General features: G+C 37.8%; 2 protein-coding genes and 1 long non-coding RNA gene across 4 annotated transcripts; all 3 read right to left on the bottom strand.

Annotated features, from left to right (window-relative positions):
- Window positions 1-31,529: 31,529 nt before the first annotated feature.
- On the bottom strand, window positions 31,530-31,958 carry LOC110906411 (tetrahydrocannabinolic acid synthase). The gene has a single exon (XM_022151545.1). The coding sequence runs from the start codon at window positions 31,956-31,958 to the stop codon at window positions 31,530-31,532; it is 429 nt and encodes a 142-aa protein (XP_022007237.1).
- A 2,381-nt stretch (window positions 31,959-34,339) lies between these two features.
- LOC110908081 (berberine bridge enzyme-like 4) lies at window positions 34,340-36,056 on the bottom strand. The gene has a single exon (XM_022152984.2). It carries the CDS (start codon window positions 36,054-36,056, stop codon window positions 34,446-34,448), a length of 1,611 nt encoding a protein of 536 aa, XP_022008676.1. The 3' UTR covers window positions 34,340-34,445.
- An 18,323-nt stretch (window positions 36,057-54,379) lies between these two features.
- LOC110908080 lies at window positions 54,380-56,553 on the bottom strand. Of its 2 annotated transcripts, XR_002574145.2 has the most exons (3): window positions 56,076-56,553; window positions 55,219-55,856; window positions 54,380-54,646 (listed from the first exon to the last, which is right to left on the bottom strand). It is a non-coding gene; the product is annotated as an uncharacterized LOC110908080 (long non-coding RNA). The 2 variants fall into 2 exon arrangements; XR_002574144.2 differs by having other exon boundaries at window positions 54,380-55,856; window positions 56,076-56,548.
- Window positions 56,554-72,089: the final 15,536 nt, after the last annotated feature.

The following is a 72,089-nucleotide window of genomic DNA, read 5'->3' as shown; positions in this document are numbered from 1 at the left end:
GAATAGGTTTTACCATCTTGGCCATGTCCGAAATGACATATAGGCTAGGTTTTACCTTTAAGATTCTTTTTAATATTTAACGCAGAACAATCCTAAATTGAGATGTTTTAGGACATATTATATATATGTTTATGCTTAGTGCCAAATAAAATTAAAAGGAACTTCTCATGAAAGTCTAAAAATTACAATAATGCCCTAGACGGGTCTTTAAAGAAACAGCATTGTCCACGCAGGGACTACAAGATAAATATGTCCTTATAAGGACTATTAGGGAAAAGAAATACAACAAAAGAAGTTTCTTCTTCATCTTAGTCCTGAAAGTCTCCTCCTTGGTTCACTGGGTGCGGTATGGTACTGAAGGTTTTGGCGGGTAGTCGATATCTTCCACGCTAAGAACCTTAACAGAAGTGGTATCTAAGGATTCTATGGTTAGCAAATAATATGGATCACGGATAGGGTCAGGACAAGTATAATCCAAATTTGGGATTCTAAGACTTGGAGGTAAGAAATATGGATCACTCGGGTCTGTCACACCCCCAAATTCCACTAGCGGAGTATCACCGCAGGAGGCGTGACATGACCAGGATCAAGCCACCAATCATATTGAACAATGTATAATAATAAAGATAAAACCCACCACAATATAATTGGTGTCCAAAACAATTTAACCAAATTCAAGTTATCAGTGGAAGCATAAAGTGTAAAACCAAATCATAAGTTTAAAAGTTCAAATGTTTAACATGGAACTCAACAGCCCATGTCCCACAACGACCTATCCTTCTCGTGCAAGCTCCAGCTAAGCACCTAACGACCTGCAAGGCATGTAGCAACGAATCAACAACAAAGTTGAGTGAGTTCACAGTTGGTTATCCATTTTAAAGTTGTTCCAAAACCATAAGTTCATTTGTAATCCATGAGTTAACAAATTTCCTTGTTTTCCCAAACCTTAACCAGTGGGGGCTTCCCCATGTTTACCACTAAACCCGTTACTATATCGACAACTGACTGAGAAAGTTGTGCCTTACGTCAATGTCTGTCATCATTGACTAAGTGCCCAGATCCATTAGTACATGCCCGTCCTACCGGCACAGTGTGAGGCTTGTCAACCCTAATAGCGCTATTAACTAATGACCCGCTCGCCATTGGCCCGGAGATTAAGTCGATATAAAAATGAGAGACTTCATGATAGAGTTTTGGTCTAGAATGTTAAATGTTGTCGTCCTTCCTATGGAGGACGGAGGTACGTAATCTACCCAAGGAGAATACGCAGGTTTAATGTTGTCATCCTTCCCATGGAGGATGGAGGTACATATTCTACCCAAAGAGAATATGCAGGTTCCGTTTAGTTTCTTAACCTATTCCCAAACCACCGGGAATCCTATGCTTTATAGAAAGTGTGAACTCACCTTAGGTTAGCTCGGCAGATACACGAAAAGGTCACTTGAGCTATATGTGGTCAACCACGTCCTAACATGGTTACCATACGAGTCAGGTCTAAGTTCAAGTAGTGCACATAAGTTTTACACATAAACTAACAGGTTATAACACGTAATGATCATGGCAAACATACTCTACACATCAATAGTCAAGTACATAACGTATCCTAACTTGTGCGACTCAAATGATTGGGCTCGCACAAGTCTATGGCCCAACAGCCTTGTGCGGTTCACTAATTGAAGCCCAATAGTGTCCGGCCCAACCTGTTGTGCGTCCAGCACAACTTGTGCGACTCACAACGGGTTGTGCGACTGAAACAACCCGACCCAATAACATAACAACCCAACATGTACCTGGCCCAAATGAATAACAGAAATCATCTTGTGCGGTCCATATAATCTTGTGCGACTGGGTTTGGGCTTTAAGGCCCAACAACATAGTGAAGTCCAAACAGTGTGTGTGGCCCAAGACTTGTGCGATCGGCACTGCCTTGTGCAATCCACACGTCTTGTGCGATCATGCAGTTCTGAGTTGTACCGTGGGCTTTAAACAGTTGCACCAAGCTTGTGCGACTGCCTTGTGCGACCAGTCCCTTGTGCGATCCGATTGGGTCTTGTGCGATCAAGGGTGGCCTTGTGCCATTAGTTGTCTAATCCCCTAATTTCATGCAATCGGTTTCAATCATCCAACAGTTTCATATTTCTTATCCATTCGATCAATCAATCAACACTAACAGTTTCCAAACATGCAATAATCGATCAAACAAGGGTTTTAACATCAAATTCCTATGCACCCTAATCATAATCAAAACATAAACAACATCCATATCATTTAGACGTATTAATACGGCTCGTTCTCTTGCTTCCTAACATGCATCCTAACATAACAACACATCAAATCATCCGAACATAAACATATCACAGCCAATTAACATGCATTCGGTTCCTGATTAATATCAACATCATACCATCATCAACTCCTAAAATACTACATATACGAGCCAATTATATGAACATCAAACCATAACAATTTTATTATAATCAACCATATCTCATTAGTAAATCATTATGTAGAAACATATAAGTCACAATATCATCTAACAAAACAATTATCATGAAACACTAACCGGTTAGAAGATAGAAAAGGATGATCCGAGTACAAGAAAGTCTTCGAGAAAGAGGGGTGTGGTCGTTGGCTTCGAGAGAAGAGGAAGAGAGAGTAGGGTTTGTGTGTGTTATGTGATTTGCCAATAAGGAGGAGTATACACCCTCCTCATGGGTTATGCGAGTAAAGGGAGTGGGCTGAACCCATCATAGGCTTTTGGTTTCAAGTACAAGAAGTGTAGGCCGAGAAGGGTGCGAGGCAAAAGCCTAAAGGCTTGTGCGATCGAATTCGTGTTGTGCGACTACATTATATACATGCATTACATTCCACATATAATCATATAGCAAACATTCCATTAAAATCACGTATCACGTAAGCACATATTGTTCAAACAAGTTACATCAATGTACAACGAAAGGTTTGAAATACGAGTTGTCACATCATCCCCAAGTTAAAAGAAATTTCGTCCCGAAATTTAGCACGTAGTTACTAAGAAATCTAGATAGGTTCCTGGTTTTCCTGGGGTGTCACATCCTTCCCCCGTTGGTTTGGAATTTCGTCCCGAAATTCCATAGTAGCTTCAGCCTTAGTAGTGGTTTCACTTTTCTCGAACAACTGGAGATACTTGTGTTTCATCTGGTCTTCTCGTTCCCAGGTAAACTCTGGGCCATGACGGGAGTTCCAACAAACTCGAACAAGGGGTATTCTAGTACGCTTGAGAACCTTAACGTCTCGGTCAGTAATCTCTATTTGTTCCTCGACGAATCACAGCTGATCGTCGATGGTGAGCTCCTTGAGAGGAACTATGAGGGTCTCATCTAATAGACACTTCTTCAGATTTGACACATGGAATACGTTGTGAACTCCACTGAGTTCTTCATGTAGGTTCAGTTTGCAGGCTACCTTGCCTATTTTCTGAATGATTTCGAAAGGTCCAACATAGCGTGGATTCAGCTTGCCTCGCTTGCCAAAGCGAACTACACCCTTCCAAGGTGAGACTTTAAGTAGCACTCGATCCCCAACCTAGAACTCGAGTGGTTTCCTGCGCTTATCAGCATAGCTTTTCTGACGGTCACGAGCTACCGCCATTCGTTGTCGTATCTGAGCAATGTTCTCTGTCGTGTCTACTACGAGTTCTGGGCTAGTGATTTGGCTGTCGCCAACCTCTGCCCAACAAAGAGGTGATCGGCACTTCCGTCCGTACAATGCCTCGAAAGGAGCAGCCTGGATGCTAGTGTGGTAACTGTTGTTGTACGAAAACTCCACTAATGGAAGGTGTTTTTCCCAGCTGTTACCAAAGTCAATAACACATGCTCGAAGCATGTCTTCAAGGGTTTGAATGGTGCGTTTAGACTGCCCATCCGTCTGTGGATGATACGTCGTGCTCATGTCTAAATGCGACCCAAAAGACTTGTGCATCGCTTGCCACAACTCAGAGGTAAAACGCGCGTCACGATCAGATATGATAGAGGTTGGCACCCCTGCCTCGAGACTACCTCCTTAAGATAGACGTCTGCCATAGTAGAGAACTTATCCGTTTATTTGATTGCCAAGAAGTGTGCAGACTTTGTCAGTCGATCTACTATCACCCAAATGGTATCGTTTCCTCGTTGACATCTAGGTAAGCTAGTAACGAAGTCCATGGAAATTTGCTCCCATTTCCATGTCGGGATCTCTGGTTGTTGAAGTAGACCTGATGGCTTCTGGTATTCAACCTTGACCCTTGCACAGGTCAAACATTTACTAACATAGGTTGCTATGTTAGCTTTCATGTGGGGCCACCAGTACGTAGCTTTGAGATCGTGGTACATCTTATCCGAACCAGGATGTACTAAGTAACGAGACTTGTGTGCTTCATCCATCACAAGCTCACGTAGGTTACCATAGAATGGAACCCAGATACGCCCTGTTACGTAATAAGCACCATCTTCCTTTTGTTCTAATCGTTTCTCCGATCCTCGCAGAGACTCATCCCTGATGTTCTCTGCTTTCAATGCTTCGACCTGAGCATCACAAATTTGAGCGGGAAGACTAGAGTGGATAGTAAGCTGTAATGCACGCATACGCTTAGGTTTAGTCTCCTTTCGACTGAGGGCGTCGGCCACAACATTGGCTTTGCCTGGATGGTACTTGATCGCGCATTCTTAATCATTCAGAAGTTCGATCCGTCGACGTTGTCGCATGTCCAACTCCTTTTGCTCGAAGATATGCTGGAGACTCCTGTGATCGGTGTAGATAGTGCACTTGGTACCGTACAGGTAATGCCTCCATATCTTGAGTGCGAAAACAACAGCTCCCAGCTCCAGGTCGTGGGTAGTGTAGTTCCTTTCAGGAACCTTAAGTTGGCGTGACGCATAAGCAATGACTTTCTCACGTTGCATCAACACATAACCAAGTCCTTAATTGATGCGTCGCAATAGACCACAAAATCGTCTGTGCCCTCAGGTAACGAGAGAATAGGTGCGCTACAAAGTTTCTCCTTTAAGTGCTGAAACGCAGATTCCTGTTCACCACCCCAACGATAGGTGACACCCTTCTGTGTTAGTGAGGTGAGAGGTTGCACAATCTTTGAGAAATCCTTGATAAACCTTATTTACCACGTGGCCTAGGAAATGGACTTCACGAAGCCAAAAGTCGCATTTCGAAAACTTAGCATAAAGCTGCTCTGCTCAAAGGAGTTCCAAAATAAGTCGCAGATGATGCTCGTGTTCCTCCCGACTCTTAGAATAGATCAGGATGTCGTCAATGAAAACAATAACGAACTTATCCAGATAAGGTTTGCACACTCGGTTCATGAGATCCATGAAGACCGTAGGTGCGTTGGTCAACCCAAAAGGCATGACCAGGAACTCGTAGTGTCCATAGCGAGTCCTGAATGCCGTCTTAGAGATGTCCTCATCTCGGACTCTCAGCTGATGATAACCCGATCTCAGATCAATCTTAGAATAGTATCTCGACCCTTGCAACTGGTCGAACAGGTCATCGATGCGCAGGAGAGGATAACAGTTGTTCACGGTCACCTTGTTGAGTTCACGATAGTCTATACACATTCGAAAGGTACCGTCTTTCTTATTCACAAACAAGACTGGAGCTCCCCAGGGCGAAGAACTAGGACGAATGAAACCCTTGTCCAAGAGCTCTTGTAGTTGCGTAGATAGTTCCTCCAGTTCCGGTGGGGCTAAACGATAAGGTACACGAGCTATAGGCGCTGCTCCAGGAGTTAGCTCGATTTCAAACTCGACCTGACGATGAGGAGGAAGACCAGGTAATTCCTCGGGAAATACCTTAGGAAAATTGCGTACAATAGGAATGTCTTCTATCTTCTTCCCTTTCGTGGAGGTGTCAGTAACGAGGGCTAGAATAGCTGTGTGGCCCTTTCATAAGCACTTCTGGGCCTTAAGGAAAGGGATGATTCCTACGACAGCACCATTCTTATCACCACGAACAATGAGAGGTTCATCACCTGAACGGGGGATACGGACGATTTTCTCCTTACAAAGAATCTCCGCTTGATGTTGGGACAACCAGTCCATCCCAATGACGATGTCGAAGCTACCAAGAACGGTGGGGGTAAGGTCGATAGAGAAGGTCTGACCAACTAGGACAAGATTACAACCCTTAACTACGTGTGTGGCCTCGAGACTTTTACCGTTCGCTAGTTCTACAACATGCTTGGTGTTTAGGGGAAGGGGGCACGCTTAAGCATCTGACTAACTTTTAGGGACACATAACTAGTATCGGCACCCGAATCAAATAAAACAGTAACAATGAAGTCATCCAGTAGGAACTTACCCGTCACAACGTTGGGATCATTCCTCGCTTCACCCTGACCAATCACGAAAACACGTCCCCTGGCACCGTTGCCGTCATTGTTACCCCCATTGTTGTTCCCATTCCCTTGGTTGTTGTTGTTGTTCTGATTCTGGTTTAGCTGGGGACAGTTCCTCTTGAAGTGGCCTTCAGCACCACACTAAAAACATCCTTTATTACCCTGATGTTGCTGTTGTTGTTGCTGCTGGTTCTGTGGAGCTTGCTGCTGTTGCTGACGATTCTGATTTGCAGGATATGGGCTCCTGCATTCCTGTGCTGCGTGACCAAGCTTGTTACATCGGTGGCAACGACCATTGTTGCACGGCCCACTGTGGTGCATACTACATCGATTGCACTTAGGGTGGTTCCCTTTGTATCCACCCTGTCCTTGATTCCCTGCAGACTGCTGACCGGGGCTCTTGTAGTCGTCAGTCCTTCGCTGCTGAGACTGAGACTGAACAGAAGTAGAACCTTTGCTCAAAGTTCTATCCTATTTGCGCTTGTTGTCGCTAGGAGCATCTGAAGTGGTAGAAGCACTAATACGCTTAGGCAGCTTGTTCTGCTCAACTGCCTGATCAGTGAGGCGATGGGATAATCGAATGACTTGCTGGATGGTACCAAGGTTAGCTGCAGTCACATGGCTCTGAATCTCTGGCACTAAACCCTTGAGGTACAGCTCGATACGTTTGATAGGAGGATCCACCATAGTAGGACACAAGATAGCTAATTCATTCGATCTCTTCGTATACGCCTAGATTTCAGACCCCGTCATCTTTAGATTGTAAAACTCCACTTCTAGCTTGTGAATGTCGTCAGGATGACAGTATTCCTCTTTGATCAGCTCTTTGAAGTCATTCCATGGGGTGGCATTAGCAGCTACCTAGCATTTGAACCTGTGCTTTCCACCAGGTTAACGCAGCACCTTCGAGTGTTTCAGTAGCAAATTTCACCCTACGAGCTTCAGGGCATTCACACATTTCAAAGACAGATTCGAGCTTCTCGAACCAGTGGAGAAGACCTACAGCTCCTTCTGTACCACTGAAGGTACTAGGTCGACAGTCCATGAAGGTCTTGAACGTACACACGGGAGGCTGAGCAGGTTGACCTCCTGCTGGAACTGCTGCGAGTGCCTCAGCAACTCGTTCGTTGATTAATGCCGTCAACTGGGCTTGAGTCAAGTTCAGACGTCCACTCATGATCTTGATATCGAAGGAAACACAAGTAAGTAAGGTGTCACGAGAGTGCGTAAGTGTGTTATGATAGAAGAGAGCAAGCATACAGGGTTTCAAATAATAGTTGTCACGCTAACTAAGCATACCATGGTCAATGCACTACTTAAGCTAACAGGTAGGCAATACAAACACAAACCATATTACCTATAGTGTGGGGTCTTGCACGTGGAGCGAAGTGTCGTTGTGGATCGTTGAGCACTGTACAGGTTATAGTCTGGTTTTGTCAAAAAGCTTTTCCCCTTTTAAAACCATGTTCACTATAACCAATGGCTCTGATACCAATCTGTCACACCCCCAAATTCCACTAGCGGAGTATCACCGCAGGAGGCATGACATGACATGACCAGGATCAAGCCACCAATCATATTTAACAATTTATAATAATAAAGATAAAACCCACCACAATATAATTAGTGTCCAAAACAATTTAACCAAATTCAAGTTATCAACGGAAGCATAAAGTGTAAAACCAAATCATAAGTTTAAAAGTTCAAATGTTTAACATGGATGTAACGCCCGGCTCTTTTGTACTTTCCACTTATGGAAAGCTTTGTTCGTATTTCTATTTTTGGAAACCTTGTATTCTTGTATTTGTTCCTTTCTTTGTAATCATTATCAAACCGAGACTTGGATCATTAATGAAGCTTGTATTTTGTTACATTTATGTTATACACACTCTATGTATGCTCGTATGTTCGATTTGGTGAATCAATCGATGTTTAATCGTTATTCTTGGAAACTATGTGCGAAACTTGTAATTAATCTAAACTTATGCATTGAACGCCTCTTGAACGAGAACGATACTTGGTTATGACATTTATACGCTTAAACATACTTTGGTTATGATCATCATGCTTAACTACACCTTATACTATGCTTTTATATCAAAACAAGTCCCCAAACTCTCAAGTTTGCACCTAAAAGCATCAAACTCAAAACTTCAGGGGCTAAATTGTAATAAAACGAAAGTCTGGAGATCAAGGGCGCCGCGTGACGCGAGGCTCCTTGGCGTCACGCGAGCCCCTGTTTTCGGCAGACTTGTGTTTCTTTCAAGTTTTGCACGAAATCCCAAGTTCTAATCTCACCCAATCACCTTTAATCCACCTCTAATCACCTCCAATCACCTTCTAACTCATTCATTATAAATACCCACCTTCCCCAATCCATTTGACACTTTCACAACTCTCTAATCTTCACAAAATCACTCTCAATCTGCAGTAAATCTGAGTTTTTGGACAGATTCTTGTACCTTCACTAAAGTGAGTGTAACTTGCTTATTTCTTAGCTAAATCACTTGATTCTTCTTCCTATTGCTTTGTTATGTCCTTGGGTTTGAATCCTTGGTTTTTCCTTGGAAGAAACATGCTTGGATTTGCCCTAAAATGGACTAAAACTTTCTGTTTTGTTATTTATTAATCAACAACTTGTTACTTCTTATCCAACTTGTGTCTAACACATCTCACACCAATGTCCTAATGCTTACAACCTCTCCTATGGTTGGGTAAGCTTAAAAACATGGTTGAGACATTCAAATATCAGAGGATTAAACCTCATAACATTGTGTTTTGTCTAGGGTTTCAACCCACAAATCGTGTCAAACATAGTTTTGATATATGAGTGATTATGGAACAACTTGGGTTGTTCCAAACATAAAATCCTCACATGGTTTGATGATTTCTAATAGATAGTTTACTTTACTTACTTGTAATGACCTTAGTTCATGACCCTCCTTGGTTGTTTTTACATCAAGTTTAGTGGTGAACATCTAAGGGGTCCCTAAACGGAAGCATGTTCTTCCTACCCCGTACATGACATTCATGAATGACTCGAGGTGCCTAAACGAAGATCTTAATCTTCTACCTCCTACTTGAATTATTGGACTTAATAATATGTAATACTTAAATATATATACACACCCATTCGAACCTTTAATATTAAACTTGTGTATATTTGTTAAAGTAGTAGGATGACATCTAAGACTTAACACTCCAAGTATGATTCTAATGGGCTTACTACCCATGAAATACAATATAACCCTAGTGGTTACGTAGTGTCATATAAGAGTATAAGTCAAGGATGATTATTTTGATACCCTACTTTATGCTATTTTAAACTCCAATTTATAATCTTCCGTAAACGCCAAACTCACACACCTACGTTTCCTCGTGTAGAAGGACTAGGTGCTCCAAGCTAAATCATCCACCAAACTTACTCTCGGAACTTCCAAGTCAAGACTTGTAAACCGTGAGTATACTCGTATTCCCCTTTTTACTTTTTACCACTTTTGGGGTGTAATATGTTTAACTATCAAAACATACACATGAACACTTTGTTTAAACACATGAACATTCCTATGACATACTTGTATACGTGATGGCTTGATACTTTAAATTTGGGTTATTCTTATGTGTTGAACTTATCATTAACTTCGTACGAGCCAAACCTTGACATATGTAGCGCTATAGGATTAACGACCCGCCCGTAAACTTGAGGTTATGTCTTGAGCATATTGCGTTTTCTTGGTTTGATATGTTAGACACATGCCATATTTAATGTTTATCTTGAATCATATGCTTGCTATGAGGGAATTGTTCACACTTTTATCTTATGCTATGTATGTATCAAACTTGTATACTCGCCTTTGCTTTTGCATTGAATTGTATTTTTAAAAATGTTACAGGTTGATGATGATGATGTAGGTCCCCCTGATGTATGGATCGTCACAGAATCGTCTTTCCAATCAAGAGTGCGGAATCCTCTTGATCAGAATTAGCAGAAAACGTGTAGGAAACAGAATTCACTTTCAACTGGGTTTCTATTGATTATCAAACTTGCGTATTACAATCAACCAAACCCTAATTCGTCTAAGACTATGTCTCTCACGAAATTGCTCTCTCACACACTGTTTTTGGCTGATTAACCTTAACCCTAATGTCTAACCTTGTTTATATAACACAAGGTTTACTAATTGGACTAGGGTTTCCTACATGGGCAAGGCCCAATTCGTCCCCCCTACATCCAATTGGGTTTAGTTTAGCCCAAACACTATTAACTCACTAATACAAAGCTAAACCCGCTAACCGTTTATCGTTTAAACTAATTACAAGATATCCAAAGACCAAATCTAAGCTGTTGTCACAAACATGCACCAACAAACTCCCCCTTGACAATAGCTTCATAAAAACTTTGTCTTGAGTCAAAACTTTGTCTTCGGTCTTCTTGCAATCTTCATGCAGTCTTGCACTGTCTTTGGTCTTTGGATAGCTTCAGCTTCAATAGCTTCTGTCAGCAACAGACTCCCCCTAAGCTGATGCATCCAATCACCAAATCTTCAACACGTTAGCACTTGAGTAAACTCCAGTTTAGCATTTGCACAACAATCTTCAACTCTTCAATCTTGTCTGCAATATAGAAAGGAGGTTCTACCATGCATCCAATCAAACTCTCATCTTCACACTTCACTGCAACTTCTCAGCAACAAACTGCTTCAATCTGTATACTATAAAACAAACATCTCGAGAAACCATAAGAATTTTTCAACAAAGTTAAATAAATTATTATTTTTCAAGAGATAGTTAAACTGTATTACAGATTAAGCATTTTCAATTTCATCACCAACACGCAAAAACGTTTTGTTCAACACACAAGAACAACCTGTCTGATTGAAAATTTTGAACTCACTTTCTAACACCGTCTCCCCCTATCTGTAACAATTCTTCCAAGAATAACAGTTTTCCGTACGTTAAGAATTTCAAACAGAAAAAGACACTATTTTTGGATTTTTATGTTTTTCTGAAAGCAAGTAAATAAACAAAAACAATAAACACTCTATTTTTGTGAGAATCACTGGTAAGAAGATCATATCAGCACAAGCAAACTGTTTCACACAATCATATAATTCTTTATTCAATTTTTCGTGAAAAGCAGTTCAAGACGATTACCAGTATGTTCGTCCACTTAAACAAAATGCATGAACATTTCAAGTACCATTACCATATGATACGTTAAGGTAATTTTATTTTATGAAATACGAGCGTGTCCCACTTCAGGATGTACCCCCGCGATCAAGGTATGCACAACGATTCATCGTAGTAGGTGAGTATACTGATATCATCCTTCAAGATATCATGACTGTGTCTAGATCTGCATAAAATCTGTTTTATCATGTTTTAATTTCTTAACAACGAACACCCAAATAAATATTAATCAAATCCTGGAAATATAAACAGCACACTCTATCATGCAAGTATCTTCCCTACCACATATTTCACAAGTCCAATCCAGAGTTCTGAAATCTTAACTGGGAATGGGTTGAGAAGAGAACAGAATAGATCTTTAGTAGAGATGGTATAATATACAGATCAAATGAGATTTTCTCAGTTTGATATAGGTTTCTTGGGTTTCTTTTGGGCACTAGAGGGCCTCTTTCAGGTGTATTAGATCTATAGCGCGACAACGTACAGCTAGGTCAGCATGTATCTGGATGCAGCAGAAGGTGTCGTTGCCTAGCACCTCCAGGTCAGCATATATCTGGATGCAGCAGAGGAGGTACACGACTTTTTCAGAGAAGATTTCAGAATCAGATCAAAATTGTGTGTATCGGGAAATATATAGACATTCAAATAGAAATGAGCTAATTCCAAGTGACTATCTTTCCTGGGGTCATGTACAATTTTAGTTCTAACAGACAGACAGCCAAGATATCCCTAGTTGAAACAACAGTATAAAGACCCAAAACTTCAGATTTTGGCAATCTATCAACGCAAGAATTAAGGTCATTAAACCATACACCACTAATGTGTTCCCCACTCATATTCAGTTCATTTATGTTTATATCACATTGGTAAGTTGATTATTTCATGCTTTTGCCTACTGGTACATCATATGATGAAGCTGCTATCACACTTAAGCAATTTAGGTTCAAGTTCAGTGTGACAGTCTAACTTGCTGATGTACTATCATTTCTTCTTTTCCACACAGTGAAATCTCATTTTTGATTTTCTATTTTTTATGTTTTTGATTTTTCAATTTTTTTATGTTTTTGATTTTTATGAAAAGCAGTAAACTATTTACAAAAATTCTTATGAAAAACCAGTTATTCAGGATTCCTCATCCCGTTGAGTTCGACTAAGTGTTCAAAGCGAGCCCTGTCAAATGCTTTAGTATAAAGATCTGCCAGATTATCCTCTGTGTCGACTAAGCACTTTGAACTTCAATTTTAGATCATTTAAAATACATATATATCAACAATCTCACATCCCCCGTCATGTGCCTGAAGCAGCCAATATCAACATAAGTTGATATTCCTCCTTAGCAGCTCCTGCACACACTAACTTTAGAAATTAGTTAGATTGGGGGACCCAAGCCTTAATGGTCTTGGGTCGTCCAAATTCACCAACCACCGGAACATCCATCCAATATCCATTACTCCTAACTGGAGTCTTGGATCGTAGACCTGTTGGAATTTGATTTTGATTTCCACTATGCCTTTGGTCCTGAGGGTTCCTATATACATTTGGACAATTTGACCTTTGGAAATTTTGATTTTGAAACCTTAAGTTTTGATTCCAAGAAGCTTGATTGTTATAATTTCTAAAGCCATTGTTATAAAAAGTTCGACCACCATTATTCTGGTATCGATTTTGATATTGACTTTGACCTCTGAAATCATTTGAATTAAAATTGTTCATTCTAGGTGAACTGCTTCTAGGTCTCTGATATCTGCCTGGTGGAGATCTAGGCTGAAATCTAGGTTGATTTCTTTGAAAACGAGGAACTTGAGGAGTTCCTTTTTCAGCCTTATCTACACCAACAGCAACATTCTGTGGTTGCTTGGGAGCAGATTTCTTTGGAGAATTTGAACCTTTCTCCTCACTCACCTGTGCTTCATTCTTTTTGTTAGGACAGCAGCTAGCTACATGTCCCTTTGTGTGACATTTGAAGCACGATCTCTTTTTCGAAAACTTCTTATTGGAAGTTTTTGAACTAGATTCAGATTTCACATTATTGCTTGACCCAACCTGGTTCCCGTCCATAACTTCGTCAACTTTTTGCTTACCTTTCTTTAAAGGACAACAACTCGCCACGTGCCCTTTGTTGTGACATTTAAAACAGGATATTTTCTCTTTGTTTGATCCCTTTTTAAATGTGTTGGTCTTGTTGTCTTCAGTATCCTCATCCAATTTATGAGGTGTACTGTTAGACCCAACAGATTCTTTCAAAGAAGCTGGACTACTTGGCAAGTCCACAGCTATCGGATCCACTACATGTGCAGTGGTTACAAAATCAGTTAGCTCATCTTCAGTTGGTAAAAATGAGTAGTCAGAAGATGAAGCTTTAGTAAACCCCACCCCTGTTTTATCATTACTTCTTTTTAAACCTTTTTGAATTTGAGTTCTGACTAACGAAGAATTCCCAAAATTATGTAACTTCCCCTGAAGTTCTACAATTTTGGCTTGTGCATCAGCCAATTCTGTGCACTTTTCTGAAAGCTCGTTATTCGTTTCTTTCACAGTTTCACGAGCCAAATCAATGATCTGTAACAGTTCATTGACTTTGCTTGTTAAACTGCTAATTTCCTGTTCATTTGATTTGAGTTTTTCCAAACAGTTTGACTCTCGTTTAATCAAAAGAACATTTAACTCTTTTCGGTTTTCCAAATCAGCCAACAAAATTTTGTTTTGTTCCGATAGTCTGTCAACTTCACCCTGTAGTTCAGTGCAATTATGACACGTATGACTTACAGGTTCTGGTGTTACCTTCACCTCTGTTGTAAGTTCATTCACACCATCCATGCACTTTGAAACTTCTGCAGCCTTCTTCTCAACCTTCTGTTCAAGAGCTTTCTTCGTCTCTTCTTTCACAGCAACTGCTTCTTCATCTAACGCACGATCTCCTACACTCTGTCTTGATGAATTCTGATAACGTTTTCGTAAAGCTTCCCACAGATCATAAGAAGTCCCATAGTGCTTGATGGTATGTTTAATTCCCTCAGGCAGGGACATCTTTATCACTGCTAAAGCTTTCTTCTCAGCATCAACCATCAGTTTCTCAGATTCATCCATCTTGTCATAAGAAATCACTTTTGTCCTTCCTTCAACACGACGTGTAGGAGCCATGTATCCATCTATAATACAATACCACATTCTGGTATCTTCGCTCTTCACAACCAATTCAAACTCCTCCTTCCAGACAGCATATTCGTTAACATTTGTAAGCTTTGGCCACTTCTCGACATTGTCCACTTTAATCATCTTTAAACACGTTTTACCGTAACCGTACTGATAAAACCGTACAAAAGTTGTCCGAAAACAGTGGTTACCAAATTATACCGTTAGAATCGTCTCGAAAAGACGAATCCAATGATATATAATGTCAAAAACTGAATTCGGGATTTTCCAGAGTCTTTTTTTTTTTTTGTCCTAAAAATCCAAGGAATCTAACGGCGCAAACGGTTCTGTCAAACGAGTTACGGATCAATTTCTATTTGCAAAACACCGAAAAATTTCCGACGCTTGCCAACTGAAATTCCACCTCTTAATTTTGCTGATAATTTCGCTGATAGGCTGCTAAATTCGCTGGTCCTGATGTTTGTTAATTTCGCAGACTTAGTTCACTAGCCAATTTCGCAGACTTATTTTCGCTGGTTAACTTCACAGATTAAATTCGCTGGTAATTTCGCGAATACGACAACTGGTAGAGTCACCGAAACCGTGTTAATTTCGCTGAGGAAAATTCACACGATTACCAAAGTCGCCTTTGGATTTTAAATTCGCCGATCACCGAGAAATTACGTCCCAAATTCGCTGGTTATTAATTTCGCTGGTCAGTCAGCAAAATTAATCAATTTCGCTGGTTATCTTTGGAAACCTAATCTGTTCGAAAATCTGAAGATTCTCCAACACAACCTGCAAAATCAAACAAGCAAATCAGCAAAGTTTTTACTAAAAATCTTGATGAACTTGATGAAGAACACGAAGAACAGTCTTCGAATCTTCAAGAAATTCAGCCAAAATTCTTCAAAACTATCAACCACAAACAGTCCTGCAAACCCTAAAACCTGCAAAACAGCAATCAAACAAACCAGAATTATCAAAACAACTAACAGATTTCGAAAATCAGAATCAACCACCAAAAAATTTTCGAAAATTATAAAACCCTAATTTTCAGGTTTCACCAAATTCGAAAATCCTTCTTTTTCTGCAGCAAACAATTCTGAACCGAGCAATCAAGAGCCTAACGCTCTGATACCAATTGTAGGTCCCCCTGATGTATGGATCGTCACAGAATCTTCTTTCCAATCAAGAGTGCGGAATCCTCTTGATCAGAATTAGCAGAAAACGTGTAGGAAACAGAATTCACTTTCAACTGGGTTTCTATTGATTATCAAACTTGCGTATTACAATCAACCAAACCCTAATTCGTCTAAGATTATGTCTCTCACGAAATTGCTCTCTCACACACTGTTTTTGGCTGATTAACCTTAACCCTAATGTCTAACCTTGTTTATATAACACAAGGTTTACTAATTGGACTAGGGTTTCCTACATGGGCAAGGCCCAATTCGTCCCCCCTACATCCAATTGGGTTTAGTTTAGCCCAAACACTATTAACTCACTAATACAAAGCTAAACCCGCTAACCGTTTATCGTTTAAACTAATTACAAGATATCCAAAGACCAAATCTAAGCTGTTGTCACAAACATGCACCAACAGATGAAATGAAAACGGATAGCAAAGATGCCTAGATACTCACTTAGACGTTTAGGTTTAAAGTGTTGTATCAATTTTGTTTATGTTATGTTGAACAATGTTGTTATATGCTTTTCTTGTAATGTTTGACAATTTATTTTGGAAATGAAATTTGAATTATTAAATTATTGTCACAAATAGCGTTATGATGTCTCGAGCAATCTTCACACTTCGTCTCATCCCGATGTTTCCGCCATTGGTTGGGGTGTGACAGATTGGTATCAGAGCCATAACTATAGGGAATTAGGAAAATTGCCATGCTTTTGCCCTAGTCTATAGTTTTAGGAACTTTGTCTCTTATTTGTTGTTTAAAACATTTGTGCTCTATCTTACATGCTTCCTAGCTACAATTCTTGTTATTAAACTTATGCGCCTTTCCTAAGGCTAACACGAATACACTTATGCTATTTTATACTCTTGTAACATCAACGAGACAACTTTACCAAAATAGGCGTGAAACCCACAATTTGGTGAACGACTCTCACTCTACCTTTAATCTATTTTTGCACGAAATTTCACCATTAAGCTAGGAGTGACATCCACAACTTAATGGTAATTTCCATTTCAACTCTAGTGGACCCTTGTCAAAGTGTCAAAATTTTATTTTCGCCGACAAGTACCAACCACCTTTAGGGTACGAAATCGTCAAGTTAGGGGTGAAACCCGCATCTTGTCGATTAAGTCCCATTCCTTGATTTTCATTCTCGCCAAAGTCCCGAATGTTCCAATCATTTAGAGATGTGTAGTAACCGGAAGGGTAAGATACCGTTAATCGCTTCTCGACGAGAGTATCTTACTTATAGGCCAAAGCACAATATCTCTAAATCGAAAGGACTTTCGACCCACTTTGGAATTGTCGACGTTCCTCTACCCGGAACACTCCTATGTTTTATTGAGCCTCTCTTTTATGTATCTCAATTTATATGTGATTTTATACTTGAACGTTCATCCATTTCGAAATGTCGTTTTAATCATGTCGCACATTATCGCAATCACAAACAATAATAATTCTCATGAACCAACTAAATTTATATTTTCCTATTCGCGACTTATGTATTATACATGTTGAATGTGTGTTGGAAACTTATGCTTTATGTGAACTTTACTTGGCACTTGAACATCTACTTGCTTGGATACACAAACCTTGTTTTCAATTAATGATCAAAGTCTCATCTTTTCCCTTCTCTTTCAAATCTTTTAGATGTCTTCTAGTTCATCCAAGAGACTCAAGTCTAAGAAGGGTTCGACTTCCTCCGCCATGTCTCAAAAAGATTGCATGAAATTCATGGCCAAACAATTTGCTAAGGTCCTACCCGACATTGTTAGCAAGATCCAAACCGATTCACCACATGGTTCGGTCGACTCAAAGGCCGACAAACCCAAAGCCACCTTCCAATTCAAGCAATTCATGGCTTGCAAACCCTTAGAATTTACCGGCAAGAATGGCGCTACCGCCATGATGAATTGGTTTGACTCCATCGAGCTTACCTTCTTACAAAGTGGTTGCCCTGACGAGCTGAGAACATTGAATGCAACCGGTGTGTTTCGTGAAAGGGCACTTGAGTGGTGGACAACTGAGCATAACAAGAGAGGAAACGAGGTCGCACACGCTATGCCGTGGGACGATCTCAAACAACTTATGAAGGATCACTTTTGCCCCCCTCACGAACTCCAAAAGTTGGAAAATGAATTCTGGAACCTCACGCAGAGAGGAAGTGACATGGATGGTTTGATTACACGCTTCAAACAGCTTAGTGTTCTATGCCCTGGTCAAGTAGAAACCGTCCCCAAAACCGTGGCCAAATTCATTCGTTGTGTTGCACCTTCCCTAACGAACCACCTTGCATCTGCCAACCCACAAACCATTGAAGACGCATACCGCATAGCTACCGAACTTAACAACAATTGTGTTCTTCATGGAACCTTTGACAAGGTTTCAACAAAGAATGCACACCAAGCCACCGTTGACTCTCCTGATGAGCCCAAACCCTCCCAACAATCTAAGAGAAACCAAGGCAAGAAGCGGAAGGCTTCAAGCCAAAACTGTGCGGTCGTCACTCCGCCAAACCCACAACCCCTTCAAACTGTGCCTACTTTCAATGGTGAACGCAAGGTTTATACTGGAACGCACCCAAAGTGCGACAAATGCCGATATCATCACCCCCCAAACGCTCATTGTCGAAAGTGTGACAAGTGTGGCCGGTATGGGCATCTCTCGCCATACTGTCGTATCCCCCCACAGGCCTACCAAAACCAAGCTCTTTTGGCTCCAAATCAAGTCGCTCCTGTGCGAGCATGCTTCACGTGTGGTGATACCAACCATATGGCCAACGTATGCCCTCAACGATACCAGCCACAGCAACCTCGACAGCAACAACCACAGCCTCAGCAACAACAGCAACAGGTCCAAGAACCCGCTAGAGGTCGAGCTTTCCTTCTCACCACAGCTCAGGCTCAAAACGCAAACGACGTCATCACTGGTACTTTTCTCATTAACCATGTCTATGCTTCATGCCTATTTGATACTGGTGCCGATAAAAGTTTTGTGTCGTTAGAATTCGAGTCCTTGCTCAAGTGTAAACGCTCAAAGTTGCCAAAATCTTTCGCTGTCGAAGTCGCTAATGGTAAAACCGTCGTTGTCAATTCTTTTCTCTCCAATTGCTCGTTGATTCTAAACGATCACACGTTCTCAATCAATCTCATACCTATGCAAATGGGTAGCTTTGATGTAATAGTAGGCATGGACTGGCTTAGGCGAGTTCGTGCTGAGGTTGTTTGTTCTGAAAAGTTTATCCGCCTTCCTCTTCCAAACGGTGATTCTCTACACGTCTATGGTGAAAAGCCTTCTCAAGGCCTTAAGCTTATGTCGTGTATCAAAGAAAACAAATGCTTACGCAAGGGTACCTTCGCCTTTCTCGCCCACATTGTGGAAAAGAAGGACAAAGGCCCAAGCATAAGTGACGTTCCTGTTGTACGCACTTTCCGGATGTATTCCCCGACGATCTTCCTGGTCCGCCTCCTGCTCGTTCTGTCGATTTTCGCATCGATTTAGTGCCTGGTGCTACGCCTGTCGCTAAGTCCCCCTATCGTTTAGCACCCTCTGAGATGCAAGAGCTCTCGAGTCAACTTCAAGAACTTCTTAACAAAGGCTTCATACGCCCTAGTACTTCTCCTTGGGGCGCTCCCATTTTGTTCGCCAAGAAGAAAGATGGGTCCTTTCGTATGTGTATTGACTATCGTGAGCTCAACAAGCTTACTATCAAGAATCGATACCCTCTTCCTCGCATTGATGACCTCTTCGATCAATTGCAAGGCGCAACCTGCTTTTCAAAGATCGATCTTCGTTCTGGGTATCATCAACTTCGAGTACTCGAAGAAGATGTGCCTAAAACCGCCTTTCGTACGCGTTATGGTCATTATGAGTTCGTGGTCATGCCCTTTGGTTTGACCAACGCACCTGCTGTCTTTATGGACTTAATGAACCGCGTGTGCAAAGCATACTTGGACCGTTTTGTGATCGTCTTCATCGACGATATCCTCATCTATTCCAAGACGCAAGCAGAGCATGAGCGACACTTGCGCCTTATTCTTGAACTCCTTCGTACTGAACACTTATATGCCAAATTCTCCAAGTGTGAATTTTGGTTACAAGAGGTTCAATTCCTTGGTCATACTGTCAACAAACTTGGTATTCACGTTGATCCCGCAAAAATCGAAGCTGTGAAAAATTGGGTCGCACCTAAATCTCCGTCCGAAATCCGTTCGTTTCTTGGTCTTGCTGGTTACTATCGTCGTTTTATCTCCAACTTTTCGAAAATCGCTGTTCCTTTGACCTCCTTGACTCAAAAAGAGAAACCTTTTGTTTGGGGTCCCGAACAAGAGGAGTCTTTTCAAACGCTCAAGGACATGCTTTGCAATGCTCCTATCCTAACGCTTCCTGATGGTAACGATGATTTTGTTGTGTATTGCGACGCTTCAAACCTTGGTCTTGGTTGCGTCCTTATGCAACGTGACAAGGTTATCGCTTACGCATCGAGACAACTCAAAATTCATGAGAAAAACTATACTACCCACGACCTTGAACTTGGTGCAGTCGTTTTTGCATTAAAGATTTGGCGACACTACCTTTATGGTACTAAATGTGTGGTCTTCACCGACCATAAGAGCCTTCAACACATCTTCAACCAAAAGGAACTAAACATGCGTCAACGTCGTTGGGTGGAATTGTTAAACGACTACGATTGCGAAATCAAATACCACCCAGGTAAAGCGAATGTAGTAGCCGACGCTCTGAGTCGTAAAACTCACGTCAAGAGTATCCGTTGTTTCCAACTCGTCCACGACCTTCAAAATCGCATACGTAACGCTCAGTACACATCCGTTAATGAGGGTAACCTCTACAACGAGATGCAATGTGGTGCTGAAAATAGCCTCGTGTCCAAATCTGATGGTATTTTATACTATCTCGATCGTATCTGGATTCCCGACCGTGATGATCTTCGCAAATTTCTGATGAAGGAGGCCCATAACACGAAGTATTCTATTCACCCTGGTGCCGACAAGATGTACCACGATATGCGTACATCCTATTGGTGGCCTGGAATGAAGAAGGATATAGCCACCTTCGTCTCAAAATGTCTCACATGTTCCAAAGTGAAAGCTGAACATCAACGTCCCTCTGGCTTACTCAAACAACCAAAGATTCCTACCTGGAAATGGGAGAGCATTGCCATGGATTTTATCACTAAACTTCCTCGCACTACAGCTGGGCATGACAGCATTTGGGTAATCGTTGATCGATTGACCAAGTCAGCTCACTTCCTCCCTATTCGTGAAGACTTCAAAGTCGAGAAATTGGCTAAGGTCTACATGAAGGAGATAATCTGCCGTCATGGTATTCCCATCGACATCATTTCTGATCGTGATGCTCGCTTTACGTCTCGTCTCTGGCAAACTTTTCAATCTGCTATGGGTACTAAACTCAACCTTAGCACTGCCTTCCATCCTCAGACTGACGGTCAAACCGAGCGTACTATCCAAACCTTAGAGGATATGCTTCGTTCATGCGTAATAGATTTTGGTGGCAACTGGGATTCACACTTGCCCTTGGTCGAATTCTCGTACAATAACAGTTATCACGCGAGTATTCAAATGGCACCTTTCGAAGCATTGTATGGTCGCAAGTGCCGTTCGCCTATTTGTTGGCACGAGATTGGTCAAGCCCAAATCACCGGTCCCGAGCTTATACAAGAGACGACGGACAAGATTTTACAGGTTCGAGATAACTTATTGAAAGCCAGGAGCCGACAAAAGAGTTACGCTGACAAAGGACGCAAACCTATGGAATTCGAGACGGGTGACTTCGTGCTTCTCAAGGTATCCCCTTGGAAGGGCGTGATTCGATTTGGCAAGAAAGGGAAATTCGCACCTCGCTACGTCGGTCCTTTCAAAATCCTCGAGAGGATTGGCGAGGTTGCGTATAGACTGGACCTGCCCGAAGAACTCAGCAATGTACACCCTGTCTTCCACGTGTCCAACTTAAAGAAATGTCTAGCTGACGAAGGACTTCACGTTCCTCTCGAAGACTTGCAAGTCAACGAAACGCTCCACTTTGTGGAAAAACCGGTCGAAATCATGGACCAAGGAACCAAGCAATTAAGGCGCAGTCGAATTCCTATCGTCAAGGTTCGATGGGAAGGAAAGCGTGGCGCTGAATTTACTTGGGAGCTTGAAAGTGAAATGAAGTCGAAGTATCCTCATCTTTTCCCCGAGTCTTCCTAAATTTCGGGACGAAATTTTCTAAAGGAGGGGAGACTGTAACGCCCGGCTCTTTTGTACTTTCCACTTATGGAAAGCTTTGTTCGTATTTCTATTTTTGGAAACCTTGTATTCTTGTATTTGTTCCTTTCTTTGTAATCATTATCAAACCGAGACTTGGATCATTAATGAAGCTTGTATTTTGTTACATTTATGTTATACACACTCTATGTATGCTCGTATGTTCGATTTGGTGAATCAATCGATGTTTAATCGTTATTCTTGGAAACTATGTGCGAAACTTGTAATTAATCTAAACTTATGCATTGAACGCCTCTTGAACGAGAACGATACTTGGTTATGACATTTATACGCTTAAACATACTTTGGTTATGATCATCATGCTTAACTACACCTTATACTATGCTTTTATATCAAAACAAGTCCCCAAACTCTCAAGTTTGCACCTAAAAGCATCAAACTCAAAACTTCAGGGGCTAAATTGTAATAAAACGAAAGTCTGGAGATCAAGGGCGCCGCGTGACGCGAGGCTCCTTGGCGTCACGCGAGCCCCTGTTTTCGGCAGACTTGTGTTTCTTTCAAATTTTGCACGAAATCCCAAGTTCTAATCTCACCCAATCACCTTTAATCCACCTCTAATCACCTCCAATCACCTTCTAACTCATTCATTATAAATACCCACCTTCCCCAATCCATTTGACACTTTCACAACTCTCTAATCTTCACAAAATCACTCTCAATCTGCAGTAAATCTGAGTTTTTGGACAGATTCTTGTACCTTCACTAAAGTGAGTGTAACTTGCTTATTTCTTAGCTAAATCACTTGATTCTTCTTCCTATTGCTTTGTTATGTCCTTGGGTTTGAATCCTTGGTTTTTCCTTGGAAGAAACATGCTTGGATTTGCCCTAAAATGGACTAAAACTTTCTGTTTTGTTATTTATTAATCAACAACTTGTTACTTCTTATCCAACTTGTGTCTAACACATCTCACACCAATGTCCTAATGCTTACAACCTCTCCTATGGTTGGGTAAGCTTAAAAACATGGTTGAGACATTCAAATATCAGAGGATTAAACCTCATAACATTGTGTTTTGTCTAGGGTTTCAACCCACAAATCGTGTCAAACATAGTTTTGATATATGAGTGATTATGGAACAACTTGGGTTGTTCCAAACATAAAATCCTCACATGGTTTGATGATTTCTAATAGATAGTTTACTTTACTTACTTGTAATGACCTTAGTTCATGACCCTCCTTGGTTGTTTTTACATCAAGTGTAGTGGTGAACATCTAAGGGGTCCCTAAACGGAAGCATGTTCTTCCTACCCCGTACATGACATTCATGAATGACTCGAGGTGCCTAAACGAAGATCTTAATCTTCTACCTCCTACTTGAATTATTGGACTTAATAATATGTAATACTTAAATATATATACACACCCATTCGAACCTTTAATATTAAACTTGTGTTTATATGTTAAAGTAGTAGGATGACATCTAAGACTTAACACTCCAAGTATGATTCTAATGGGCTTACTACCCATGAAATACAATATAACCCTAGTGGTTACGTAGTGTCATATAAGAGTATAAGTCAAGGATGATTATTTTGATACCCTACTTTATGCTATTTTAAACTCCAATTTATAATCTTCCGTAAACGCCAAACTCACACACCTACGTTTCCTCGTGTAGAAGGACTAGGTGCTCCAAGCTAAATCATCCACCAAACTTACTCTCGGAACTTCCAAGTCAAGACTTGTAAACCGTGAGTATACTCGTATTCCCCTTTTTACTTTTTACCACTTTTGGGGTGTAATATGTTTAACTATCAAAACATACACATGAACACTTTGTTTAAACACATGAACATTCCTATGACATACTTGTATACGTGATGGCTTGATACTTTAAATTTGGGTTATTCTTATGTGTTGAACTTATCATTAACTTCGTACGAGCCAAACCTTGACATATGTAGCGCTATAGGATTAACGACCCGCTCGTAAACTTGAGGTTATGTCTTGAGCATATTGCGTTTTCTTGGTTTGATATGTTAGACACATGCCATATTTAATGTTTATCTTGAATCATATGCTTGCTATGAGGGAATTGTTCACACTTTTATCTTATGCTATGTATGTATCAAACTTGTATACTCGCCTTTGCTTTTGCATTGAATTGTATTTTTAAACATGTTACAGGTTGATGATGATGAAATGAAAACGGATAGCAAAGATGCCTAGATACTCACTTAGACGTTTAGGTTTAAAGTGTTGTATCAATTTTGTTTATGTTATGTTGAACAATGTTGTTATATGCTTTTCTTGTAATGTTTGACAATTTATTTTGGAAATGAAATTTGAATTATTAAATTATTGTCACAAATAGCGTTATGATGTCTCGAGCAATCTTCACACTTCGTCTCATCCCGATGTTTCCGCCATTGGTTGGGGTGTGACAATGGAACCAACAGTCCATGTCCCACAACGACCTCTCCTTCTCGTGCAAGCTCCAGCTAAGCACCTAACGACCTGCAAGGCATGTAGCAACGAATCAACAACAAAGTTGAGCGAGTTCACAGTTGGTTATCCATTTTAAAGTTGTTCCAAAACCATAAGTTCATTTGTAATCCATGAGTTAACAAATTTCCTTGTTTTCCCAAACCTTAACCAGTGGGGGCTTCCCCATGTTAACCACTAGACCCGTTCCCAAACCTTAAATGTTGTCATCCTTCCTATGGAGGACGGAGGTACGTAATCTACCCAAGGAGAATACGCTGGTTTAATGTTGTCATCCTTCCCATGGAGGATGGAGGTACATATTCTACCCAAGGAGAATATGCAGGTTCCGTTTAGTTTCTTAACCCATTCCCAAACCACCGGGAATCCCATGCCTTATAGAAAGTGTGAACTCAACTTAGGTTAGCTCGGCAGATACACAAAAAGGTCACTTGAGCTATATGTGGTCAACCACGTCCTAACATGGTTACCATACGAGTCAGGTCTAAGTTCAAGTAGTGCACATAAGTTTTACACATAAACTAACAGGTTATAACATGTAATGATCATGGCAAACATACTCTACACATTAACAGTCAAGTACATAACGTATCCTAACTTGTACGACTCAAATGATTGGGCTCGCACAAGTCTATGGCCCAACAGCCTTGTGCGGTTCACTAATTGAAGCCCAATAGTGTCCGGCCCAACCTGTTGTTCGTCCAGCACAACTTGTGCGACTCACAACGGGTTGTGCGACTGAAACAACCCGGCCCAATAACATAACAACCCAACATGTACCCGGCCCAAACAAATAACATAAATCATCTTGTGCGGTCCATATAATCTTGTGCGACTGGGTTTGGGCTTTAAGGCCCAACAACATAGTGAAGTCCAAACAGTGTGTGTGGCCCAAGACTTGTGCGATCGGCACTGCCTTGTGCGATCCACACGTCTTGTTCGATCATGCAGTTCTGAGTTGTACCATGGGCTTTAAACAATTGCACCAAGCTTGTGCGACTGCCTTGTGCGACCAGTCCCTTGTGCGATCCATTGGGTCTTGTGCGATCAAGGGTGGCCTTGTGCGATTAGTTGTCTAATCCCCTAATTTCATGCAATCGGTTTCAATCATCCAACAGTTTCCTATTTCTTATCCAGTCGATCAATCAACACTAACAGTTTCCAAACATGCAATAATCGATCAAACAAGGGTTTTAACATCAAATTCCTATGAACCCTAATCATAATCAAAACATAAACAACATCCATATCATTTAGACGTATTAATACGGCTCGTGCTCTTGCTTCCTAACATGCATCCTAACATAACAACACATCAAATCATCCGAACATAAACATATCACAACCGATTAACATGCATTCGGTTCCTGATTAATATCAACATCATACCATCATCAACTCCTAAAATACTACATATATGAGCCGATTATATGAACATCAAACCATAACAATTTTATTATAATAAACCATATCTCATTAGTAAATCATTATGTAGAAACATATAATTCACAATATCATCTAACAAAACAATTATCATGAAACACTAACCGGTTAGAAGATAGAACAAGGATGATCCGAGTAGAAGAAAGTCTTTGAGAAAGAGGGGTGTGGCTGTCGGCTTCGAGAGGAGAGGAAGAGAGAGTAGGGTTTGTGTGTGTTGTGTGATTTGCAAATAATGAGGAGTATACACCTTCCTCAAGGGTTATGCGTGTAAAGGGAGTGGGCTGAACCCATCATGGGCTGCCCTTTTGGTTTCAAGTACAAGAAGTGTAGGCCGAGAAGGGTGCGAGGCAAAAGCCCAAAGGCTTGTACGATCGAATCCGTGTTGTGCGACTACATTATATACATGCATTACATTACACATATAATCATATAACAAACATTCCATTAAAATCACGTATCACGTAAGCACATATTGTTCAAACAAGTTACATCAATGTACAACGAAAGGTTTGAAATACGAATTGTCACATGGTCCATAGGTATCATCTTCGGGATGGGAGCCTAAAGGACTGCTGGTATGGGCTCCTCTGACGTTGGCTTCTCAATTGAAGTTTCAAAAGTCTCAGGTAAGGAGTTTGGAACCTGGTTAATGGTTTCAATTGGTTTGGTTTTGGGAATGGGTCCAAAAATATCCTTCCTCCGTACTGGGCGTACGCTTATTCGAGCTGTGGTACGAAGCTTACCACTCTTAAACTTCTGGTTTGGCGAACTTCCACAAATGGCAGCTTTACTTGGCGACAGATTCCTGAAATGCACAAATATTGAAAACAACGCATACTTATTAAGGATGAGATTATTCCTAATTTAAGTCTAGACTCGGAAGTTGAGGAATGTGCAACTGTGTAACTGAGATTAAACACAAAAGGCTAGTGTTTAATTCACTCAGTGTTGGGTCTGATACCAACCTGTCACACCCCGATATTTCCACGTATTACCGGTGGGCCCGGTGGGGAGTATTGTGACGTAGTTGATATCATCATAGTCAAACAACACAATTTAAATGCACAGCGGAAGCAAAAAGATGAATCACATTACAAACCGAATAAAAAGTAATATCAAAGTATCACAGCGGACTGTAATGGATCCACAGGCGGATCGAAAGATAAAAAGGAAAATTGTTCAACAGACTTTAACATCTAAAGCTTGCAAGACTTGATTAATGATGCCAGGAGTAGCCAGCCTATTTCGTCTAGTACCTGCACTTAGCCTTTTTGGAAAATACGTCAGTTTACACTTGTAAATACAATTAACCGACTCATTTTGAAAAGAGTTTAAGAAAATTGATTTGAATGCACATGGCACAAAAGTTCTTTTATAACTTGGGATAATTATTTATATATAAACTTGTAAAAGAATTACATGTTCGTTATGCGTTCAGTAGTCCGGGCTGAATACCGGGTTAAAGATTAATAGACACACCACATGATATAGTCCCGCGGCGAGTTATTCTTGAATCCGGCGGTTATACCTTTTTATATATACATACACTGGCAGGTGTATGCCTACACCCCGTGCTTAAGACGTGGCCATTTTATTATAATGATGCCAAGGATATCCGGGACATGGTCATTAACCCCCCAAAGGCTTTAAGCAAACAAAACGGATTAAACGAGTCATCTCAATGAATTAACCTTCATACGATTAACAATTCAATGCCCGACCAAGCGGTATTTTATATACCGTACCCCAAGCCCGTATATGGGAAAATAAGTTAAAAGTATTTACCTGAGCAAGTATAAATCACAAACAGCAAGTGCAAGTAGCTTTTACCGGGCTCCTAATCTGGAACGAAGGTCTTTAATAACCTATTAGATTCCTAACGGGTCATTAATTAAGTCTAGACTTAGACCGGTTAGTTTTAAAAGAAGATACGGTTCAAAACGCAAGATTAAGCGAAGACCGGATTAGAATGTGGTTTAGACCCGACAAGCTTGTATACTTGTTTAATATGAGTAAACTAAACACATTCTGGATTTTGAGATAAAAATGATAAGGTTTGACCCGTTTCGGCTAATTTATCCAAACTAGTTACATAAACCGTACCGAACGCGAAAAGTGCGTAACGGGTAACAAAATGAATCATGAACAGCTTTCCTAAGTTAATATGCTTTAAATATGTTGTGATATCAGTAGGATACCTTCCATTATGCCCAAAATGAATTTAAACTCAAATTATGCCCCGTAGGGGTATTTTGGTCATTTTAAAGCTTTAAAAGAGTATATATATAAATCTGAGTTTCAAGTCTGATATAATCAGTAAAAATACTTACTTTAATAAGTTATATCAGTATGGTATTGCATATATGTGAAATTTATTAATTATAACCAAACTATGCACCGAAGGGACATTTTGGTAATTTCACACAAGCTTTAAAGGTCAAAATTAGAATTCTGAGTTAAAAACTTTTGCCTACTATTTAATTATGAAAATTTACTTAAAACATCAGTAGGTATCAAAACTTATATGTTAAAAATAGTTTTAACTTATACTATGCGTTAAAAACGCGTAAAAAGGCGATTTTAAGTGATTTACGGGCTTTATAAGAAAAGCTGATATTTTTATCATTTCAGAAAGCTTAAAATGTTTTATTTATCATATAAAATCAGTAGCAAAAGGTTTGGTATCAAAATGTTATGTAAAACTCATTTTATATGCCAAAAGGGCAAAACCGACAATTACCGAATTAAAGCTATAACCCTATGTTATGCTCAGCCTAAAAATAAATAAAAATCTTTAAAAATCCCAAAATATTATTTCACATTAGTAGGTAAAAAGTTTGTTTAATAAAAAGCTTTCTAATTACGCAATTGAGCATAACTCCTAATCCAGACCTCAAACTGGTGTGAAAATTTAGGGACATGTTTATATTTCAGTAATAAAGGTTTCTATTCTTTCACATTTTCAAAAATATCATTTTAAGGTCAAAAGGGCATATTGGTCAACATTTAGGCATATAACGGAAACATGTATATGAATCGGATAACTAAGGAACCAAGTTGTATAATCACAGAGGGTTATACTAACATGTAACCTGGTCCTAATAAAGCTCTAAGGTATTTCTAAACTATGCTCTAATGGGTCAGAACTGAAAGTCAAAGCAAAAGTCTACTTTTGCGACTTTCGGTTCGGAACCGAGCATAAACTGAAAATTGTCGGGTTAAACATGTTTAGACATGTTCTTACATTAATTACCAAGTTATATGAATGATAAAACAGGTTGCATGGCTTCTACATTGTTAATTATGTGTTTATTTGCAAAATTGTTTTCTGTTGACTTTTTATAATCAAGTTTGACCCAACAATTGACTTACTTAGAGTGGGAATCAGAGAGTACCCTTTTAAGGGTTTTTTACCCACATAATTACCAACTTATAGGTACTTTCCATTCGAGAATTGACTAGACCATTAGTGATTAATCACTAAGTCAAACCTTAATTACGACGGTTTGACTTTTTGGTTAATAATCTAATTAAAAGGACTAAACAGGGATTAAAGCTCTTATTTAAGGTCCTTGCTATCTTTTCTACACTTCTCAATCTTCTCCCAAGGCCAGCTACTTCTAGAAATGAGTGCTTGAGTTGTTGCAAGTGAATGAGCACTTGAACAATTTAACTCATGGCCTTTATATAGGATTTCTAGAGCTCTAAGATCATTCCAAATGTACCTAGGAGGTGATTCAGATGATCCCAAGTGTCCCTAGGCCAACATAAACCATCAAACAAGCCCCTAGAATCAAAAACCAGGCTTTAAAGTTGGTGGAACTGGCTGGAACAGGCAGTTGTGCTTATTTTCTGCACCTGCAGATCTCACGCGGCCCGCGTAAGACATAAGGAAGTCTTACGCGGCCAGTATGGCTCTCCCATCAGGTTACCAAGTTTGACAGAATTTCAATTTAGGTCCCTGGTCCTTCCAAACTTGATTTTAACATGATTTTATTACATTTTAACCCCCAAACTTGACTTTTAAGGACCCTAAGTTATAAACCAACTTTGTTAAGTCCCCGGTTATTCATATGATCACCGAAAAGTCTTAAATTTCAACGTTGACGCTTTTAACCCTTCAAATACGAATGTTAGCATAACTTTCTCATACGTTATCAAAACCTTGTGAAATTTTTATCACTTATTCAAGTGAGCATAATTAATCGTTACAAAGCTTCAAGTTCGCTAAAAGGTCACTCAGAGGTATAATTTAAACATGTTGACACATTTAACCCCTATAGTTTGTAATCTCTCACTTTCTTTCACAATTGGCTTCGTATGATTCATAATTCATTCGTTTAAGGGTATAAACATCGTGTAGGGTTATTGAAAGGTACATTTATCCATTGTTGACATTTTGAATCCTTTTACGCACGTAGATTCTTTGTTTGTCAACTTTAGTCCCTCATAAGTAATCTTTTACACGTTTAAAGTCCCTGACACGTGTCGATATAATATTGGACATGAATTTTCGAGGTGTTACATTGTACTTGGGCATTGGGTGTTTACAATTGAGGTTGATGGGTGATAGGTTGTTGAACGTCTTAGCTTTTCACGTTTTGATTTGCTAAATTATTTAAATTTGAGTTCTTCAATGCACTACTTTGATACGGTTTGTGTTTTGCAGGCTTTGATAGGTTAGAGTTGCAATTTGGAAGCTTAACGGGGTTTTGAAATGGAGCTAAGGGGACCTGAATCGAAGAAACGGAGAAATGGACATTTGAGGATGTTGTCTGTGTTGGCGACGTGCCTCGGTGAGGTTACTGACGACTTGTGATCACGTAGCTGGGCCGTAGACATCACACAAGGCCGTCGGCCAGCTTAAGCCATCGCCGATATTCAACGAACAAGTTGAACAAGCTGAACTTGATCTACTAGTGATTTGTGTGGGCTATTGAAGGGTGCGTGTCAGAGCATCACTGGTATATTACTCTATTGAATGGAAGGTTAATATATTACCTAAAAGTTATTGGGATTAACAAGTATTTACTACCGGTTTTTCGGGTTATCCGAATAGACCCATCGGGTTATCCGTTTATTGTGATTCGGGTTTGGGTATGGGTTATTTCGGGTACGAGTCCTTCGTGTTAGCTCTAGTTTGGGTTTGGATATAGGTTATTTCAGGTTGGGTTTCGGTTTTTGGTTGAAAAGCACAACCCTATTTACAAATAGCCAAAACTCAGTTTTTAAAAATAAGTTTGAAAAACACATTATGTGTACAAGCCAATTTCCAGATCTCACATTTTATTTTGTTAAATCAAGGGAGTTATTGTATATATTATATAATAAGGCTCCAAAAGTAAAAGATATTCATAGAAACACCTTTAACTTCTGATTATTACCAGTTTTTAATTGAAAGAAAAATAACAAAAGCTTAAGTGAAACTGAACTTTCTTCTACATATCTCAAGATGTGTAGAGAATGGGTATACTTTGTGGGTGTTTAAAGAAATTATGAGGATCAACTTTAGCCTTGATTCGAATTAACTTCTTAAAATTCTCTCCTTTCCAGTATCTCTCTCCCCAAACACTTGCTTCTTCATACGTAGCACTTCCAACGCCCAAATCAAGATCATTGTAGTTCGAATACGCCTCCCTCGGGTTCTTGGATACGCAGGGTTCCAAAGTCTTGTCAAAGCTTCGGAGCCATGCTACCCGTCTGCGCGATATCGCAGTCTTGTCCGAAGGCTGATCCATAAAGTCCACCCTCTTGAACACCTGGCACAACACCCCAGCTCTATGCGGATACGGAAGTGTTGTATCTGAGTACTCCTCCATCTTCCCACCAAATGTGTACATGAAGAGAGTCTGTGAGTTGTCCATATTTAACTCCATATTTCCCTTTATAATCATGAATATGTAAACGGGTCGTACCCATGTTTCTTGGCGCAGGAAAGAGCAGCTTGGATCTGCGTTTCAATGGTGGGAGTCACAATGACTAACGGTTAACGAATTAGATAAGATCACGTGCTTAGAAATTTTTAGAAAATTAAATTTTATAAATTAGTAGAGTAACAAAATTATATGGTAGATAAAATTAAAAAAAAAAATAATAGTTTGCATAAGTGAACATGACTCCATTTTAATTCCCTTTTCATGTCAGATTGTGTAAAAAGAACATAGTGAGTTCGCTTTACAAATAGCCAACACTCAATTTTTAACATAAGTTTGAAAAATACATTACAAGGGTCAGAATATACTAGAAAGTTTTTTTGGGTATGAAGATTAGGAAGTAATCTTGACCATCCACTAATTAATGGCTTTGATTAAATGGGTTGAATTGGTCAAAATGGGAGGCGCGTGAGTTTTCATTAAGGGTATCCTAGTTCTTCCAAGTCAATAGTTTCTCCCTCCTCCAATTCCCTGTCGTTTTTAAAACATTAGTAACTCTTTCATACGACATTATTTTTTTTATAAAAATTGCACCATAAAAACATGAGCGTTTTTTATCTTTAAAACGAGTATACTATTGCTATACTTTTGATTTTTTATTGAAAACGCAGATGCGTAAAACGTAAGGGATAGAACAACACACTATAACCCAGGTTCTAAAATGCAAGGGGTTTCACATGGTTGATGGTTGTGTTTATGTTTTAACATGGTCATGCCTCTGTTTTAACGTGATCATGTTTCGGTTTTAGCATGATCATGTTCTTTGCACTCAAGTTCTAAAACATACACTTCAGGTCTAAATGGTTTCACATGGTCATGTTTCTATTTTAACATGGCTATGCCTTTGTTTTAACATAGCCATGCCTCTGTTCTGACATGATCATGCTTGAAGAATGGGTTTTAACATGGTCTTGTTTATGTTTTAATATGGTCATGTCTTTGTTCCAACATGATCATGCTTTTATTTTAACATGCTCATGTTCTTTTACACTCCATCTAAAATGCAATGAAACACAGAATCAAGATTTTGCACTGCAAATTCTAAAAAGCAATTGAGGTAATTTTAACATGGTCATGTTTGTGTTTATGCTTTAATATGGTCATGGTCATGCTTTTGTTCCAACATGACCATGCTTCTATTTTAGCATGATCATGTTCTTTGCACTCCAGGTTGTAGTAAAACGAAACCCAAAATCAAATATTTTGCACTCCAGGTTCTAAAAAGCAATGGAGTTTTAACATGGGCATGCCTTGGTTCCAACATGATAATGCCTTTGTCTTAGCATGATCATGTTCATTGCACTGCAGGTTCTAAAATGCAATGGGTTTTAACGTGATCATGCCTTTATTCCAACATGATCATGTTTCTATTTTAGCATGATCATGTTTTTTGCAATCCAGGTTTTAAAACGTAATGAAACCCAAAATAAAAAATTTGCAGGTTTTAAAACGTAATGAAACCCAAAATAAAAAATTTGCACTGAAGGTTCTAAAATGCAAATGATTTTAACATGGTAATGTTTATGTTTTAACATGGTCATGCTTTTATTCCAACATGATCATGCTTCTGTCATAGCATGATCGTGTTCTTTGCACTCGGTTCTAAAATGTAAACTCAATGTCTAAAATGCAACAGGTTTCACATGGTCATGTTTCTATTTTTAACACGGTTATGCCTCTGTTTTAACATCAAGAATAACAAAAATGAAAAGAAGAACTTTAACTAAAACATAATGAGGTAAAAAACACAATTGAGGTTTGATAACCTAAAACACAATGAAAATAAAAAATACAACTTACAAAAGAACTCCGATTAATGACGGTGGATGGAGAAAGAACTCTGACACACTGTGGAGAAACTAGTTGCGGTGGCGGTGGGCGATGTAGCGGTGGCGGTGAATGGTCTATTGGTGGTTTCAGATATGAAAAATGCAACAAGTGGTTAAAGGTGGTGGTGGATTCAGATCTTGTTTCCGGCAAGATGGTGGCGATCATAGTGGTGGTGTTGGTTGTCATGTGGTAGTTTGTGGTTTTGAAAATGGTAGATTTTGGTATACGGAAAAGCGAAATAAATTGCGGATGTTGTGTTTTTTTTGAAGACGATGGGTTTTGACTAAAATGTCACTCCTTATGTTTTTTAACTTTGCCACATATCTTCTTATTATTGTTTCCTACCTTTCCTACCCAAACGATACTTCCTATTTGATCATCTCCCATCTCTACAAACCAATTTCAGGATCTCACATTTTATTTTGTTAAATCAATGGAGATCAGAGCTTCATTTCAATTGTTGGTATATAACAAGGCTCCAAAAATAAAAGAGATTGACAGAATAAACACCTTTAACTTCTGATTATTACCAGTTTATTACATTTAAATGAAAGAAAAATAACAAAAGCTTAAGTGAAACTGAACTTTCTTCTACATGTCTCAGAGATGTATAGAGAAAACTGGTATACTTTGTGGGTGCTTAAAGAAATTACGAGGATCAACTTTAGCCTTGATCCGAATCAACTTCTTAAAATTCTCTTTTTTCCAGTACCGCTCTCCCCAAACACTTGCTTTTTCATAAGTAGCACTTCCAACGCCCAAATCAAGATCATTGTAGTTCGAATACGCCTCCCTCGGGTTCTTGGATACGTACGGTTCCAAAGTCTTGTCAAAGCTTCGGAGCCATGCTACCCGTCTGCGCGATATCGCAGTCTTGTCCGAAGGCTGATCCATAAAGTCCACCCTCTTGAACACCTGGTACAACACCCCAGCTCTATGCGGATACGGAAGTGCTGTATCTGAGTACTCCTCCATCTTCCCACCAAATGTGTACATGAAGAGAGTCTGTGAGTTGTCGTTTTCAAACATCTTTCTCCAGAGCTTTCTGAGCCCGCTTTTGGGGATCGGAGTCCGCACATAGTCTGATTTTCCTTTGTAGCTTACCTTGGGGATGGCTGATCGGTTCGCAAGAACCTCGGTTGGGGTTGAGGTGGTAAAGCCTCCAAACTGAAGGGTGGTCTGGACCATTCGTACTTCTTCGCAAATTTCTCGTGTCACGTTGAGCTCTGGGAAACTTTGGTCCAACAATGGAAGCAGTGTGTCGATACGACCCTGATAAATACCATTAAACAACATTCGAACGGTTTTCTTGGCGGTGTTGCCTACATTTTCTGTGTTAAGTTGAACTCTCATTTGTAAATCACGATTAAATTTTGGTAACACGTATTGATATTTATAGAATATATCCGTTACACCTTGCTCCAGAGTTATATTCACCGTGAAAAGAGTAACTCTTTCCGGGACTGGAACCAACCTCAGCTTCCATGCAAGAACAATTCCAAAACTGGAAGCACCACCGCCACGAATCGCCCAAAACAAATCTTCGCCCATCGATTTTCTATCAAGAATATTTCCATTGACATCCATGAAACGAACATCCAAAACATTATCAGCACCGAGCCCGTATTTCCTCAACAGGTTACCATACCCACCACCGCTCAAGAACCCGCTAACACCCACACCAGCCCAAATACCAGCCGGAAAATACAAGGTGTCGGTTTTCTGAGAAATAGTGTAGTAGAGTTCACCAAGCAAAGCGCCACCCTGGACCCATGCAGTCCTGTTTGCAACGTTGACGTCTATAGCCCTCATGTTGACGAGATCAAGCATGACAAACGGAACATCCGCGGTGTACGATAGGCCCTCGAAGTCATGCCCCCCATCCCGGATCCGCATTTCGTACCCGTGTTTCTTGGCGCAGAAAAGAGCAGCTTGGATCTGCGTTTCGATGGTGGGAGTAACAATGACTGAGGGTTTACGAATGTTGGGGTTGTCGAACCGAATGCTGTCGGCTGCAGCTTGCCAAAGCGGTAAGTAAGTAGAGTTAACCGGGGTGAAGATGAGTTGAGAAAAGGTGGTGACATTGTTGGTTTTGGATTGAAGACAGGTTATGAAATCTTCGGAAATGTAGGGTGATGCTCCAAATGAAACACAAAAGGAAAGAGAGAGAACTAAGAGGAACACTGAACAAGTTAGTCGAGAGCTCATCATGTTTTATGTTTTGGTGAGTTTATGGCAATACATAGACCTATTTATATAGAATGAAGAAACAACCGGTTTGACCAAACCATTACAATATGGCCTAGTGGCAAGACCCCTGAAAACTCTACAAACATACTAATTATCATTCTAACTTTTGACATTGGATGTTGTCAGATGTCGTTTACCAACACACAATGCGGAAATAGCTTGTATATTTTCTTAAAAAACAATAGTTTAAAACATAATTTTCCAAACAAATTCTGTAATTTCTATCGAAATTTAATAATAAGAATAATTAAGATTCCAAATATTTTTGTTCCTTTTCAAAATGCACCTTACACACTATCTAACTATACTAGTTAATTAACAAGACTTGTATAGAATGAAGAAACAACCTGTTTGACCAAACCATTACAATATGGCCATTCTAGCTTTTGACATTGGATAACGCGGAAATAATATTGAATATTTTTTTTAATATATATGCATTTTTTTTTTCTTTGTAACGTAGCGGTTCAAGGATTAAGTTTGAAAACCAATCACTTTTCAGCCTTAAATATTATCTGCATCGCAGATTAACATCTTCCCAATGGAGAATGTTTGTAAATTAATTAATCAAATGTTTTTTTAAACTACGATTGGAGCCGCGCTTCGCGGCAGGATTGTAGAAGGATGCTGACAAGGATGTATTTGTTACATGATATATTCATGAGTTATTATAGACCATGCATGGAGTCTTTAATTTAAACGACGGTAGAAATAAGCAATCAACATGGTTAAGTAAACATGTTTAGAGTTTAAAGTTATATTTTACTATGATAAGGGAAATAAAAGAAAATTAAATTTGCTACCTTGTATATTGAAGAGTTAATATAAACTATGTAGACTTTATTCTAAACTGCGGTGAAAATTGGCAAGCAACACAATTTGCTACCTTGGTCTTCTAATTTTTAATTTAAGAAAGTTGATTAAAAAATAATAGGTTAAAACATAATATATTACGTTACTAGTTAGTAACTTATGTAAGATGTTTAATGAGATATTTAACGCGTGTAATACACAAGTTTCTAATCTAATTATTATCAATAATTACAATAATTTTCCAAACAAATTCTGTAATTTCCATCGAATTTTAATAATAAGAATAATTAAGATTACAAATATTGATAATTCAGTTAGTTTTGGATTGTGCTAATCGCAGGGCCGGACCTAGTGGCTTTCAAAACTAGGCAACGGTCTAAGGCCTCCAAAAAATAGGGTCTCAATATTTTTTTTTAAAAATTATATAGTATATGTGTATTACTATATTAGGCCCAAATGAACAAAACAAAAATTATATTTATTGCAATGCTCGATCGAAAAACCGAATCTTCTTAATCTAATAAAAGCCATACCTAGGGGACACATGTCCCCCATCTAGAGCCTCTAAAACTCATTTTACCGCCATTTTCTATTCCTCTTATTTCCCTGATGTGAAACCCGACTGGGGATCCATATTATATATCCGGGTCATTCCATATATAACAAAGAACCCATCCTTTTGTTTCCCCATTTTCATCTTCTCCAATACGGCAACTCCGATTAGGGTTTCATCTTCTTCTACACGTTTCTAGGTAAGATTCCAAATCTCTAATCGTTGTCTAGAAATCTTCAACAATACGATTTCTTTCTGTTAATGATGTTTATTTCTCTATTATTCAAAAACCATTCAGATTTGGGTTCTAGGGTTTGTTCGCGAACACACAAACCCCAAAATAACTCAACAAATCGCCCGTTCTTCGATCAAGTTCTTCGCTAGCAACTATCATCATCACATCAATAAGGTATTATTTCTCTTTAATTTCATTCTCTAGGGTTCTCATTCGCCTTTTGAATCGCCTTAAATAGGTTAGACGTGTTCTATATTTTCAAGAACCTATTTATCTTATTTTGTTAATTGATTCGGTAATTTTTCAGCAATTAGAGTGAACTTTGTAACATAGATCAGGATTCAGGGTATAGATTGTTGCGAGTTGTAGCTTATAACCTTTTATTTTGGATACTATTGGTACACAAAGGTGTTTGTAGTGTTAAAAGGAATGAAATTGTGGATGTTGTAGTAAGTTTTGTTGTTAATTTTATGTTATTGTTGAGCAATATGAGGAAATTGTAAGAAGATATGCTTGATAGTTGATATAAGTACTACTTTTTATCATATTTTAGGTCAATTTTAAACACAAGAAACAGCTGCTTTTGGATATAAAGAAATTACACTGTGGATGTTGTTGTAAATTTTATTGTTAAAATTTTGTCATGTTGTTGAGTAATTTGAGGAAATTTTAAGAAGATTTGCTTGATAGTTGTATAAGTATTATATCTTTATCATTTTTTTAGGTCAAGTATAAACACAAGAAAAAGCTGATTTTGGATTTAAAGAAATAAATTTGTGGATGTTGTTGTAAATTTTATTGTTAATTGTCATATTGTTGAGCAATTTGAGGAAGTTTCAAGAAGATATGCTTGATAGTTCATAGTTGATTTAACTACTACTTTATATTGTTTTTTAGGTCAAGTATAAACACAAGAGCCGATTGATCAGCTTTTGGAGAGGGTTCTCTGCATGAATATTCGTTCATCGGATTACTTTAAAGAGCTCTATCGTTTCAAAACTTATCATGAGGTGATTGATGAGATATATAATCAAGTGTGGATGACTGGGAATTGTCGTGGGCCTTCGACTGCGTTTTGTCTTTTATACAAGTTCTTCACCATGAAACTTACGGTGAAGCAAATGCATGGCCTATTGAAGCACCCGGATTCTTCGTACATTAGAGCGGTAAGTTTTGAAGCGTCTTTTATACTTCTTTGATTAACAATTGTCGTGGGCCTTCGACTGCGTTTTGTCTTTTATACAAGTTCTTCACCATGAAACTTAACAATTGACAATTGACAATTGTTAAGTTGAACAAATGAATTTAATTGCCATTTATTTAGTTTAATTTTTTGTTTTTGTAATTACTAATTTACTAATAATTTTCATTCTAAAATATTATATATCCATAATTTAAGTTTTTTAAATATGGTAAATAGTCTCATTTATTATAATTTTGACATTTTAGTCAAACTTTTAACAATTTTGACTAAACTTACGGTAAGGTTTTTTCTAGGAAAACTCAAGAGTATTTTTGTTCGTTTCAAGTCGCCATTCTTTCATATACTAATCTTCCTCCAGACGCCACCACCGAATCTTCTTTTGTTCATTGATTATCTTCAAGGTATGTTTTCATGATCTGAATCATTATCCACTCTCTGCCTATATCCTCCAGACACACATTTTTGTGATTAAAAGTCTCATCTCACTTTATTATCATGATGACTGTATATTATTCCTTTTTTTATGTATATTTCTAAGTTTTCTGACACTGATTGGCTATATGGTATTATATATAACTTACGAGAATTTGATTGAATAGGTTATTTCTATGCAATTGATTTTTTTTTTCTAATTCCAAACTATTATTGGCCCTGGCCTAATATATTTAGATGTGTAGTTATACCATATAAAAATTTTACAGTGGAGTTTTTTATTGTTGAGTGGTGAATGCAGGCTTTTTTAAGAGAAAAGGTTATAGAACCATTTTGAGGTGCCTAGATGCATAATCCATTGTTGGTGGCTTTGATAGGTTCATCATATGTTTCTTGAGGTAATTTTTGAACTTCTTTTTTGTTTTTTAAGCATATCGATCTAAGGGGGTGCTGATAAAACCTTTAGGGAGAATATTGAACAATTTTGCGACTATGATTTTGATCGAGTAGTCCTTATTGCAAGCAGTTATTGATTTTAATCAATTAATTAGTTCAATATAGATATAGACGATGATAGTTAATAGTTAATTGTCAACCTTCCCCTATGAAATAAGTTATACCTAAGGAAGTTTTTTGAATTTAACAGTCCATTTTCATTTTCAGTTGGCGAGGTACTTAAAATAAAATTGTAATATTTTGGGGATTTGAATTTGAATTGTTATGAGAGTTACTAAATTATGTCCGATATTTTAGGTAACTGGCATCTCTTTCCAACATGCGGATTGACCACGTTCTTATTGATTTTCCTATTTTAGACGGCTGAGATTTGATCTCAGCATGATTATACATTGATTATAAGATATATGGAAACAGTTTTGATTAGTGGGGTTAACAAAATTAATTCCGTTATTTTTAGAATTTGGAACCATTTAGTTTTTAAAACATACTATACAAACCTTCAATTGTATTCTTGCTTTTAGTGTTTTTTATGTTTTTACTTCGATATGCCCTAATTTCATCCGACTTGACCTATTCGTAAGTCATATGTTACTGAACATATATTGTCATAAACGAGTCATGAATGACTATTTCTTATATTCAATTAATTTTCTTATTTTTATTTTGCAGAAAAAATGGTTCTGCTGCATGGCATAATAGTGGTCAGAGACTCTGTAGGTCTCGACACGGATCGTCAAACGAACGTGTATCCTATTTTAATATCCAGATTACTATTTTGCTTTATTTTGATTGGTCATGAATGTAAAAAAACAATATATATTATGTAGATTTAATGAATACTCTTTTTGTTGTTTCTGTTTTTAATTTAAATATTCATTTTTAGATCTAATAATTTTTTGTTTTGTTTTGCAAGCTCAAGCAACTTCAACAATATAATTTGTTCTCTATATTTTTTAATTTGTAAACTCATATAGTTTCTTATCTATAGTACGATGCTTCGTTTTATTTTAATCTTCAACTTCAGATTTCCATAATAAGTTCATGCGTACAGTTTATTTATGATCAGCAACGTAATTTTTTTTCTAAAAGTAAGAAACATATCAATTTTCAACACCGCGAAATTCGCGGGAATTATCAGTAGTTTAAAATAAAAGAGGCCAAATTCTAATTCCAAGCAATATGTAATTCGTAATTAATTTAGACCGACATCATCATTCTAGCTAACTGTAACGTCGCATATGATAATTCCGCTCAATTATGTCGCTGACTAGGGAGAAATTTGAGGTGAAATTAGGAGAGATTATTATTATCGCAATAGCCAATGGCTACTTTTTTATAATAATATCTGTATATAATTTGAGGTGAAATTAGGAGAAATGATTGGGGAGAAATCACTGTTTTCCCTAAAATCCTAATTGATACCTTGACTCTTTTAGTTATTAGTTGTGCTTGCGATTGAGACTTCCGATGTTTTCTTTATACCAATTCAAAGGACCCCCGCCTTTGTAGTTTCTTAGGGCCACCAGAAACATAGAAACATTGGAACGGCCTTGGCTAATCGACTTAACCCCTCTTCATTTTTCAGTAAATGTGCCCCTTATCAAATAAGTCGTTATAGTGGTTCTATAAAAGCTCATCGTTCGTATGCTACGTCTTATATGAGGTGTATAGAAGGACGACTTTCGTATGTTACATATTATATATGAGCCACATGGAATTCTTTAAAATAACAGTAATAACTAAAATAACTGAAAGCAACAGGGAGTGCACTAGTAATATATGTTTTTTAAACGGTTATTTTCATGAAACACAAACAAACAACTCCAGCCCAAAAAAGGCAAGGCGCAAAATAACCAAACTTACATCAGATCAAAAGAGCAACAATCCGTCAATAGGGCTGACCTGCAATTCGACCTATGCTTAAATCAAAGAAAATCAAAGGGCCTAATATTTACAATAATGTTTTAAATCTTTACCTATTTTTGTTTAAATTTCAATTCATTCCTAGCCTTCCGTATCCATATGCACCAACAAGCCACAACAATAATCCCCTGAAACATGCTCTTCTTTAGCACAGTAGTAATATATGCGTGATACGTTTTTTCAACACCTTTTTGTTATTGATCATCTATAATCTATAATACTATATTAAGAGAACTAGGTTTTCTACCCTTTTCGTAATTTTGCCTAGGTACAAATCTTGTAGCACCATGTACAAATGAAGCAAGCCATTTTAGAGGGGGAAACTTGGACATTTTCCAAAGTTTTAAGACACTTTGAGGGCAATCTAGACATTTCATCCATGGAATCCATGCCCACTTATGTCTTCCATTAATTGAATTAAATTAAGCAATTAAATATAAGTTTTATAATAATAAAAGGAATTAATTGATTAAATTAAAGGTTAAACATGCAACCATTGTGATTTTCATGATTTAATAGTATGTATAAATATAAATAATCTATACTTCTATACTACCTTATTAAAAGAAAACTAGGATTTTTACCCTTTTGGTAATTTTACATTGTGTACACATTTTGAAGCAACATGTATAAGAGAGCCAAACTATTTTAGAGGGGGTAAACTTGCGCATTTCCCAAAAATTTAAGGCACTTTAGGGGCATTTTAGTGATTTCGGCACCTTTGTAACCTATAATTAAGATAAATGTATAAAATTTTCCATCAGTACTACTTATCAATATTTTATTTTTATGATTATCAGATAAATGTATAAAATTAATAATATTTCAAACATATATTTATATAATAAGTGATCAAAACCGAACTCCTCATGGAGTTGAAAACTCAAATAAACCAATAAATAAACATATAATTGGAATTAACTTTTTTATTGAATGCAATGTAACTTAAATAATCCGTTTCATTTTATCAAGTGTCGTAACTGATCTTGCTTAAATGACTATCATTGAGAATCAAATAAATCGTTATAACCACTTTGATGAAAGTTTTTTTATATATAAAAAAGAAACACACCGTCATGTGAATCAATTCAGTTTGAAATGGTTCTAAAATCATCATTGAACCAAACCTGCAAATGTTGTATCTTCTGGAAAAAGTAACCTCCATAAACAGATAACATCACCATCTTGTTAACTCAACGACGTCTAATCATGAATTGGAGCACCGCCGCAATTGTGTGAAGTTGTAGGTCCGGGTTTCGGGATCGATTCCGTGATTTTCATGGTTTTGTTCAAAGACGGAAGAGATAAGAGAGGATAAACAAACAAACTTTGTATTAATCCGGTAGTAAACATTACAAGTCGGCCCGATTACATGATAACCGAACTAATACCAAAGAAGTATACATCCGGGGAGAAACCAAGTGGTGATTTCTCCCGGTGAGGTCTCAAACCTCCACTCACTCTCTTGCACACACTTGTGCTCTCACTCTTGTGTTGCAAATGACAAGGTGTTGGTATTTATACCAAACACAGGTTGCACGGTCGAAGGATTAAACTGACTGGTCGATAGATCATCTGTCGACCATCCAGCTTTCGAAAGATACACACATACCTCGAAGGATGCCATATCCTTCGAGGTCCATCTTCAACCTTCGATGGATATCTTTCGAGCTCATCGAAGGATACACAATCCTTCGATGCCTTATCCTTCGACACCAACATTAAACAACCATAATTTGTCTTGCAACCACACACGGTCAAACGAATAACCCTCTCGTTTGACCACTTCAAACGAGCGGGTCTATACACGTTCGATAGACCGTTTCACTAACTATTACAAATTCAGCGTAAAATAATAACTAATCTATTCGACAAGCATCGGACACAAAATCTGCATCAACAAATTCCCCCTTGTCCGTTGCTGTCGAATGCTGAACATGCAACTGCAATCGATCTTCAGTCAAGTATTCATCTTCTCTGTGTAAACAAATTCCCCCTTGACCGATGATCCAGGTAAGTAGTATCTTGATGCTCATTGTATAATATTTCCCCCTCAAAGTACGCGTATCCGTGTTGAGTGTTGTGCAATTTCCTCAAACGGCTCAATTGACCGATCTTCCGCTGATCTTCCAATACTCCAACCGGCATTTGATAAGGGTTCCATTCTTTAACAACTGCATCAAGTCTTGATCTTCAAGCATACTACATTGATAGAGATTTCTGGTAAACTATCTTCTGTAAACCGTCTTTGTGGAATCGACCAAGTAATGCACTTTTCTGTGCAAAACATTTCACGCAGAACCGTATGTATCACCAGAAAATCACAAACTCTACCACCCGTGATTGCGTTTAGAAATTTACCGAAGAAATTCAACATATGAAAATTTTTATCCCCCCATTTCTTTGGTAAAATCTCTAAACCTTAACAGATTCTCTCCACTTCAAAGAAACTGTCGTCAAATGTTCACCAATTCCCTTCATTGAGCGGAACTGTCATCAATCTTCATTGAATGACGAGCGGAAGCGAACATACCGTGTTGTTTTTGGCCCATAATAGTCGCGTTACCATTTTTTTCATTTGCATCGGTAACCGTGACTACCCCACATTTTCAACAATCAAGTTTTCATCATCTCTTGTTTTCATCATGCCGCATCATCCCGCGCGCTCCCAAAACCCGTACGAATTTTGACCTTGATATTATGAGCGCGATTCAGATAAACTTCACGAACACCCGACCCCACTCCATGTCTCATCCACAAATATGATCCATAATCCCAATGCCAAAACATTGATTTTAAATTCAACCTTTGAATTTTAAATCAATAATTCAAAGTTAAATTCAAAATCAATAGTATTTGCTTCCCTTTGAAAATAAATAGATCAGATTTGTTCCCTCACATGGTCCATATAAGACATCATGACCCATCTTATGTGGCCATATCCATACTTGATTCAGCCCAAATTAAATAATAAATGTCATGGCCCAAAAGAAAAGGTTAACATGTCATGGCCCAAAAGAAAAGGTTAAACTGTTGAGGCCCACCATGTATATGAGCTGCCAACACCCTAGCCAATAAATTATCATCAGCCGACAGCCATTCACATCATCACTTTGTCTTTGTATCTTTCGAGACAAATCTAAGAAGTGATGGGATCTTTCGACAGTGATCTTTCGAGACAAATCTTGATCATCAACATTGATCTTTCGAATTGTAAGGGGTAAGGTTGGTGTTGATCCTTCGAATTTTGTTAAAGGATAACAATGATCTTTCAAAATCGTAGACAAGTGAAGGATCTGTCGAAGTTATTGAGGTTGATTTGAACTGGATGATGACCCTTCGGAAATCTAATGACCTTTCGATTCTGTATTGATGTCCCTTCGAAACAAACAGATGACTTTTCGAAAAATCAGTTTGATCCTTCGATAATGAAAAATGACCCTTCGACTAAAGGAATGATCTTTCGAAGACCATCTGTCCTTTCGAAGTTCTTCACATCTTTCAAAACATGAAGATGTGAAGAACATCAAGAACACAGACACCTGGGTAAAACTGCAGATTTAACGAAAACACTTGAACACCATTTTTGATGAAGAAAACTTGAGTTTTTAGAAGAAAAACATAAAACCCAACACTTGTTTTATCACAGATCTGAATATTCGGGTCCAGATCTGAGTTTTTCTCATTTACACCATTTTTACATCTTGAACAAAAACCCACAGAAATCACAGATCTAGAGCACATGTGACTTAGTAAACGGTTAGTTTTACTAAATCGGGCACCATGGCTCTGATACCAATTGTAGGTCCGGGTTTCGGGATCGATTCCGTGATTTTCATGGTTTTGTTCAAAGACGGAAGAGATAAGAGAGGATAAACAAACAAACTTTGTATTAATCCGGTAGTAAACATTACAAGTCGGCCCGATTACATGATAACCGAACTAATACCAAAGAAGTATACATCCGGGGAGAAACCAAGTGGTGATTTCTCCCGGTGAGGTCTCAAACCTCCACTCACTCTCTTGCACACACTTGTGCTCTCACTCTTGTGTTGCAAATGACAAGGTGTTGGTATTTATACCAAACACAGGTTGCACGGTCGAAGGATTAAACTGACTGGTCGATAGATCATCTGTCGACCATCCAGCTTTCGAAAGATACACACATACCTCGAAGGATGCCATATCCTTCGAGGTCCATCTTCAACCTTCGATGGATATCTTTCGAGCTCATCGAAGGATACACAATCCTTCGATGCCTTATCCTTCGACACCAACATTAAACAACCATAATTTGTCTTGCAACCACACACGGTCAAACGAATAACCCTCTCGTTTGACCACTTCAAACGAGCGGGTCTATACACGTTCGATAGACCGTTTCACTAACTATTACAAATTCAGCGTAAAATAATAACTAATCTATTCGACAAGCATCGGACACAAAATCTGCATCAACAGAAGTCATCTGAGCTATCACATCAGATCCAACCACAACCTTTATCTTTGCTCGCCAGTTAACACAACCGCTAGCACTATCGTTCCCATTTTCGGGATTCAACGGCCACCATCTTCCATTCAGTAGTTCAATTGGAGGGGTCCAAGACCAATCAGAAGTGCTCTCATCTCAGTTAAGCCGGAAAAGACAACACGACAACTAAACGTAACCGCCACCTCAAGCCTTTGTCTATCTCGTCTTCTGAATGCCCATCCTTTTTATGATCACATAAAAGATATTACACAGACCTTTTAGAATCATCAATGGGTTAGACAGATTTTATTTTCTGTAGCCGATAACTTTGTTCCATTTCAGAGAAGTCAGGTACATCAACAGCGCCCACTACACTTCAAAACAAATAGGTACACAAATAATTTGTATTGCATGCGTTAACATTAATAATACGCAGGTGCCACTGAAACAACAACCCCACAAGTCAAGGATGGTAACAAAGGTAAAAGTAAGGCTTCCACTAAACCATCCTTAAGTGATTGTCATCAACCAAAGGATTCACCAACAAATCAAAAGAAAAACAACTCACCTGGTACACCCACAACAACTTTCACTATTCATATAGTTTACGGCGTATACACAGTCCACGTTATTTGTATTAACAAAAAATGGTTTCTTAGCAACGTCCACGCACACATACAACATAATCAAAGAAATAGAGAAGACCCATGGATGTATTGGTACGACGTCCACACCACTAAACAGCCCAACTCACCAGCAAACTAACGAAGAAGACGATTGGGAGGATGATGAACGGTGGACAACCAGTATGGACGAAATCAAGGAGACATTCAAACCTTATTTAAACTGATCATACTATCTCGTTTGACGTGCTTACTATGGTCCCCCGATTTAAAATAATTTGTCAATTACTTTCAGACGACCTTTTCTTCTTACCTTTAAGCATTTTAGTACATTTTTGGGCCATTTTGCCAGAAATCAAATGATCTCTTTTTTATGCAAACAAACTAGGAAGTCCATATTAAAAAATTAAATAAATAAACAAGCCTACTACTAAAGTAGTAAAAAACAAATAAATAACTAAATGAAAAAAGAAACATGAGGTCCAGTTTGGTAATGATTTCCACTTCCATTATCTCGTTTACCAACTATTGTATTCTTGGTTTTTATGTCAATTATGCAATTCATGAATTGATATATTAATGATACTACCACAATACTTTAAAAGATAAACCAAGTGAAACAAACCATGCAAACTGCAGGCCAACAACGATTACACCTTAACTTTGGATTTCATTTATGATACTGATTTCCAGTTAGTTTTAGGTGATATGCTATATCTATTCTTTCATCCAACCATTGTTACGCATTTCAAGTTAATTTATCATAACTCACATGTTTCGTTTTGTAAGATAAGAATGACATGTTAGGTTTTGTAACTAACAAAATTCATGCTTAAAAGTCAACATTTATAATACATATCATAAATGAATATGATATCAGTCGGGATACCCGCCGCAACGCGCGGGCTTTCCCACTAGTAAATAATGAAAGTATCATAATTATGTAAATGATAGTTATCTATTTAAATTATATAATTAAAGAGTACGAAAATACAATGTGAATTATTTTTTCATATGTATTTCACATCCTCCATATTAATATTACGGTGAAGGGACATCTTCGGGGTGGGGGATTCGGGTTCATCGAGCGGTTGGACGGGATGGCGTCGCAAATGGAACGGGATGGGATTTGGGGTGAAAATTCTTGATGTTGCCTGAGATGGACGCGAAGTGATTATCGTTGCCCAACAATTTTAGAATTCTAGATGGGATTCGGGTTCATTCTTAAAGTATCCTTTCAATTTTGGTTCATCCTATTTAATTTAGAGAGATATCAGATGACACTCCCTTATTAGGCCACCCATAGTGGAGCCTTATATGGCGCTATATACCACCATCCAGCTCCATAGCGCCGAGTACAACCCCCCCCCCCCTCCCCGGGCGATATGGGCAAAAAGGTTTTCCCTCCGTGATATGCATAGCGGCGTGTCATTGTGGTTTCTCTCTCTCACACACATACAGATATATATATATATATATATATATATATATATATATATATATATATATATATATATATATATAGGATTAGGTTCAAACGTGAACAAAATCCCAAGAGTGAACTGCGTGAACTGATCTGGGCCCTTAATTTTTATGATCTTGAGATTAAAGTGAGTGGCATGATGGTAATTATTTGGTTAATTTTTTCTATTTAATTAAATACAAAAAGGGTATATGTGTAATTTCAATCTTAAATTGATTGAATAAATCTCTCACAAATCAAGTAATCAATTATCCTCTTAAATTGATTGCATAAATCTCTCACAAATCAAATCAAGGATTAGGAAAGATGTAACTTAATTCAATTATTAAAATAATTATTTGTTTAAATGCGATGTACACATGTGTATTCTAATTTTTCTTTCTTTTTAATGTGATGTACACATGTGTATATCGTCTGTTTTTGTGATATCTCCGAATTTTTTTTGTATTGAATGTTGATGTACACCTGTGAATTACTGTACACATATGTACGATGCAGAGTACACATGTGTACTGTTCTATTTATATCCAAGTACACATGTGTATACCGTTGAAATATGAAGGTTACGTAGATCTTAAAAATCAAAATTTGAATTCTGGTGATGAAATCTGAAATAAAAATTAAAATTGAAATCTGATGATTTGTTGTTTGTTTTGATAATTATCTTATTAATAAATAAACATAATGTGGATAATGAATTTAAATTAGGAAAGATGTAACTTAATTCAATTATTAAAATAATGATTTAAATCTAATTTTTTATATAATTACAATCCTACCCTTAACAACTAAAAAGGAAATCAAGGGTCTGATGCGTGTCAGTGTGTATATATTTTTAATGTATATTTAAGCCCTTTTTACACCTTTAGCCAAGTTTTAAATTTATAAAACACGATATTCACTAACACTAAACACACATATGGGCAAGTGCACCAATCGTGGACGTAGTATAGTGTTGGTAAGATACCGAGGTCGTCCAAGGACACAAGAGCTTTTAGTACCGGTTTATCCTCAACGTCTAATCAAGTCAAATAGTTAGAAAAGATCTTTAAACTAAGAAAATAAAAACTAACTAAATGCTGAAAAATAAAAATAAAATAAAAACAGATAGACAAGATGAATCACTTGGATCCGACTCGTGTATTAGTATAACCTTTGATTATTGCACTTGTTTAAGAGATTATCTTAGTTATTGTAGTAGGCCCCTCTTTTGAAGGCGACGTTACCCTCAACCCAGTAGTTTGAGTCAGCAAGGATACAATCCTAAAGGGTTGGATTATTGGAAGATAATGAATTAAGTTATTAATGTAAATTGTGGTAGGCCCCGCTTTTGGCGGTGACGTTACCCTCGGCTAAGTAGTCTGAGTCAGCAGGGATACAGTCCTAAATAGCCGGGTTATAGTATTAATAGTAGTTAACTTATGAGGGGGTCAAAGAGTTTGGATCCCCGCCATCCAATACCTATGGGCATTGAAGGAGATCCTACTAAAATTGACCCAGGTCCCTTGCAGGACCTCTAAATGCTGAACAAGGGCACGACCCTTACCAAACCGTTCCCTTAACCCCCGACCAGGTAGCCAACATACCTCCATATAGACCGTGGAGATATGAATGGTGAAAATCTTTTATTTTATATAGACAGTAAAATAATGCCAAGACACCACGGACAAACGATAAGGAAAGATCACCTTCAACATAAGCAACTAGTTATTAAAGTCATTAATACAAAACCAAATAAAAAGTGCAAAAGATTAAAAATAAAAAGTATTATACTAAACACTTGTCTTCACCAAGTGAGGTAAGAGACTTAGGCAAACATGGCCTTGGTTGTCAAGAACTCTTACGATCAATCTTGGATCCCGAGACGACTCACACACTCTACGATGGACAATGGATGATGGTGGTGGATGATGGTGTTATAGTGGTGGTGGGTGGTGGATGAAGTGTGAGAGAGGTGGTGTGCCAAGGGATGAGTTGAAATGAAACTAAGCACTCCTATTTATAGGCTGAACAGAAGGCTGGGCACGGCCCCGTGTCCGCTGGACACGCCCCCGTGCCCGTCTGACACTCTCTCTCTTCATTAATTGTAATTCGCAATTACAATTAATGCGCCTGCTGTACTTTCGCCACGCCCCCGTGCTCACTGGACACGGCCCCGTGGTGGGCAGTAGAAGCTTCTATAGGTTTGTCTTTTCTGCTGCTTCTTGGGCACGGCCCCGTGCTGGCTGAGAACGGGGCGTGTTCAGTCTTCTGTTTTCCCCTTCTTTGCTTGGGAGGATGCCGTTGAGGGTTCAGGCAATCCACTTTTGTTCCTTTTCTTGTATTTATGTTAGAATTAGCTGTCTTTTTGCTTCTTTTGTGAATTTGAGCTCATTTCATCCTGAAAATACAAAAGGAAGACAAAAACACTCTTTTCCCAACATTAGTACTAAAAAAGGGTTAGTTTTATGCCTTATTTGATGTAATTTATATGTTGCATTTTACACACATCAGGGTCCATATCTGTTCACGCAGTTCACTCTTGGGAGGTTGTTCACGCTGGAACCCTACCCTATATATATATATATATATATATATATATATATATATATATATATATATATATATATATAGGGAGCCGCTAAAATGAAAACCACATCCAGTTGTAAGAACCGCGAGAACCAGTCTCAACCAATCAAGTGATGCCAACATAAAGGGTATGTTGGTCATTTACCCCAAATGTCAAATCCCCTTATCTCTCTTCATTTAAAGTTCTTCTCTCTCCTCTTTCATTTGTTAGTTTCATCTTCTACAATCTACACTCTCCATTTATCTCTGATTTCTCTCTCTCTTGAAAATGCTTCGACAAATTCTTCATTTGGAAAAACCCAAATCAAAACTCAAAAACAAACCACCACACACCCTCATCTCCGGCCCCCTCCCCCCACCACACACCGCTGTTCACCGCCACCCAACCGTTCACCACCCAACCACCGCATAATTCTGGATTTGATGAATACTTGCATGGGCAACAGTCACAAAACCACCGCCCAAAGCTCCGATTTGGGGTAGTGAGATCCGATTTGGAGTTTAGGGTTAGATGGTGGTGGTTTGACGGCGAACGATGGGTTAGATGGTGGGTTAGGGTTGCTCAGATCTTAACCGGTGGCCCCAAACAGAGGCGGAAGGCGGTGGTGGGGGCGGTGGTTTGGTGGGAGTTGTGCAGAGGCGGAAGGCAGTGGTGGTTTTGTGGGGAGACCGGTGGGGGTTTTGTGCAGAGATCGGTGGTGGTTTTCTGGACGACTGGACCTTTTGTCACCACTTGTTGATTTATCTGCTTTAACGGTGATTTTGATGATTTTTGGTAAAGTTATGAATGCTATTTCTTTTTGGGTTTGTTGTTACTGTCATTTTGTTGCTACTGCCATTTTGAATATTTAAATCGGTTTGAATGATGTTCAAGTTCCATTTGAATGTTTAAATCGGTTTGCATGATGTTCAAGGTCCTTCTGGGTTTGAATGATGTTCATGTTCCTTCTGGGTTTGAATGATGTTCATGTTCCTTTTGATATTTAAATCGGGTTGAATCTGGTGCCTTTTTGAATCGGCGGTGATGATACAAAAAAAACGGACGATGGCGCGGCAAGGATGGTGGAGGGTAGGTTTTTGAACCCGCAACCCCACTTTGCAGCCTCTGATTATCGGAAAATCTGAGCCAAAACTTCGTTTTTTTTTCCAGAATCCCCTTGTTCTTTTTTATTTTTGTTTGTTGGGTTTTTATATTTTTTTTTGAGGCGTCGATGATGATAGCAAACTATCTGAGACACCTACGGAGTAACAATTTTCTGGGTGCGTTCGTTTTTGTGTAAAAAAGTTTTTGTAAAAAAAAAGTTAAATTGTAAACTTTTTAACGTAAAACGTAAAACGTAAAATGTAAAAAGTTTACGTAAAACGTAAAAAGTTTTTCGTAAAACGTAAAAAGTTTTAGGTAAAAGGTAATTTTTTTTAGCAAAACGTAAAAAGTTTTACGTAAAACGTAAAAAACCGGCGCGTAAAACGTAAAAAACGTTAACGTAAAAAACCGGCGCGTAAAACGTAAAAACGTAAAAAATCGTTAACGTAAAAAACCGGCGCGTAAAATGTAAAAAAAACGTTAACTTAAAAAATCGGCGCGTAAAACGTAAATAACGTTAACGTAAAAATGGCGCGTGAAAAAGCCGGGCGTAAAAACGGCGCGTCAAAAGGCCGGGCGTAAAAACGTAAAACGTTAAATGTAAAAAACCGGCGTGTAAAACGTAAAGAAACGTTAACGTAAAAAACCAGCGCGTAAATCGTAAAAAACGGCGTGTTAAAAATGCTTAAATTGTAAAAAACGACGTGTTAACTTGTAAAAAACGGCGTGTTAAAAAACGGCTCGTTAAAAAAACCGCGTTAAAAAAGGCATTAGAAAAACGGCGCGTTAAAAAAACGGCGTTAAAAAGCGGCACGTAAAAAACAGCGTTAAAAAAACGGCGCGTAAGAAACGGCGCGTTAAAAAAAACGGCGCGTTAAAAAAACGACGCTTGAAAAAACCCGGCGTCAAAAAAACGTAAAACATAAAAAGTTTAACGTAAAACTTAAATTTTAAAAAGTATAAAAAATCTTTAAAAAAAATCTGGATTTAAAAATGTTTTTAATAAAAAAATTATGTTTAAAAAATAAAAAGTAATATAATAATACAAAAAACGAATAAAAAACAATAAAGACAAAAAGACAAAATATAGTCATTTTACTAAATTACCCTTTTGGATTATAATATTAAAGACATAGTAAGACAAAAAACATTTAATATTATTTTTAGTTACTTTTAATCTCATCCATTGATCTTGAAGATCTAATGGCTAGAAAGTGGTTCTCTCGGTTCTTACAACTGGAGGTGGTTTTCATTTTAGCGGTCCCATATATATATATATATATATACTAGTCATTTACCCGCGCGATGCAGCGGGAGTGGCGATTTACAATAGGATACTCGTTTACCGTTAGTTTATCAGCATCTGGTGATATATTATCTTGTACTTAAGTTAGTTTATCGGGTTTTGAGTCTTCATTGCCACCGAAGCCAAAATTACGGTTAAGGGGATTTTAACCAATGTGGTGGTGGTCCATTGGCAAATGTGAAGCCTTTAAACACCTTGGGGAAGGGGGGATCTTGTGTTCAAGTATCACAGATGACATGAATTAAAAAGAACTTTGCCGTTGAAAAAATGATTAACGGGATTGTAAAACCATTCGGTTTGGTTATTGGTGGTTCCTGTCATACTTGTTTTTTGTTGGTTTATCAATACTCTTGTGATGCATTGTATAGTACGCTTGTTAATTTTTTATTGGTATGGTCTATCTATGACATGAGCCTTACAGATATCTCAATTAAATCGTGTGCTTCCACACACCAATAATCGAACACACTAATAAGCAAATATGAGCGTACAAAATACCTTGAGATTGTTCATGTTTTTAGGCTTTAGCTCATATTCTCAATTTTTGTTGTGTGCTTACTTTAAACTATTATATTGTATGGCAAACTATAAGTTAATAACTAATTTGAGAATATTAGCTACTGAAATACAGTTTTTGAGGATTTATGAACCTATGTTTGTAAGTTTATTGAACCAATTGTGAGATTACCATCATGGAATCATATCTACAGTCGTTTCGCATTGATTTCACATTTCATATTAATTTAAATTAGATTTATTATATGAACACATGTTTTTTACATCTTATCTCATCACTCTATAACTTTTTCCTTCTAAAATTCATATACATTTAGTTGATTTTCAACATTTCATATTCTAACATCAAATAATTATGAACCTACTTAAAATTACTTATGTATATTTTTTTAATCCTTTTCATCATATTATATTAACTCGTCCATTTCCAGCTTTCTTTATTTGATTTTAGCATGGCCGGCCTTGGGGGCGGGCGGGGAGAACCACCAGCAAAGGCCCGATAATTTGAAGGGCACGATATTTAAAAAAAAAAATCTGATATGCATATGCTACCAAAATATGGAACTAATTTATCCTTTATTTTAATGGCAATGCTACCAAAATAGAGCCTGGAATAAGCAAACCATAGAGGTTTTAGTTTAAAATGAATTAGTAGATGAGATTTTACTATTTTAGAAGGGAAAAAATTAAAAAAAGGAAACAACAAAGCTTTAAAAATCTGGCCCAACCAACAATCCGATTTGAAGGTGATGGATGCTGTGATATGCACCTCAATCAAGAAAGCCATTTCTATAACTAAATTGTTCAGGTAACCAAGAACAAGACCAACTACACCTCTTGCCACTGTTGATGAACCAAGAACAAGACCAATCAATGCTAAGCTGCAAAAACGTGTTAAAGACACAATGAGTCAAAGTCAAACATAGAACTTTCTTAATGCAATTTTGATTTTTATATTATATAAAATATTATATACATGTTTTTTTATTTATAGATCGTATTTTTTATACATCTTGAACCAATATAAACTCCTTTACAAACTGAAACGAAGTTTATTTGAACTCTGAAACCAAAGGTAGATTGTTTGACTTTCAAAATTCAACTTATGTTCTTGGAACAAAACGAACAACATTACTGCTATGTACCTCTTCGCATGAAAAAAAAAGTGTATGTAATAATATTGTTTTCTAATTGTAAATGAGACAAAAAAATTATAGAAATACACCACCAAATCCTTTTGACCGTGTAGACACAAAAAATTATAGAAATACACCACCAGATCCTTTTGACCGTGTAGACAAATGACCCGTTTCAACCCCAACCCGTTTCGTGCAGTGATACCGCATTAAGGTGCCTTTTACCCGTTTCTTTGTTTTCGATCATCTTCTAAAATATTCCGTTTTTATCGGCTCCCGTTTTTACTAAGTGTAATACTTTAAAAAAAACAACAAACCTGTATTCCATTTGCATTTGTTTCAATTTAGTGCCTAGCCTTGAAAACACGGGTGATCTTTCAGAATCTAATTTGCCATGTGGGGGTTCTATAGTACAAATAAACTATCATCTACCCTCGAGATGATAGAAACACTAATATAATTAGGAAAAAAGACCTGCATATGCATGTAATATCCAACGGGAACAACCAGTGCTCTAGCCATTAGCATGTAAAAAATTGTTGTGAAAGGAAACCTTTTCCGTCTCAACCAGTGCTGTAGCTACCAGTCGCCATATAGCAGATGAACCCATTCAGACGCTTTTCTTTTTCTCTAAAACGGCCCGTTCAACCCCGGACCATTTTGACCCGAACCAACTTGATTCAATTTCTTGAAACAACCATTTGACAAGTACTAAGTTACATGACCCGACCCGTTTTGGCAGTCTTTAACTTACATAAACAACATAATTATACTAACCTCGTCCTCATAAGATTTCATTGATGCAGCCATAGCTACAGCATAAAGCTCCTCATACCAGTCGGGTCTTGGCAGGTGAACCCTGTTCAGCACAGCCTTCATAAAGCAGCATTAAATCCCTTCAAACAATTGCTCTCGTTTTGCAGATCCAACACTACCATCAAAATGTTGCTATTACCTGGACAAACAATTGTAAGAAGTAAATACAAATAGAAATAGAAATATGTTTAAGAATCATCTTCACATCTTTCTCATCATCAATCAAACCCTCAAAACCCTAGATCTGTAACACTGTACACTTAATAAATCCATGTAAACCATATTTAAAAAAAAAACTGAAATTTTTGGATCCTTAAATAAAAAAAAAATCAAATGAAAACGAAACAAAAATCATCACCTGGCACTTAGAACAAGACATGGGATTTCAACTTGAAATTCAACTGGAAGCCCTCAAAATACATGGAATCCATTGAAAGTAACAGATTCGTTAAAAACTCGTAATTGCAGCGAAGATTGTCTCTTACCGGCTCCATTTTCAGTCAAAAACGCGAAATTATTCGGTGAGCGATTATTATTCGTCGGCGGCGTAGGGTTTATGACCTCGTAGACGACTTCTATAAGCTCCGATTTCGCGAAATTCAGTTGAAATTTTGACCTAATTTAATGTTTATTGTAAGTTTCTGAATCTATGTGATGTTATTGCATTCAACGAATTTGGATATGATTACTGATTCATCTGTACAGATTGTTAGTTTGTGTGTAGGTTGAAATTTCGATTGTGATTTGTGTTTGAAAGATCCAAATCCAGATCTTTGAGGGAGAGAGAGAGAACGAAAATGAAAAGGCTCTCAATTTGAAATTTGAAATCAATTTTAGGGTTTTGTTGGCCGCCTGTTTTGTGAGAGTGAGGGTATAATGGGAAGGTAAATGAATATTGTGCTTTAGAGTGTTGTAGAGCATGCTTTAGGGGTGTTTTAAGGAAATTTCAATGACTTTAAGAAGTCCTTTGGATATGTATATTATATATAGTATAGATATATAGATGGAAAGAATCACAATTACCTGCGCAATGAGTTCGTCATGTAAGGTAAGCCCCATAAATCTATCCTTTCTATACTTGCACTTAGCTCATCCAGCCCTTCTTCTTGTTGCCTGAAGGTTGACGATTACAAGTAAAAATCAGCCAAATGTCAACTAAGTAACTTTTAAAAGCACTAATATAGCAAATTTTCTAGGTATAAGTTAATTTGAAACTCAACCCAGTTTTGGTCTAATTTGTACACAAAAACTATCAACCCAGTTTTGGGTATTTGTAGTTTTGTACACACCTTCCTACAACGTCAGGCAAGAACCATTGATTCAAGGATTGCAGTATACTTCTTCCGGGTGCTACAGGACAAGGGGTTTTATAAATACGCAGATCCGATATATAAAATAAGACAAACAACAAATATCATACTACAATCTGTCTACAAGCACAATCTAATCTACTACATTCAAATCTGAAACAGTTAGCATCAAATCATCATAAAACCTAAAACTTCAAATCCATCTATCACTTTAATTAACTGAAAAAACCAATTGAATCACAAAAAATGAATATTGAATAAGTATATAATCACAGCTACAACTCAAGTAGAGTTCACTAAACTTTAATGCAAACACAACAATTACATATTACTGTTTATCATAAATTAAAGTCTAATATATATATATATATATATATATATATATATATATATATATATATAACATTTACAAACCGTATGCAAAAATACATCAGATATTAAATCAAATCACTCCTAAAACACCGTGAATAATTAGATAACATCACAACTGGTAACTTGAAATCACAAAAACCGAACCTAATGAGAGAAAATCGGCCGAATCTGAAAATGTTGCAAAGTTCCCCCAAAGTGAAAACCCTAATTCATTTTCACACTAACTGCACAGATTAAGACCAAACAATATGAAATACAAAAGCATAATCAGTTATAAAGAACATATACGCACCTGTGATGGTATGAGGTGAAGAGAAAGGAGGTGAAAAAAAGATTTCGTAACCCTAGATCTGGCGATGTGCATCTTAAAAAACCCTAAAATCGAATTCGAACCCTTCACCACCTTCAAACTCAGTCGGTTGGGTGTCGTATAGAGAGAAATTCGTTGATCTGGTATCATTGAGAAAGCCAGATCTTGCATCGCAAAGAGTAACCCTAGATCTCCTTTTGAATCGCCTGGAGATAGAGCGACGGGGGCGGATAAAATGCTATGAGAAAATGAAACCCTAATTGTGTACCCGTGTATTCTTTTTTTTTTTTTGAGTGAAGGGCATAATTGGGATTGTAAATTATACTGTGCTTTAGAGGGTTGTACAACATGCTTTAGGGGTGTTTTAATGAAATTTATATGACCTTAAGAAGTCCTTTGGATATGCTTATTAATATAGTATAGATATATATATATATATATATATATATATATATATATATATATATATATATATATATATATATATATATATATATATATATATATATATATATATAGGGAGCCGCTAAAATGAAAACCATCCCCAGTTGTAAGAACTGTGAGAACCACTCTCCACCAATCATATTCTGCCAACAAAAAGGGTAATTTTGGTCATTTACCCCAATTGTCATATCCTACCTCTCTCTACATTAATTAACTACCAGCTTTTTTATAAATGTCACATTGTATTTAAAGTCATCTTTTGTCTCTCTCTCTCTCCTCATTCTCATTTGAATATCAAAATCCTCTGATGAATTTTTGAAGACCAGATCTTCATCCTCTACAAAAAGCAAACATCCCTCTTAAACCTTCATCTTCATCCTCTACAAAAGCAACTTCCCCTTCCCCTTCCAAACACCCACAGCCGACACCCCCACCCCCTCGTCGTTCTGATCGGCAGGTGCCATCCCCACTCGTTTCTCCGGCGGTGCCATCCCCTAAAAACACCATACCCACACAGGTGCCATCCCCGCTCGTTTCTCCGGCGACCCCCAAACCTCCCACTCGTTACCGGCACTATCCCCTATTTCAGTCGATACAGACGGCGGCGGGAGGTGGTGAGGAGCGAAGGAGAACGGTGGCTAGGGGTGAGGGTGATCTTGAAGGTTTTTTGATGGTTTGTAGGTGTGGCGCGGTGGTTGATCGGTGTACGGAAGACGGTTGTGCGAGGTGGTTGGTCAGCCACCATCGCCTGAAAACGAACCGATTGGGTCATTTGTGATTCTTGATGATTTGCCCAAAGGTTCGATTTGTTTCTGTTTCTGTTTATGTTTTGAAATTTGGTGGGTTTTATTTATTTTGGTGGGTTTGATTATTTTGGTGGGTTTATAAAAATTTGGTGGGTTTTGATTATTTTGGTGGTGTGGCAGTGGGTGCGGTGGTGTGGTAGTGGGTTTGGTGTTGTGGCGGTGGGTTTGGTGGTCTGATCATGTTCATGTTTCTTTTTGGGTTTGAACCCGGTTGAATAATTTTATCTGCTACAATCATGTGTTTTGATTCTGTTGAATGATGTTCATTATTGTTGCTGGGGTTTCATTTGATTTGCTTTTGGGTATGTACAGCATGTACGGTTGTTATTGTTGCTGGGTTTTCTTTTGATTTGTGATTTTGGGTATGTACAGCATGTTCATCAGGTGATTATGAATGTTTGAATATGTGGGTTTTGATCCGTTTTGGATTTGGGGCGATAATGATGCAAAAAAAAAAAAAAAAAAAAAAAAACCGTATATTTTGATGACGAGGGCGCGGCAAGGATGGTGGAGGGTAGATTTTTGAACCTACAACCCTACTTTTGCAGCCTCTGATTATCGTAAAATCTGAGCCAAAACATCGTTTTTTTTAAAGATTCAACTAATTTTTTTTATTTTTTTTTGTTGGGTTTTTATATTTTTTTGAGGCGTCGATGATGATAACAATATATCTCGAGACACCTCCCGAGTTTGCGATTTCTGAGTGCGTTCGTTTTTGCGTAAAAAAAAATTGTAAAAAAAATTAAACCGTAAACTTTTTAACGCAAACCGTAAACTTTTTTAACGTAAAACGTAAAAACGTGAAACGTAAAAAGCTTTACGTAAAACGTAAAAAGTTTTAAGTAAAACGTAAAACGTAAATTTTTTTTAGTAAAACGTAAAAAGTTTTACGTAAAACTTAACAAAACCGGCGCGTAAAATGTAAAAAACCGGCGCGTAAAACGTAAAAAACCGGCGCGTAAAACGTAAAAACGTTAACGTAAAACTTTTTTACGTTCCGTAAAAAAACGTAAAAAAACGGTAACGTAAAAAAACCGGCGCGTAAAACGTAAAAAACCGTCGCGTAAAATGTAAAAAACCAGCGCGAAAAACGTAAAAAACCGGCGCGTAAAACGTAAAAATGTAAAAAACGTTAACGTAAAACTTTTTTACGTTTCGTAAAAAAAAGCTCGTAAAAAACGCTCGTAAAAAAACGCTCGTAAAAAACGGTGCGTTAAAAAAACGGCGTTAAAAAAACGGCGCGTAAAAACGGCGCGGTAAAAAACGGCGCGTCAAAAAAACGACGCGTAAAAAAGACGAACGTAAAAAACGGCGTGTAAAAAACCGGCGCGCAAAATTAATTGTTTTTGTCAAAAAATCTGAATTTAAAATTGTTTTTAATAAAAAAATCTTTAAAAAAATAAAAAGTAATATAATAAAACAAAAGAGTAATTAAAAAATAATAAAGACAAAAAGACAAAAAAGTGTTATTTTACTAAACTACCCTTTTAAATTAAAAAATTAAAGACATAATAAGACAAATTGTATTTAATATTAATTTTTCTTACTTTTAATCTCATCCATTAATCTTGTTGATCTAAAGGCTAGAAAGTGGTTTCTATGGTTCTTACAACTAGAGGTGATTTTCATTTTAGCGATCCCTTATATATATATATATATATATATATAGGGGCTGGTTAACGTACAAATGCGCTTATCGTACTTTACGTACGCTACAATCTGAGCCGTCAGATCATCTTCCCACATTGAAAATCGCATGTTGTTTTTTTGTAACAATTTCGCATGTTGGTTTTTTAACATGCGATTTCTTCAAAATTACCACATGCGAAATTGTTACAAAAACCAACATGCTATTTCATCAAAATGATCACATGCGAAATTGAATTACCACATGCGAAATTGTTACAAAAAAACAACCTGCTATTTCATCAAAATTATCACATGCGAAATTGAATTACCACACGCGAAATTGTTACAAAAAAACAACCTTCTATTTCATCAAAATTATCACATGCGAAATTGAATTAACACATGCGAAATTGTTACAAAAAAACACCTGATATTTCATCAAATTTATCACATGCGAAATTATTACAAAAAAACAACATGCGATTTTCATTGCGGGAAGATGATCGGACGGCTGAGATTGTAGCGTACGTAATGTACAATAAGGGAATTTATACAGTACCCTTTACCTATATATATATATATATATATACATATATATATATATAAAATTGGGGTGGGATTCCGCTACAAAATCCATTTTTTCTACAAAGTATACATAGTCATAAAACACTACAATTTCAGTATTAAAACACACTCAAAACCCAAAAATAACATAGTAAAGATCACTAAAACACAATATCCAAACCCTAACACTCCTTAAATACTTCAAACACACTATCATACAACTATGAATATAAAACACAACATGATAATCAACATAAAACACACTAATGTTAGTCAATTGATAATCAAAGCCGTATCATCCAAAACACAACACAAAACCCACAAATGTGGTGTTTTAGTAATCTCCACTATGTTATTTGTGGGTTTTGAGTGTGTTTTATAGCTGAAATTATAGTGTTTTATGACTTTTTACACTTTGTAGGAAAAATGAACTTTGTAGCCAACTCTCACCCATATAATTGAAGTAGTATAACCCCACTACATATCTGATCCTCATAAACCTCATTTCTTACACATTTATCGCGTATCATATAACCCCATATCTATGAGAGTTATGAGACTTGACCAGTACACATGCTATTAGTGGGTTCATTAAATTTATTTTGGAGTGCTACCAAAGTGATTTGGTCCACAATTTGAAACGGTAAACAAAATAAATGGTAAATACATCAAAGTCAAAATTCTAAGTATCCTAATAATAAACATGTGTGGACTTTTATTTTTAAAAATTATCTAAAAATAACAAAGTCAATTTGAGAATCAATCACTTTCAATCTCATTTATTGAACATATTGACCTAACACCCAAATGCCCTTTGTGTTTAGGCTGTGTTTAGGCTAGTGGGTATGGTGATGGTCCTCCAAGACAGGATGATCTGCTACGTAGGCGCCACGTCATAGTCCTCCCAATGATGGTCCATCCCACAAAACTAGAGGGTATGGAGGATGGTCCTAGTCATAGTCCTCCCCACCACTTTTATATTTTTTATTTTTTTAATCTTCTATTTTTTATAACGAATTAATATAAAATTTAAAAATTATAAAGTATATGGAAATTCACTTAACAAAAAAACATAAATTATGAAATAAAAACACAAACACAAGTCAAGACCTACTTCTATATCTAAACCCTCCATCGCCTCCCCCATTTCTCTCCACATATCACTTTTCCAGCGATTCAATTTTGCCGGTGATACCATCGTCTGAATCTGAAAAATCAGTTCACCATTCCACAACCACCATCTGAATCTGAAAAATCAGTTCACCATTCCACCCACAACCGGAAGCCTTCAAGTCATTTTTCTTCATCTTCTTCATCATCTTCTCTCACCATTCCACAACCACCATCTGAATCTGAAAAATCAGATCTGACTTTTTTTTTATTTAAACGGCTACATTTGACTGGGGGCCCACAATAATTGCTCCGTCGCAAACGGCGACATCTCGACGATGAGGACGGACCAGGATGAGAACGGAGGGGGGCGGCGTGGAGAGGGTTTCGTCGCCGGATGGAGGACGATGCTGGACGGTCCCCATACCGTCCAGCCTTAGTCGCCGTGATATGACCCGTTCGTTGATGACAGTTTTTTTCGCATGTTACTATTTTTATTTTAATTAGAAGGATAAACCAACCATACCAATGGAGTGGTGGTCCAATGGCCAAGATAAAACTTTTAAACACTTTTAGGACCACAATCGACAAGGATTAAAAGAAGTTTACCGTTCAAAAAAACGATAAACCAAACATTAATCAATTAGTCACACATATTATTTGCTCTTAAGTTCTTAAGACCAATCCTTAATTAACATCTATAGATAAAACAGTCCATAGGGGAGATGAGGGGAAACTGGAAGGTTGGCATCACGTGGAATACATGAAAATTTAGTATTACTGTTAATAATCTGCTGAAAACTAATCATTTAATCCAATATGCAATTCGAATATGGGCTGCAAACATTTTGTTTTATATTTATGATTTAGTTTGATATGGGTCAAAACTTATAGTTATCAAATAGACCTGGCATGGGCCTAATACGTTAAGCCCATGCATAATGATGTATTAATAGGTCATAGGTTAAACGTTGCGTTGAAACAGAATAACACATCACTTCGTATTTGTATGTTGGATAATCTTGATGGTTGGGTCAAGTGAGATCATTGAAACGGTTTGAAACCGGGTTTCGCATGAATGGGTCAGATGGGTTGTTGAAGAATTGGTCATGTTTGACTGGAAAAGGAGGAGTTGAACGTGGGAATGTGTACGTTGGAGTAGTTCTAAATTTTAGCAAAGTAGTGGGCTTTATTATATTTAGCATGTGCTTGTTTTAGTCAATATAAATAGGAACTGTAGCTTAGTTATAACTTGTACCTCTCATTCGATAATAAAAGCAGTTGCAAGCTCTTTTAATTCTTTGAAGTTCAATACACAGAATATTGTCTCATAGTGTGTTGTGTGTGTGTTTAACCTTGGGGCCTGAACCAACATTTGGTATCAGAGCAAGGTCGAGAAACGAGTACGGGTTTGAGAGTCGAGTGCGGAGAAGAGGGAGCAGCCCCTGGAAGCTGCAGAGGAAGGGCTGTTCAATGTTGTGATCGAAAGAAAGAAGGAAGTGTTGTATCAGTTCTGTTAAACATAAGGGAAAACATGTAAATAATACATGTTACAGCAGACAGGCCAGCAGAGAATCCAGTCAGAGATGCTGCCATTGAGTTCGACATACTTATCAGGATGATCTGGTTCCTCCTTAGGGTGTAAAGTTATGATGGTGATGAACCGAGAGTAGGGAGAGAATCGGTTATGGAGAGAGAGCCGTGAATGATGTTATGAGGGTTGGTTGATTCACTAAATTGTGTAACCCTTAAACTCTCTAATAATCTCCTTATATATACACCCAAGAGGAAACCTAATTAGTTAATAAGGGTAATATGGTCCATCAACAATTACCAACTAATTATTAATAGGTTATTAATATATTTTGATCTAATATAATATAAATGATTATAATGGCTAAAAGATTAAATATTATATTAATAATATATTTAATCTCACATTTTCCCACTTAGCCGAGTAATCATTTATCATGAGTATTAGATAAGCCTGGCCAGGAGTTAACACTCATTTTAGTCTTAAACCAAGAACTATAGCAGAGAAATACAGCCGTTGAATCATCATTCGACTCAGGACCCCCATTAATCATATTATAGCCTCAATTTAAAACCTAATAGTTATGATCAAAATACTTATAAGCCCTTTAGCGTCTGATTTGTATTTATATTTGTCTATATGTCATTACACCGGCAGCACATATGTTAGAGACATACAAAATCAAACTGAGGAAATTTTATTAATTAAAACATAAGCTAGTACAATATGCCATTAAATAAGGTCTTTAGTAAGTCCCATATTCGATACATGTTCTTCGAAAACTTTAGGTGGGAGACCTTTAGTCATCGGATCCGCAAGCATATCTTTAGTACTAATATACTCAATACAAATATTATTTTCCTCAATTCGTTCACGTACGAACAAATATTTTGTATCGAGATATAAACCAGCTCCAGTCGAACTGTTACTGTTCGAGAAACTAACGGCAGCTGAGTTATCTCAGTAAAGCTTCAATGGTCTAGAAATGGAATTAACGATTTTGAGTCCAGTGATCAGATTTCTAAGCAACATTCCATGACAGGTTGCGTTGTAAACAGCAATGTATTCTGCCATCATTGTGGAAGTTGTAGTTAACTGTTGTTTATGATGCTTCCATGAGATAGGTCCGCCTGCTAACATAAAGATGTAGCACGAAGTGGATTTCTTGTCATCTTTGCATTTGGCAAAGTCAGAATCAGAATAACCTACCACTTCTAAGTGATCACTTCTTCTATAAGTCAGTTTATAGTCTTTCGTCCCTTGCAGATATCTAAGGACCTTCTTAGCTGCTTTCCAGTGATCTAGGCCAGGATTAGTCTGATAACGGCCTAGCATTCCAGCAATATAAGCGATATCTGGGCGAGTACAGACTTGAACATACATCAGGCTCCCGACTACTGACGCGTAAGGTATCTGGCTCATTTGCTCCTTTTCAACCTCTGTTGTCGGACACTGGAATGAACCGAAAACATCTCCCTTAACTACTGGAGCGACGGAGGGTTTGCACTGTTGGATGTTGTAACGTGTAAGGACACGATCTATGTAAGTCTTTTGAGACAATCCTAAGATCCCTTTGTGTCTATCTCGGTGAATTTCGATGCCAATGACGTAAGAAGCATCTCCGAGATCCTTCATGTCGAAGTTATGCGAGAGTAACCGCTTCGACTCATGCAACATGTCTAAACTATTACTTGCCAATAGAATATCATCTACGTAAAGGACAAGTATAGTAAAATTACTCCCACTCATTTTGAGGTAGGTGCATTGATCCACTTGATTCTTCATAAAACCTTGCCTCTTCATGATTTCATCAAACTTGAGGTACCATTGACGTGATGCTTGTTTTAACCCATAAATGGATTTCTTCAACTTACAGACTAGATGCTCCTGACCTTCAGGTTTAAAGCCCTCAGGTTGTTTCATGTAAACATCTTCGTCTAAGTCTCCGTTAAGGAAAGCAGTTTTGACGTCCATCTGATGCAGCTCTAAATCAAAATGAGCTACTAGGGCCATAACGATCCTTAATGAATCTTTACGAGAGACAGGTGAAAACGTCTCTTGATAATCAATTCCCTCTTTCTGAGTGTAGCCCTTTGCAACCAATCTCGCTTTGTAGCGTTCAACGTTCCCATTCGGATCCAGTTTTGTTTTGAACACCCATTTACAACCTACAGGTTTGACACCGTTGGGTAATTCTACCAAATCCCAAACGTCATTTTTCTTCATGGATTCAAGCTCATCAATCATTGCTTTATTCCATTCAGAAGACTGATCACTGCTAATGGCTTCATTATAAGAGATAGGATCATTGAGCTTTCCAGCATCCATTTCAGTCAGGTAGGTAACATAATCATCCCAATTAGTAGGCCTTCTTTGCCTAGATGACCTCCTGAGTTGATTATCAGGTTCAGCGTTGTCTTGGTTTTGAGCGTTTGATGTGCCTTCGTTATGAGGTATAATGGGTTCTGGTTGTGGAGATGGAATTTGTGCAGTGACTTCAGGTGCAGTTGCATGGGGTACAAGAGGAGTAAACGGAGTAATGGTAAGCGACGAGTCTCTCCCCCCCGCGTCTTGTACTTCTTGCAATGACCTTGAAATCCTCCAGGAACGCAGCACGCTTGGTTTCAACAATACGAGTGACATGGGAAGGACAATAGAAACGATAACCCTTCGAATGATCAGGATACCCGATAAAGAAACAGTAACTGTTTTATGGTCAAGTTTCCTTAGGAAAGGATTATAGAGTTTTGCTTCAGCAATACAACCCCATACTTTCATATATTTAAGACTCGGTTTCCTTCCTGTCCAAAGTTCATAAGGAGTTTTAGGGACAGACTTAGAAGGAACTCTATTGAGTATATGAGCAGCTGCTTTTAACGCTTCAGTCCAGAGGAATAATGGTAAATTAGTGTTGGCTAACATACTGCGCACCATGTTCATAAGGGTACGATTTCTTCGTTCAGCGACACCGTTCTGCTGAGGTGTACCAGGCATGGTGTATTGGTTCACAATCCCCTGGCCCTTACAAAACTCATAAAATGGACCAGGAGCTTGACCCACATCAGTATGTCTTCCATAATATTCACCGCCTCTATCTGATCTCACAACTTTAATTTGACTATCTAATTGCTTTTCAACTTCAGCTTTATAATCTTTAAAAGTTGTAAGAGATTCAGACTTTTCCTTAATAAGATACAAGTACATATAACGAGAATAATCATCAATGAAAGTGATAAATGAAGTATGTCCTGTTATGCCAGCGATTTGGTAAGGACCACTAATATCAGTATGAATGAGTTCTAATAAATTAGAGCTCCTAGTGGCACCTTTCTTATTTGCTGATGTCATTTTGCCTTTAAGACATTTGACACATGTTCCAAAATTAGTGAAATCGAGAGGAGGTAAGACTTCATCCTTTACGAGACGATTTAATCGTTCTCTTGAGATGTGGCCTAAACGTTGATGCCACAACATGGATGAAGTCTCTAAGTCTCGAATTTGTTTCATCTTTGTGAGTGATTCATTAATATTATATGACAACAAAGATTTGGAAAAATTATCATCTAGTTCTAATCTATAGAGACCACCATCCAGAATGCCAGTACCATAAACAACGGAATCATAGAGAATAGAGAGTTTGCGATGACCATGAGAAACGGCAAAACCGTCCATGTCTAACTTTGGTCCTGATACAAGGTTCCGAGTTACCTCAGGAACATATAAGGTATCATAAAGTTTAATACATAAACCAGTCTTTCAAAAATAATTGTAATGTTCCTATGGCCTTCACTTCTAATTCCCGATCATCCCCAACTTTAAGTGTTCTTTGGTTTCTTCCCAGCTTCCGGATTGAAAGGAATCCCCGAGTAGAGTTAGTTACATGAACCATAGAACCAGAATCAAACCACCAAGAATTAGCAGGAACATTTAAATTAAAGGACTCAAGTATCATGAAAAAATCATTACCTTTCTTAGCCAGCCACTCCTTGAAGTCAGGGCATTCCTTTTGCTTATGTCCTGTTTTCTTACAGAACTTGCAATAGGGTTTGCCTAAGGATATCTTAGAGCTGGAAGGTGTACTTGTATTAGGATTTGGCTTTTGGACTTTGGAAGCATCCTTTCTTTGATGATTGTGCTTCCTCTTCTTAGAGTTGGAGGTTGTGAAGTTAGCAACATCAGTAATGCGATCCATCTTCATACGCTCTTCCTCCTGTACGCACATAGCGACCAGCTCACTCATCGTCCATTTTTCCTTCTGAGTGTTGTAATTGATCTTGAATGCTTCATAGGATGAAGGAAGCGAAGTGATGATGAAGTGAACAAGAAAACCATCACTGATTTCCATCTCTAGCCCTTTCAGCTTATTGGCCATGTCATGCATCATCATGATGTGTTCGCGAATGCCGCTCCTCCCATCATACTTAGTCTCACCAGCTTGAGGATAAGAGTGCTAGCATGTGCTTTTGATGTTCCCTTGAATTGAGCCTCCACAGAAGCCAGGTAGGTTTTAGCATCTTCAGAATCGGGAATGGCGCCTCTGATAGCATTGTGAATAGATTGCTTCATGAACATGAGAGACATGCGGTTACATCTAGTCCATTTTTCATGAACTATCTGATCAGCAGCAGTACTTTGAGTAGTAAGATCTGCTGGCTTATTCTCTCTAAGAGCATAATCGAAGTCTAGCAATCCTAGTGTAAGCATGAGGGCATCCTTCCATTTAGCAAAGTTATCACCAGTCAAAGGTGGAATCCCGCAATTGGGTGCTGATAGTGGAAATAAGATGAGCAAGTTATGATACTAAGAAAGAAGTCCTAATGTGATCTAAGGGCATGTTATACTAAGGCAGGCATAAATAATGACCATTTTAATTATGAAGGTGTGATAATGTCTATTACTAACATCAAAATAATAGACTTAGTAAAAATTCTACTTAAACGAAGACAAATTAGCTTTGGCCAGAAGTGTAATCATTAATTTAAGTATGTGTGCAAAGTAATCGTGACAAATCAGCTTTGGCCAGAAATGAGACAATCACTTTAGTTATGCACTTGTCAAGCATGCTAAACATAAATGAATTAAATCAGCTTTGGGCAGAATTAAGACATTTAACGTTTGTAATGCATACTCAACATAGCTTTTTATAATACTTGAACAATAAATAGATGTATTAAATCAGCTTTAGCCAGAATTAATACATCAGAAGCTCATTCAAGTTAAGCTATTTTTGGTTTTGTAAAAGTTATCTGATTCTGATTAGTTAATTAAGTGTTAACAAAACCAAGTATTTAATCGCACGGGGTTCGGGGCGGAGCCCCGAGCTAAATTTTAGTTCACATCAAACAGCCTAAGGTAATGAGGTCTCGAGTGAGGTCTCGACTCATGGTCTCGAGTTAGGTCTCGACTGAGTTTTGAGATCTCGAGTTAGTTATGAGGTCTCGAGTCGCAACCTTATGGTCTCGAGTTATGACCTTATGGTCTCGAGTCGCAACCTTGGTCTCGAGTTGTAGCTTTATGGTCTCGAGTCGCAACCTTATGGTCTCGAGTTATGACCTTATGGTCTCGAGTCGAGACCCTTGCCTCGAGTTGTAAAGATTTGAGAGCCCTTATGATTTTGAGTCGAGACCTTGTGGTCTCGAGTCGAGATCTGATGGTCTCGAGTCGTAGTCTGATGGTCTCGAATCCCTGTTAACAGCTGTTTTGTGATGATAACTAAAAACTCGAAATTTTAGGGATTGTGGGATAGTGTTTCCTGTTTTATTGCTGTTATCAAAAGATTTCGAAAATAATAACTGATTATCTCTTTAACAGTTTTCAAAAACTTTAATAGATAAAATTAAGATCAAAACAGTAAAAAACACCCACTAATCTAAATTATATTCCAAAAGTTAAGGAATTTTCGAGTTTTTCTTAGAACAAGTGATGAACCCTAAAAAAATTAAAAACATAATCTGGGATCCGACACCTGAATTTTATTACTTTTATTAACAGATTTCGGATATTAATTTACCCATTAGTGATTTCGAGTGACATGATAAAGAACCCTTTACTCAAAACAATGATTTCGGCATAATGAGAACCGAAACCAACCGTGATTTATTAAGGCTTTAAGACTTTTCTGTTTTCCAGATTTTGATCCCAGAATGATGGATACGAAAACAGAACTGATTTATCAACATATGCTCTAATACCACATGTTGTATCAGTTCTGTTAAACATAAGGGAAAACATGTAAATAATACCTGTTACAGCAGACAGGCCAGCAGAGAATCCAGTCAGAGATGCAGCCATTGAGTTCGACATACTTATCAGGATGATCTGGTTCCTCCGTAGGGTGTAAAGTTATGATAGTGATGAACCGAGACTAGGGAGAGAATCGGTTATGGAGAGAGAGCCGTGAATGATGTTATGAGGGTTGGTTGATTCACGAAATTGTGTAACCCTTAAACTCTCTAATAATCTCCTTATATATACACCCAAGAGGAAACCTAATTAGTTAATAAGGGTAATATGGTCCATCAACAATTACCAACTAATTATTAATAGGTTATTAATATATTTTGATCTAATATAACATAAATGATTATAATGGCTAAAAGATTAAATATTATATTAATAATATATTTAATCTCACAGGAAGAAGTAGTGAATGATTTTCAGATTGGGAAAGAATTGAAGCAGCAACAGTACCGATCGCGACTTGGAGATCGGAAGCAAGGAAACTGAATGAAAAAAGAGATGGATCAAGAGCATGTAATGGTGTAATCGGCTAAATAAAAAAAAAGGACGCACAGGAGGTTCAGTCGGTTATGTCAGCCGGTTAACCGAGAATAGTAGCAGAGAAGATGGTGATCAGTCCGGTGACTGAAAACCAGTCATACAAGGTTGTTCAAGACATTAAACGTGCAACGGTGACCGGTGATCAACCGGGATAGCCACATTTGGCAGCGAAAGTATGTTATCGAAACTCAGAACAGCCCCAACGAAAGCAACGTATGGCGATGGAGTCGTCGAAGGAAGAAGCAGCAGTTCACGACAACGGCATCTTTGTTGGATTTGGAAAAAAGATATATAAGAAAGCAAGCAAGCAGGTGGATAATTAATTGAAGCATTGAACATCCAGCAGATAACACGTCTCGAAAGTCGGCATATTTAATTGAAGATAGTAGGAACATGAAGCAAGTATGCATCTCAATTAATTGCATCCACCAATGAAAGAAGAAAGAAAAGAAAGAACGAAAGAAAGAAAGAAGAGGCGCCACAAGAAAGAAGAAAGAGGCCGGCGTCGCTTAGCAAGAAAGAAAGAAGGCCTCGCAAGAAAGTAAGAAAGATACCGGTGCAGTTAGAAAGAAAGTGCACGCATCGGTAAGAAAGAAGAAAGAATAGGCGTCGATTAGAAAGAAAGAATGAAATCGACAGCCCGAAGAAAGAAAGATAACTGAAAGTTAGCAAGAGACCGGACCCGTGTGGTTCGTATAGCAAGAGAAAGACCGAACCTTTGTGGTTCGAGAAGCAAGTTAGCAAGAAAGATGATTCGAAGCAAGTAAGAACGAATTCGAATCAAGCAAGAAAGCAGGTTTAGCAAGAAAACCGATTCTGGTTTTAGCATGGAAAACAAGAACAAATGCAAGCAAGAAGAAAGAACCGAATCAAGATTATGGGGGTGAATGTTGGATAATCTTGATGGTTGGGTCAAGCCGGGTCATTGAAACGGTTCGAAACTGGGTTTCGCATGAATGGGTCAGATGGGTTGTTGAAGAATTGGTCATGTTTGACCGTAAAAGGAGGAGTTGAACGTGGGAATGTGTACGTTGGAGTAGTTCTAAATTTTAGCAAAGTAGTGGGCTTTATTATATTTAGCATGTGCTTGTTTTAGTCAATATAAATAGGAACAGTAGCTTAGTTATAACTTGTACCTCCCATTCGATAATAAAAGCAGTTGCAAGCTCTTTTAATTCTTTGAAGTTCAATACACAGAATATTGTCTCATAGTGTGTAGTGTGTGTGTTTAACCTTGGGGCCTGAACCAACATTGTATATGTGTATTGTGTCGAACAGAACTTGATGTAGATCTGATTAAAGTCAACGATCAGTTTAGTCTAAAAATCTCGTTTGTTTATTCACCATTAATCTTTCGGTTTATTTCGATTGTTTGTTTTGTTTTTCTGCTTCGATATGAAACCAATGCATCAACGCAAAAGTGGAAGCTCTCATCGATCTGAACTCCATGGAATAGTGACAATAGGAGGAGGAACTCAACGGTAGAAGACTCTCTTTTGCCTTGTCATGTTTT

Source organism: Helianthus annuus, chromosome 6 (assembly GCF_002127325.2).
Source record: "Helianthus annuus cultivar XRQ/B chromosome 6, HanXRQr2.0-SUNRISE, whole genome shotgun sequence".
Taxonomy (NCBI): Eukaryota; Viridiplantae; Streptophyta; class Magnoliopsida; order Asterales; family Asteraceae; genus Helianthus; species Helianthus annuus.
Note: the sequence above shows the minus strand (reverse complement) of the source record. Positions and strands in the feature narration are given on the sequence as shown.

What these genes read in the sequence shown, in the direction of transcription:
- LOC110908081 (XM_022152984.2), bottom strand. Translation starts at nt 36,056, where the DNA reads ATGATGAGCTCTCGACTAACTTGTTCAGTGTTCCTCTTAGTTCTCTCT.
- LOC110906411 (XM_022151545.1), bottom strand. Translation starts at nt 31,958, where the DNA reads ATGGAGTTAAATATGGACAACTCACAGACTCTCTTCATGTACACATTT.